General features: G+C 32.6%; 4 protein-coding genes across 6 annotated transcripts in view; all 4 read right to left on the bottom strand.

The window, feature by feature from the left end:
- Positions 1 to 6,072, bottom strand: part of LOC130827142 (GDSL esterase/lipase At1g71691) — a 7,567-nt gene extending 1,495 nt beyond the window's left edge. Inside the window, exons 1-2 of the mRNA XM_057692786.1 lie at positions 5,700 to 6,072; positions 4,285 to 4,406 (exon numbers count right to left, since the gene is read on the bottom strand). Of these exons, the coding sequence (XP_057548769.1) occupies positions 4,285 to 4,406; positions 5,700 to 5,955 (378 nt within the window). The 5' untranslated portion in view covers positions 5,956 to 6,072. The remainder of the gene's footprint in view (positions 1 to 4,284; positions 4,407 to 5,699) is intronic.
- Positions 6,073 to 21,956: 15,884 nt separating this feature from the next.
- Positions 21,957 to 26,458, bottom strand: LOC130821152 (glycylpeptide N-tetradecanoyltransferase 1-like). Of its 2 annotated transcripts, none has more exons than XM_057686814.1 (3): positions 26,302 to 26,458; positions 23,771 to 23,851; positions 21,957 to 23,415 (listed from the first exon to the last, which is right to left on the bottom strand). In XM_057686814.1, exon 3 carries the CDS (start codon positions 23,393 to 23,395, stop codon positions 22,100 to 22,102), a length of 1,296 nt encoding a protein of 431 aa, XP_057542797.1. In that variant the 5' UTR covers positions 23,396 to 23,415; positions 23,771 to 23,851; positions 26,302 to 26,458; the 3' UTR covers positions 21,957 to 22,099. The 2 variants fall into 2 exon arrangements, with proteins under 2 accessions (XP_057542797.1, XP_057542806.1); XM_057686823.1 differs by having other exon boundaries at positions 23,771 to 23,858; positions 26,302 to 26,449.
- A 3,480-nt stretch (positions 26,459 to 29,938) lies between these two features.
- On the bottom strand, positions 29,939 to 35,172 carry LOC130822914 (late embryogenesis abundant protein At5g17165-like). Its single transcript, XM_057687693.1, has 2 exons — positions 34,925 to 35,172; positions 29,939 to 30,424 (listed from the first exon to the last, which is right to left on the bottom strand). Exons 1-2 carry the CDS (start codon positions 35,038 to 35,040, stop codon positions 30,148 to 30,150), a joined length of 393 nt encoding a protein of 130 aa, XP_057543676.1. The 5' UTR covers positions 35,041 to 35,172; the 3' UTR covers positions 29,939 to 30,147.
- A 19,889-nt stretch (positions 35,173 to 55,061) lies between these two features.
- On the bottom strand, positions 55,062 to 69,459 carry LOC130800769 (sphingoid long-chain bases kinase 1). 2 transcript variants are annotated; one of them, XM_057664423.1, is made up of 10 exons: positions 69,217 to 69,459; positions 67,600 to 67,636; positions 64,159 to 64,725; positions 63,678 to 64,055; positions 63,227 to 63,320; positions 63,107 to 63,144; positions 62,675 to 62,821; positions 61,146 to 61,245; positions 55,957 to 56,906; positions 55,062 to 55,599 (listed from the first exon to the last, which is right to left on the bottom strand). In XM_057664423.1, exons 3-10 carry the CDS (start codon positions 64,576 to 64,578, stop codon positions 55,450 to 55,452), a joined length of 2,277 nt encoding a protein of 758 aa, XP_057520406.1. In that variant the 5' UTR covers positions 64,579 to 64,725; positions 67,600 to 67,636; positions 69,217 to 69,459; the 3' UTR covers positions 55,062 to 55,449. The 2 variants fall into 2 exon arrangements, with proteins under 2 accessions (XP_057520406.1, XP_057520396.1); XM_057664413.1 differs by lacking the exon at positions 69,217 to 69,459 and having other exon boundaries at positions 67,600 to 68,255.
- Positions 69,460 to 72,089: the final 2,630 nt, after the last annotated feature.

The raw sequence follows: 72,089 nt of genomic DNA, 5'->3' as shown, positions 1-72,089 counted from the left end.
AGAAATAAAATCTCAAACGAATCTAGGGTATAGTTGTATGTAAACTATATAATTATTGATTCACTATAACAAATTTAACTTTTTTGCGACATTAAATTTAATGGCATTAAAAAATGCTACTGATTCAAATTTTTAGTGTAATAATTGTTAGTTTTTATTTTAAGTTCCGCTATAAAGTGATTTAGTGACACTTTATTTGGTTTAGTGGCATATGTAATTATTACTATAATTTATATTGGCATTTATGAGAAATGTCACTAGATTATATGTCACAAAAAACTTTAGTGTGATTTTTTTTATGTTGCTAAAAGGTCAAATAAATGTTACTCAATTTTCTATATATATACTATTAGAATTTTAAAATAGTAACATTCAAACTTAATATCGCTGAATATATCCCATTGAAAGCAATTTATGTTATTAGTATTTTCAATCAGTATCAATCAATTTTGTATTACAAATTTTCTTAAATACTTGAAAAAAAACATATGGTCACATGAAATTTTGTTTGATTCGATCAAATTAAAGTATATGTTCATTATATATATTTTTGATAATTTTTTATTATAAATATCAAAAGACATTTAGCGTTAAAATAACGCATTAAATAACAGGAAAACGATGCAAGTGTAACTATTAATTAAAACAAAGCAAAGGATAGTATGTAAATAAACTATATATAAAATCGTTCTTATTTGTTTTTTTTTTTTATCTTAATTTCTCTAAATGAAAATTCAAAAATTTATTTATCTATCTTCGTTCTCTAATGTTCTTTCTATTTGAAACATTCCACCTTAAGAAGAGATAAATTTGATTAATATTTTTGAGACATATTTAGAAGATAAAATATATACATGTGATACCTAATTAGATTCGTCTTAATGTATACTTTTTTATTATATATTTTTTATAATTTTATATTATGCCTGTTTAGATATATTAAGATTTAAAATTTGCTTTAAAAACTATGAAAAAAGTAAAGGAGTAGAAAAAAAAATGGAAAGAATATAAATTATTCTATTTTAGGTCATGTTTATTTGAACAAATTAATATCGCTTGTCTATTACACCTTTAAGTATAAGAGCACTGTATGTATTTATACCTTTACCTAAAAATGATAATATTATTTCTTCTTTTAATGTGCAAATTCTCTTATATTTTCACTCCTCACTCTGAAAAAACGTTAATCTTTATAGTTGGTTTGGGGTTATTATCAATTTTTTGGTTAATGGTAAGCCCTGAATTTTTCCGTTTTGCTTTTTCAATATGATTAAAATAAATATTTGTCCTCTCGGTACAGGAAAGTTGTTCTACCTATTTATTGGGTTGATTCTACTCATATATTGGGTTTTGATTTCTCTCATGAGAGTTTGGGGTTATGAAATTTGGTCTCTAGTTGATTTATTGATATTTGGTAGAGATTAATGCAATTATGCAGCAGATACCAAAGTTGCATTTACCATCAACAACATCAATTTTAATTCTATCTCAAGACTATAGTAAATCGAAAGACCTTCTCGTAGAAGGCTGTATCAAACAGCAATGTGAAAGAGGACATTCAAAATTATCAGATCTCATACACAACGCTCGTAATTTTTTTATTTTGAATTATATTTGGTTAAAATTGTTTTATACTTATTAATTTTTATCTCTGATGTAAATGTCATATGACTCTTTATTAATGAATGAGGTATTATCAAAATACTTATTTCAATTTTATATCCCGTTTATAATTGCAATTTATTATTGCCGAAATGTATTTAATTACTCCTACTCTTCAACAATATTTTACAACCCTCTTTGAACACTTTCCATATTCCGAAGTAATAAGAAATAATTTGATTTGAGGAAGGATAATCAACTTTTGCCTCAGAACATATATCACTTTCCTAAAGAAGAATTTGTGTTTGATTATCGCTATTATATCCACTTCCCTCGGTTTACATTTGATATTTGATAAAAAAATCACAAAGGGAAGTATTCCTCTATTTTCATTTTTATTATAAAATTCAAATCATTTTAATTATAAGTTTTAAAAAATTTAAAAATTAATATTTAAAGAGTATATATTAAGACGATTGATGAAAATCATATTTAAAATTTATCATTAAAATTTATTTGATAAATCACAAAGGGAGTACAATTTAAGAATGTCGAAAAAACATCTGGAACAAACACGGTCTTTAGTATTAATTTCGCAATAACTACGAGGTAGTTAATGTGCTCAAACCTATTGCAAGTTGGTGAAATGCAGGAGCCTATTGCAAGTTGGTGAAATGCAGGAGCTGTTTAAATGTGACCTGACCCAAAAATCCGATCAAAAATCGAAAGTTAATCGACTCAAAAATATGTTTTTTATTAGGTTTATCGAACCGACATTATCCGAACCGAAGTTGCGCCAGAACCGATTTACGATCGAAAATCGCAAAATCGAACCCGAACTGCGACTGATTTTTATAACCGACATATAACCGTTAATCGAAATTACCCGAACCTAATAGTGACTGACCCGAGTCATACCCGACCCGAATCATGCTTAAAACCGAACTTGATCGACTAAAACCGACTTAACTCGAACGAATTTTTAATCAAAATGCTGTAAACCTGAGCCAATTTTTAACATAGAGGTATGATCGACTCATATTCAATCATCTTATTAGTTAATCTAATAAAGTAATAGAAATTTTAATAAATTAAATTTTATACATACATAGTTTCATATATTTAGAGTTAATAATCAATGCTCAATGTTTATTTAACTATTTTTAATCAATTTAGATGAAAAATGATAAAACTTTAATTTTAATTTACAGTCAAACAAGTAAAAGTAACAAAGTAATAATCACTAATTGATTTGCATTTTAACTATTTTGCTTTAACTAAGGGGAATCTTATGATCAATTAAAAAATGTCCAACTTAATCTGATATTGACTCAATCTATCGTAATTAGTAATCGTAGCCGAATTCTACTGGAAAATAATACCCGAACCCGATCTGACCCGGTAAAACCAACCAATTATTAACCGATGACAGTCCGAGACCGATTGACTACTCGACACGAACTTCAACCGACACCGAACAGATGCTAACCCGATAGCTCAAATAACTGATCTTCAACCAGATCGTGACTAACCGACCTGATCCGAGTGTGACCCGCCGTAACATGCATCCGAAAAATAACGGATTTGAAATACAACTAAATCGAATGACACCCATTCGAAACCGACCCGATCACCCGAATGAACAACTCTAAAAGCACCGTCATTTACTCTTTCCTTGCTTTCACTTTTTGAATTTCCATCCATGAAATGAACTATTTCTAAATCCCAAATGCATTATTTATTTATGAATTATGATTCTTAAAAAGCAACTTTACATCTTACTTCATCTACCCACATATTATGGAAATTTGATAGAAACTAACTATTTTCTTTATTTTGTAATGTTTTTCTCATTTAAAATATTCTATTTTGAAAACAGAAATTTAATTAAAATTTGTAAGGCATATAGATGATAAAATAAATTCATGTGAGATCTCATTAGATTCGTCTTAATATATACTTTTTGACTATATATTTTTTTTAATTTTTTATAATGTGTATTTAGAGATATTAAAGCTCAAAATTTATTTTAAAACTATGCAAAAAGTAAATAAGATGAACAAAAAAGAACGAAGAAAATATTAAATAAAATTGACCATAAATAGCATCAAAAATTATAAAATGTATTTTTTTATATAATATTAAATTATTGTATTTTTCAATATTTTAAAAAAAATATTAATTAATTTAAATATTATTTTCTTCGTATAAATACGTATATTAATATTAGAGATTCATCGATAATTTTGAGTCGAACCTAATAACATACATTATGATTTATGACTAATCAATTCAAAGCGGAGTATTAAACTTGGCACAATGACTTGCGTCTTTGATCTTTGATAGTTGTATCGCCTTTATAATTTTATATTCATATTAATAGCGTCAACGACAATTAACATGCAAGTAATGAATGCTAATATTTATTTTAATTTTTTTTAATTTAATATTTCTGAATACACATAATAAAAAATTATAAAAACACATAATAAAAAAGTATATATTAAAACGAATCTGACGAGATCTTTTAAATATGTATAAAAAACGTTAATTAAATTTCTTTTGTTTAAAATGAAATATTCCAAATAGGAAGAACATTAGAATAAGTAGGGTATTAAAAAGATAATGGGGAATAAAAAGAAAAAATGATAGGAGTAATAGACATTAATTAAGAAGACATACAAAATTCCTGCCAGTTACATCAAGAATACCAGCAGCAGCGGAGGCATAATTGACACCATGAAGGACTTGATTTCCCGTTGCTTGTGAGTATGCTGGTATCAATGGAAGACCTAATAACTCCGCTGTAATTTATACACACATTACTATTTGGGTAAAAGTAAAACTAGAGATAAAAATTATAAAACATTATTATTGTCACAAACAATCTACTTTAAGATAAATTGACTAAATAATTTTAATAAGTTAGATTTTTGAAGAGTATACATTGAAATATTTAAATAGCTGCACAAGATATTGAAACAAGGGAAGTACTACTTTTTTGTTTACTAAAAAAATAAATTAAAATAACTTTAAAATAGCATATGATTAAAATTTATTAAAATAATTGACTTTAAAAACAAATCATGAAGAATTACCCTACCCATTAACTAGAATTTTGGTTTATGAATTGTACTGAGCTCTGTTTTTTTTCTTATTTAATTTTTCACAATTTTTAAAGTAATCTCAATATTTCAAAATTCACATAATAAAAGTTATTAAAAATATGTATTAAAAAGTATACATTAATTATATGAACATATTTTATCTTTTAAATATGTGTCAAAAACATTTATCAAATTCTCTCCTTTTAAGATGAAATCTTTCAAATACGAAAAATATTAGAGAACGGAATGAGTGTTTGATATAATTACTGATTAGCTAGCTGGTTTTCTTGTGAATGCATAATAATATAAATTTATTATTATTAAAGTAAAAAAAATAAAAATAAAAGCAAACTTATCTAATTCAGTTGAAGATTCAAGGATATTACTGATTTTAAAAATAAAAATAAAAAACTGTAATTAAATAGAGTAATTGATGACTTATTGCATGAAATGTATATATGAAACTCCCTCCTATTCATCACATGTGTTTCATTTGATTTTTTACCAATTTTTAGGTAATCAAATAGAACCATATGTGTCGAAGAGAGAGTCTAATTTATAGCGGGGTTTAACATATGTGTAAGAGAGAAAAATCTAATTCATAGTCACTAGTTAAATGGGATCGTAGGAAAGAGAGTCCAACTATGTTAAAAAAAAGTACCCAAAATAGAAATGAGTTACTTGTAATGACTTGATTTAAAATGAAACCATGGGAGAATACTAAGCATGTTCAACATGCTCGAGTATATAGGGCTCTGAATAATTAGTGGCTTGATCAATATTAAATTAGTTAGTATATATTAAATATTTAAAGATATAAAATTATTTGAAAAATATATTATAATTTTTAAATTACTTATTAATTTTTGCTGGACGCCGTTGATAAAAATAAGACAGATATAGTGAATATGAGGAAGTAATAGAAAAATGCATGAAAAAAAAAGTAAAAAAATATGAAGGGAAGAAAGTAAAGAAAAGTAGGGTTAATACCAATTTTATCAACAATGGTGTAGGCATTAGAGAAACGGCCAGTAGGACCAGCATTAAAGTCGATACCATATGGAAAATAATTAGCCTTCGCAAAAGAAGGAAGATCATTATTGTTTCCATTGTCAATCAAAGAGTCTCCAAACACAAACATAGCAGGAACCAACTCTTTCTTTCTCACATTCGACGGTGGATAATCTTGGTCTTGGGCTACACATCTACTCATAATAACCATCAATAACACTACTAAATTCTTCATTGTTTAATTACCAATTTTCTTTAGATTTAGACAATACTCTTGGAAGTGAATTAAGCTGACTACCTCATGCCATATAAATAAACTCATAGCCTTCTGTTCAATGGCGAGATAACAAATTAAAAAGGGTAGAAAGTTGGTGAGAAGATTGTATTTACTACTCACATTTATACTTTCTCTTTGACTTTATTCGTGTTTCCAAGTCAATGGCGTATTCTTCGATTTTACCTGTAATAAGTTAAGAAAAATGATATATAACTCTAATGGGCTATGTATAAGAAAGAATTTTATATTAAATTTATATAATTTAATATTATTTATGCTTTAGAAACATAAGTATTTAATTATATTTTTTTTATCATTTATTTTTTTTTGAAAATTAAAATCATTATATAAAATATTAATTATTTTTCGATTTTTAGATTAAATTCTATTAAAAGTTAAAATTATTATCAAGAAATAGAATTTGTTATTTTTTATATAGTCGCGATAAATATCATCACCCATGAATTAAATTTGTTTGTTTGGTTCACTTGGTGTGTGACTGTGTGTATTTATGAGTATTATTAATTACAACTTACTGCTATGTCTTCTTTACCTGTAAGGCTGTAATATGTGTAGCTCAATGGCTTAGCCTTTTATATTCAACTTCTACGTTGAGGTTCTCGAGGTAATGCAACTACTTTCACAATTTCATTCTGCTTATTTATTTTTATAGGCCATACTATTAATTATTTAATTACTTTTCTTTTCACTCAAGTTGCTACTTGCTACAAAATATGAACTAAAATAATTTAGTTTTTTTTTTTTTTAAGAGAAAAAAAATAAAATTTCCATTCAAATCAAAACCAAGACAAAGTACATCAATGACCAAGGATTTCAAACCAATTATATTGTGCATCAGTATTGAGAGAATACCCACTTTCTAGACAGAATTGTACAAACCCACTCTTCATGTGCAATAGTAGGAAAGAAACCTCATAGAAACAAACCATATAGACTAGTGCCTAAGTTCTCTAAACCATATAGTTATTAGTACAATTTAATTAAAAAATTACATTTTTTGCATGGTATATAAGTGAGACACCATTCATGTTAAAATGTGACAAAACAAATGAAACATAAAAATAAATATAGGAAATTCCAAGTGATGATCCCAAATTTTTTGTTTTTTCACGTGGTAATATAAACGAACTTTTTTTAATTCGCATGGTTACTACGAACTTTCAATTTTTCTATGTAATAAACAAATTAAATGTTAAAATTCTTTGTTAATTTTAGTACTTATATCGAATTGATTTTCAAAATAATGCCCCTTAAAGGTTATCAAAGCGTTTGTTTTTATATAAAAATAGCCGTTATGATGGATAATTATTACATAAATTTACAAAAATTTAAAATTTTTGTCATTCAAGTGAAAAAGTTAAAAGTTTAACATTATCACACGGATTAAAAAAACGTTTGTCCACCATATTAAAAAGCCAAAAAGTTGGAAACACCACATGAAATTTCCAAATATAAGATTTTATCAAACTCATGGTGACCGATAAATATCTAGGATGCCATTTTCGACAAAGTAAAACTTTTTCCTCAAATTAAATGTATGCATATTTTTACTTATATTTAATGCAATGCGTAACTACTATATAAAACTATTAACCATGTGTTCCTGTATGCTTTTGTAGGACAATTAATTACAAATCTAATTTTCTGATTTGTGATTAATCAAAGATTAGGTGCTGGTGGATGCCTGTTTTTGCTATCTTGCCAAGTTATGCAGTAAGATCGTTTGAGAAGATGGTTGTTCCTGTAAAATGCAACAAGGGGTTAGCATGGCTTGAAATGTTTTTTGAAGGACCCACTCCGACACACAAGTCAGTATCAGTTTAATACAAGTTGCCTAATAGGTCCTTCCAAGAGCACTGTGGCTACAAGGTGAATTACTACTTAGGACTTATTTAGACGTAAGGTCTTTGTATTTAATATTAGACAAATGTTCTTTTGAAGATTGATCAGAACAATTGTAATTACTTTTAGATTTGTGATTATGCTATTAATATTCCTCTGAAAATCAATATGGGTCCTCGAAAATCAGTGATATTAATTCCTTAGCAATAAATTACTTTGAGTTCTTTGTGTTACCTTCCTAATAGTAGAAATCAATTACCTCATTTATGTGCTCCTTGATGAGTATTTATAACCTATGATTGTGCATGTAAAACATTCTTCTGTTATTTCATCAATCACCAAAATTCCCTTGCATGTCACTGTAGTTGTCTTGGATGTATCAAGTTCTTCTTTACTTTGGCGATTTTTCCGTCATTTTTCATGACATTCTTTGTTTCTCCTATTAACACATATCCCACTAGCCTATAATGTTTTTCTATTGTTGACAAGTGTCTTCCAACCGTATGTGACTTTTCCATGCACTAATATTACAATATACGTCCAATGCCTTTTCAATCCTCTCAGATAAATGTTGCCAGATTATTAACTATTTTTAATAATTCATCCCAGATTAGCACTAACTTAATCTTTCCAGACGATTTTGTACCATAATTACTTGTGATAAATATTTTACATATACACCGTGTAACATTACTTAATCCAAATATATTTATTAGAATAAGTTTGTGAAGAAAATTTTAATTTAGAAATAATTAATTAAGTATGAACAAATTTTTTTTAAAGATAGTTGGACAAAGAGTGCCATAAACGTCTTTTCATATTCCAAACAACTAGAAACAACTTGTTTGGTAGTAGATATTAAATGGTGCGAATGATAATAAAAAATAATGTAATTTTTGTAGTTAAAAATCTCTTGACAAGTTAAATGACCATACTTGTTCTTCAATCATCTCATTTTCTTTACAAAATTTATTAAAATGTATTAACATATGAAAATGTAATATTAGGTGGTAATAAAAAATTGTGAACAAAAACCTTTTTACGATTAGAGTTTCTTTACCATGGGAATAGCATGTTATGTTACATGAAAATTTACACTACAAATCATTCTCAATACCATCGTTTAATACCAACAACCAAATGAACATTAAGAAATTTTGCATTTGATATCTAATTCACAAAAACTTACGTGAGACCGCCTCACTTGTGAGACGCATCTTATTAGACCGGCCCAATTGTATATATTTTTTTTTACCAATTTCACAAATTAAAATGTCAATTTCAAGAGACCAATTTAAAGACTTAAAAGACCAATTTCAAGGATTTGAAATTGACATTTTAAGTCATGGAATTTGATAGTTTTAAGACTTAAAAGGTCAATTTCAATACTTAAGAAACCAATTTTAAGATTTAAAAGACCAATTGTAGGACATTAAATTTTTCATTTCAACTTTAAAATAAGATGACTTACACATTAAAGTTGATATTAAAAACTTTGAAATTGACCTTCTAAGCCTTAAAATTGGATTTTTAAGTTTTGGAATTTTCCTTTTAAATCTTAAAATTAATATATCAGAATATTTAAAAAAATTTATTAAGTCTAGGCCAGTTGCACAACTAAGACCGTCTCACAAGAACACTATCTAATTGAACTCATTAGTAGCGAAAACATTTTAGTTACTGCGTTATTTCTTCAGTTCACCTTTGGTGTATATAGGTTAGTCTAGTAGATGTAGTACAAGAAGACTTACATGTATTAATCCCTCGGTTCCTCTAGGACTCTACTACTCTCATCGCATCAAGGAGATACGGGTTAATTTTAAAAGAGTAATTGTGATATTAAATGAAGAAAACGATGATATTAAAAAGAGTTTAAAAAAATATAGATAAAATTAAAAAAAATTAGTAAAATAATTTCGAATAAAGAAATGATACTAAATAAGTTGTATAATAATACGAAATAGAAACTGATATATAAATTAAAAAAGATGGATTACACTAGCATGTATGTATTAGGATAAATATTTAAGAGAAAATAAAAGTAACACTATACAAATAAAAGTAAGTAGAAGTGATTTTGATGGTGGATGAATATCATCATTATCATTATCATTATCATACCAAGTGTAACCCACTCATAGTATTCCGCTCATAGGAACTACGAACAGTTTTCCCACTCAAAATTTGATACTCCAAAGAAGTTCTTCCTGCTTTTACTTGTCGGCCTGCATCATAAATTTCATCATAAATTTGATTGTGGATGAATGATAATGAATATAATGACACAAGAAAGATAAAGGAAAACGAATGTGATCAACTTTATTTTAGTGGAAGGAGGAAATTATTTCCCTTCATCCCACTAGGGTAAATATTTACCTCAAAATGAGGGAGCTAATACTTTTATTTTTGTCTTCTCCATTACTTTACAATTATTTTTTACCTTTGACAATAATAAAATTTTATTATTTTTTATTTTAAAAATCTTATTTTTTAGTTTAACTTTTATTTATTTGCTCCATAAATATTAATATCCAATATAAGCATTATGTTAGCAAAATTTATTTACCACCCTTCTATTTAGCTAGCGGTCTACATTTATGAACAATTTATTTCACCCCTTTTCGATATTTGGCACTATGTTCAAAAGATTGACATTTCTATATGGTATTAGCTATTAAGTGATCCATTATTATATATTTTATAATCTAAATTAAAGATAAAATGTTTAAATCGAAACACTCTCTTTGTTAAATTCTTGATTTTTCTGAACAAAAATTTTCATAATTCATTCCATTGCCATTGATTTCATTATCTCCATTTCGATTTCATTATTTCAAGTATTATTTTTTATCAATTGCTTAATTATGTCTTAATTATGAGTTTTACTTATTTGTTTGATTCCGTTTCTTCCATATATTCATCAACTGAATAGTTTGTATGCCAGGATTTCGGTATTAACTCTAATTATGCAATTGGATTAGATTTATAGTGACTTTGTTGATTATGTACTTTTCTAAGGATGATTAAATCATCATACACATACATATTACTCCTTTCGTTCCTTTTTGTTTGTCCACTCTATTTTTTACACGTATTTTTAGCAAATTTTAAGCTTTAATATCTCTAAGTATGCATCATAAATTATAACAATTATACATTAAAAAACTTTACATCAAGACAAATATAACTAGATCTCACATGAATATATATTTTATCTTCAATATATAATTCATAAATTTAATTAAAATTTTTGTTTTTTAAAGTGGACAAACAAAAACAAACGGAAGAAGTAAAAAAAATGTTGAAAAATGACAAATGTCATCTTTCAAGAGCTTTGCCAAATGTAATTATTTTAGTGGATGATAGTTGATTACATTACAATACTATATAATTTAGAATATGAATATATATAAATTGGAGCTAAATTATCATATCATCTTACATACTTATAAAAATGTTGGAAAATTACAATTGTCAATGTCATTTTTCAAGAGCTTTTGACAGAAGAAATTATTTTAGTATATGATAATTAATTACATTACAAGATTACCTAATTTAGAAGATGATTATATATAAATTGGAGCTAAAATTTAGTAACGTTTTATGTAAAATATTATAACAATTATATACACCTAACTAAATATTAATATGTTTAATTAAATGAAATAGTGATAAATATTAATATGTTTAATTAAATGAAATAGTGATGTATTCGATAAATGATTTAAAAAAAACACATTAGTAATTGATTACGTTATTTTGGATGATAGTTGATCATATCAAAATATTACCTAATCTAGAATATGATTATATAACTTAGAGCTAAATTATCATATCAACGTATCATCATACATACTAATAAAAATGTTGAAAAATGATAAATCTGTCATTTTTCAAGAGTTTTGACAAATGCAATTTTATTAGTGGATGATAGTTGATTACATTGCAATATTACCTAATTTAGAATATGAATTTGTATAAATTGGAGCTAAATTTAATAAAGTATTTATATAATTTCTTATAACAATTATATACACCTACTTAAATTTTAATATGTTTAAATGAATGGATTATACATATTAATAAAAATATTGAAAATGACAAATATCATCTTTCAAAAGTTTTGTCAAATGGAATTTTATTAGTGGATGATATAGTTGATTACATTGCAATATTACCTAATTTAGAATATGATTTTATATAAATTGGAGCTAAATTTAATAAAGTATTTAAATAATTTCTTATAGCAGTTATATACACCTACTTAAATTTTAATATGTTTAAATGAATAAATTATAAATATTAATAAAAATATTGGAAATGACAAATGTCATCTTTCAAGAGTTTTGACAAATGAAATTTTATTAGTGGATGATATAGTTAATTACATTGTAATATTACCTAATTTAGAATATGATTTTATATAAATTGGAGCTAAATTTAATAAAGTATTTATATAATTTCTTATAGCAATTATATAAACCTACTTAAATTTTAACATGTTTAAATGAATGAATTATACATATTATAAAAATATTGGAAATGACAAATGTCATCTTTCAAGAGTTTTGACAAATTATACATGTTAATAAAAAGATTAAAAATGACAAACGTCATCTTTCAAGAGTTTTGACAAATAAAATTATTTTAGTAAATGATAGTTGATTACATTACAATATTACCTAATTTAAAATATGATTTTATCTAAATTGGAGCTAAATTTAGTAAAGTATTATACATATTAATAAAAATATTGGAAAATGACAAATGTCATCTTTCAAGAGCTTTGACAAATCATACATACTAATAAAAATATTAGAAAATGACAAATGTCATCTTTCAAGAGCTTTGACAAATAAAATTATTTTAGTGGATCATAGTTGATTACATTATAATATTACCTAATTTAGAATATGATTCTATGTAAATTGGAGCTACATTTAGTAAGTATTATACATGCTAGGATCAATTATTAACTACTGCCTTGAAATTTAATCATTTTCAAATAAACAGCCGCAAAGTTTTTTTTTTTACAAACAATAGTCTTCAAACACGACAGCGATACAACCATTTTGCCGGACCTACTAAATGACTGTTTACCAAGGTTAATGACCTTTGACTTTCAATTAATTTAATTAATCTAACCTAATTTACCCAATTTTCCCCGATTAAACACTTCTTCCCCAACCTCTCTCTAACCTTACCCGATCACCACCATTCTCCCACTCCAACACCACTACCACCACCATTAAAACCCCTCCTTTATTATTGTTGATCTTGCATTGAATTTGGACCCGATGATGAGGCCAAATTGGATTTTTTGCGGAATTAAATTGGACCCTTTATAAATTACTGAAATTGAAAAAGATATGATCAGATTTCTTTGATCTTGGACATGAATTTTGAAGGCTTCACTCACCTTTTCAACCCTTGCCCTTCAACTTCAATCAAAGCTTCACTCACCTTGATCTTTGTTGAATCTTGCTATATTCTCCCTTTGCTTCACTCACCTTGATCTTTGTTGAATCTTGCTATATTCTCCCTTTGCTTCACTCACCTTGATCTTTGTTGAATCTTGCTATATTCTCCCTTTGCTTCACTCACAAAAAAAAGAAGATAGAAAAGGAAATGCCAAGCATTCTCCCATAGAAACTTTATTATTCATCAAACTAAAATCTGAATTCTGAATTTTATTTTACAATGAGATCATCCCTTTATATAGGGCTTTGTATGCAAGAATAACGGCTATATTTGGCCTAACAAACTTCCTAAGCCTTATTAAAAAAACACGTGCCACGCAACTTATTAAAATCAGAAATTAAGAACAACACATGGGAACACTACACTATGACTTGGTCACTGATCTGTCTGACATGGGACCTTGCTGCTGATCCTATGGACTCTGTGTGGATCATTATGGCTACCCTTGGGGCTTGACTGCTTGGTCCATGTACCAAGATGCTATTCCTTGAGTTTTCCTGGTCATTAGTGCACAGATTTGTTCTCCAGGTGTCGTGCAAGGTGGGTTGGCAGACTGTTACTTCTGACTTCTGATTCTGTGGCTTTCCCAAATGTTCTGCTGTTGCTGTACTAATTTGTGCACTCATTCTTCTCTACTGTAATGACGCGTTTCTTGCACCCCTTCTAATATGTTGCTGATATTTCTGTTGCACATCAGGTTGCTACTGATACATGAATAAAACCTGATCAGCTTTGCACAGCTGCTGACCAGCTTCACACACAAACTCACAAGTGCTTCTATGATGAACGCACTGCACTATTCAGGCATACTGTGCACGTGTGACACAGCCACTTATTTGCTTGCACACGCTATTGTTGATGAATACTACTCCCAAGTATATGGTCTTGAATGTGTAAGAAACCTGCGCCATGTCAAACATGATACAGATCTCTACAACAATTTTCTCATCAAAAAATCAACTCATACTTAGATTGATTTCAAAAGAAAAACCCTTATTGGAATTTTCATTTTCATGAATCACATCAACTCATACTTGTAAATATAACTCTCAAAAAAATTTATGGATTCTTCAATTAAATAAAAGTTGATATTAAAAAGTTGAAAAAGATTTATGTATTCTCGATAGCAACCCGCAGCAGCAACAAATTGGCGGAAATCGTACCACTGCCTGCTGTTCAGATCCAAGAAAGGAGGGAAATGTGAGTACATCTGTGTAACACCCTGAGATTTTCTGACGTTATTAATAATTTTTAATAACTTTTGGGGATTTTATAATTATGTTAAATTAATTTAAAAGTAGTTTTAATAAACTCTTTTCATATACGAATTTAAATATTAACATATATTTATATTAAAAAATACAATTACGATTTCTAAATAAAGAGGTTCGAATCAAAATAATTATTTTATTTAAAATGTGTGAGCACACGAAAGTGAGTTTTTTTTATTTCAGGCTCGCAAGAAAATGAACCTAGGTAAATAAATAAATAAGTAAGTGTATAAATAATATAAAAGGATAGGTTAGGGTTGTGAGTACTCCTTTCCTCACTCACAAAGAATCACGCCTTCCTTCCCTTTCCTTCTTCTTTCCTTCTTTCCCTCCTTTCTACCCTTCTCCCTCTATTATGCCACCAGGGCTGGCTGTGTGCCGCCCCTTGTGACTGTCAGCCAGTTGCACGGCACCTCCTGCAAGATTCCCCAATTTCGGGCCTTGGATCTCGACCCTCACCACAGCAGCTGCGCTGCGTTTTTCCCAACTGGCAGCCACACCACAGTGAACAGCCGTCCACCCTTCCACCACCAGCAACCGCTTCACTCCCTGCGGCCAGCAACTAGCAGCTGTGACAGTAGCAGCCTTGAGCTGTGACTCCATCCACCACTACAGTTACCCTCTTCACCATTTTTGCTAGTTTTAACATTGTAAGCCATCTCTTCTATTTTCTCTATTTAATTTTCTAGTTTTAATTGGAGTTTTATTAAGTGTATTGAGTTTGATGTTGGTTTTGTGTTAATTTAATTGAATCTTTTTGGGGGTAAGAATTTGATTGATGAATTGAACATATTTATGATTTAGAGTTTGAAGTGTGATTTGAAATTATGGGTGATGTGTTGGTTTTATATTAGTTTCTTTGAATCTTAGTATGGGTACTAATTAAATATGTTATCTTTAAAAACGAAATGACTAGGGTTTGAATTTAGAAATGAAATCACTAATGATGTGTGTTTTATGCTATATTTTGGGTGGTGCAATGATTGATTAAATAACCTTAAAAGTTGTTTTGAAACTTAGTCGATTGATTGTTGTTGTGATAATTAGTAACGGTGATGATTGTAGCTGATTATGGAAGTGATTTTGATTGTTAAATTGGGAATAATAGTTGCTAATTGTTGTGGTTTGATTGTTGCGAATTACAAGTACCCTTATTAGGTTGTTATTGAAGTCATAATGCATAATGTTAGTAAGGCTATGAACATAGTGTCAACTTGTTTAGAATTATTAAAGTTACTTGTTATGATGTCTTGATTATAGTTCTTCCTAACCTTGATGAATATAATAGATGATATTGCGATGTGATAAAATTAAGATTCGTCATTGTCGTCATATTAGCACTACATTAACATCGCAAGATTTAAGTGTGAATTGATATGTTATCTTAAAGTAACGTGGATCGATATAACTCAAATTGGTTAATGTAAAGGAATGATTCGCACGATCCCTTTTTCTCTTAAATTGATGGGAAGACTTATGTTGTGTTGAGTTAATGATTTTTGACTTGTATTGAATGAGTTGTGTGTGTGTTAGAGTAATCGAAAACTCATGTTGAATGGGTGATAGTGGTTACTTGGGCATTTAGTTTGGTATGGCAAAGTAGTTAAGGGAACTTATTAGTTCTACTCATAACTTATATAGGTGCCCATTTCGTAAGAGGAAAGTAGAGCCTTAGTTGGGTGATTTTGTGACTTTTGATTGTGTAGTGACGCTAACAGGTATGTATACACAGTAACTAACCCTTATATGCAATTTGCTTTAAGACATTATTGTTTATTGTGATAATATACATTGCATTGAAACTATGAGATACTAGTGAGTACACTTTATATGAAGAGCTATCGATTATAAAATCCTTGCGCTTAGAATAGCTATAGAGAATGAGAGTGTTAATAGGAGGCGGGGCCCACTCCCTTATTTATCTAAGAATTGGATTATGCCTTACTTGGAGTTAGAATGACTCCTTTAGAGGTGAATTTTATATTTTGTTGAGTGGCTCAGTAGGTTTTAGCATGCTACTATCCCAGGGCGCTCATTAATAGTCGAAAGTGGAAGTTATTCCCATCTGATAAAGTATTAGATTATGATTAGCTAGCGTGACTCAACTAGATTATGTCCGGTTGATTTAGTAGTCCCCTAGGTGAGGTTTGACGGGACCACCGTAAGGGGGGTATGAGCATGCTTGGGTCACTGGGCGCCAGATGGCCGATACCGCCCCTTGACCGAGGTGTTACCATGCAAGCCTTGCAAACCCCAATATGGTGGCCTCTTCACTGGTTTAGTACCCCAGTGTATTAGTTTTTCCCGAAGGTAGGACCCGAGAGGGTCAGCTGGAGGGGGCATGAGCTTATACTTTGCCATGGGCGCCGGATGGCCGATAACGCCCTTGGCCGTGTCACTATGCCAGGAAGTAGAGAAAGATCCACTAATGGAAAGTTATTTAGTGATAGAAAGTTTATTCATTGATCGAAAGTTATTTAATGATAGAAGGTTCATTCTTTGATAGAAAGCTTACACATTGATAGAACGTTTACTCTTTGATAGAATATTTACTCATTGATAGAACATCTACTTATTGATCGAATAATTTATGCTAGTGAGAAGTGTGCCTAAGTTAAGTTACCTCAAGGGTATTACAGACTATGATCATACTTACCTTAAGATAGACAAGCTCTATAAGGTCATATGTTAGGTATTCTGTTAATGTCTTGGTCGAGTTGATACTATACGTGTTTTGCAAGAGTTTATGTTTGAAAAGAGGAGCGTGAAGACCTGCATTTTACCAAAATAATAATAATAATAATAATAATAATAATAATAATAATAATAATAATAATAATAATAATAATAATAATAATAAAATAATAATAATAATAATAATAAAAATAAAAAAAATTTAAAAATTTTTTTTAAAAAAGTAACAATAATAAAAATAATTAAAATAATTAAAATAATTAAAATAATTTAAAAAAAATAATAATAATAAAAAAAATTATTTAGAAAATTTTTTTTTTAAAAAAAACACATGGTTCGGGTTGGAAAGAACGTAATGAAATTAAGAAGTATAAGTGTCCGATAAACGGTTACTATCTGTGCTTGCGTCTTATGAAATCATCTTATGTTGTTTTATAATATATTGTTATCTAGTAGTTAGCCTTGTTATATTTGATGCTAGTAATAGACGTGTACGTGTTTGTAGTTAGCCTTTGGTCTAATGTCGAGCAGCAGGAGGATCATAGACAGGGGTAGCAGGTATTGTACCTTCTTTTGTATTGCATTGCATTGGGGGAGAGTGATGATGGCGAAGCATAACCTGTGTCATACCGTTATCTTTCGATTTTGTAGCTCTTGTTATCTTTTGTAAACTTTAGTTGTATATGTTTTGTTATGATGCCTTGTGTCCTCCCTTGTATAATTTTATTTCTGCTGCGTAGTTTATAACTCTGTATGGTTTTAAGGAGTTAAGTCATTTTAAAACACAAACGTCGACACTGGAACCACGATCCATGCTTGGCATGTTGATTTGATAAGCCGGCGACGAAGCATTCCACCGTGGTGTGAGATTTTAAAGGCAATGATGCCTTAGATTAGTTTAATGGTTTTATTTTGTTAAGTGCTCTACCACATGTTCGATTTTTAGAAGAGATGTTGTCGAAATTTCCACTCACCTTTTTAAAGTTAATATTTAAAATTTATCCAAATTCTTTTCCTTTTCTTTTATGTAACACCCAAATTTCCTCCCGTCCCTTACGGTTTTGGTTTCTTTAAGGGGTTGAAAATTCAAGGGTGTTATAATTTGGGTTCAAAAGAAGGGATTTCAGTGGAACAATTTGAGGATTGTAGGACGACTATTTTTTCGTAAAAATTAAAAGCACTAAATAAAAATAGTAGTTTTTCTTAATTATATCCTCGTATGTACTCTAAAAAAATGGAAATGTTAAATATATGTTTCTCAAATCTGATGAAATTCAACATCGTAAATTTTACTTATTGGTTTAGTTGCAACATCAAATTTTACTAAGAATAATTTATGAATCGGAGCTTTAAAATTCCGCACTAGTGCGAATTACAACCTTAAAAAATAAACATATAGGTCGTAATTAGCACCAGTGCGGAATTTAAAAGCAACAAATCGCAAATTATTCTTTTACTAATTTTATTAAGGCATTTAGCTGAACTGTTGAGATGAAGAGGTATGAAGATGGGGATGAATATCTCATTTCTGGAGGGATATAAAGGCTTGCAATGTACCTCTAGAAAGCTTAGAGTGTTAGAAAAAGTTTCAAAGTGGTACCACTCAATTATATAGGGTATAGCTTAGGTAAATTAGTGTCTCTTCTAGATTATGCAAAACTATCATTCAGCCTGACCTTTGTACAAATCTACACTCTTTCGACCGAATTTTCGAAAGAGTTACCCTATAAGGATAATCACAACATTTGTTTTTTGAAAAAATATCGTTAAGATGGGGGTAAAAATAACGTCAAATATCTTTTATTTTTTTGTTAATTTATGTGTTTTAATTTTTAATTATTTAAAAATACGAGGACAAATGGGATACTGCCACATAGACAACTTAACCTCTCAAATTGGTTAAACCCTCAAACTTAACAGTCAATTCACGTTTTCTATTAAGTGGTATTCATTTGCAGAGAAATATATTACATGTAGTTTTTTGCAAATAAAAAAAAGAATACTTAAGGTAGTTTTTTGCCAATAGACCTATAGATAGGGTAGTTTCTTATAATTTATTATTATTATTATTATTATTATTATTATTATTATTATTATTATTATTATTATTATTATTATTATTATTATTATTATTATTATTATGATATAACCTTATTAGTTGCTAAAGTACTACTCTTAGCTGGTTATTCAATCTAACTTGAAATTTGTTATTAAATATTAATGTATTGAAATTTTTATTATCACGTAAAACAATTATTGTTCTTTTAACAAAATAAAGAGTAGAATAAAATAATTTATTAAATGAGATTTATTAAACTAAGTTTAAAATAAAAATCAAGTTGTTTAAAGTTATGTCTCTTTCACTCTTTCCGATTTTAAGAAGTTTTGTCCTCGAAACTTAAAAAAGAAAGCTTTTGTTTTAAACAAACTATATAGCTTTAGAGAAAACAATAATTAAATGTCATTCAAAATCAAAATAACAAAAGGAAAATCATCGCTTATTCTAAATATTATTGCAAATAATAACGCGAAAATGAAACTACAAATACAAGATGATGTTTGTAGTGTCTCCTTTGTGTATGGCAATGGACTCCTTGCTTGAATGAACCACGAATCGAACAACACCGTAGAGAAAATATGTTTGCAACGATAAACGTCACTCATAAATCTTGATATAGATTGAAGACGACTACAAGCTTTTCTATTGTGATATTTCCTCCATAAAGGTACTTGGGTTAAGAGAATGGAAACTCACAATGAGATACAATCACTCACTCCAACCGATTAGTACAAACTGATTGAACAATAAAAGAGTTTATAACTCTCTTTTATGTTTCAAGAGATTGAAAAAAATTCTTTTCAAAAAAAAAAGAGATTGAGAGAAAGATGAACTTAGAATTTGATGTTCAAGATGTGATCAAAAGTGTAAATGATTTCATGCACCAACTCTTATTTATAGAGTAGCGTAGCGATGATTCATGCAAATCCATTTACTAATTATATCAAGTAAAACATTAGTTCATAACAACACAACACTCCATGAAACAAAATTTTGATCCACAAACAGATGCACTGTTCTAAGGTGCTCGAACGAGCATATGCCCAGACCATCAAACAGAAGCTCAGAAAACAAACTGACAATGCTTCACTGAAGTGTTCAAACGAGCGCTATCATGCTCGGACGAGTATGTGGTCGAGCAAGCTCTAATTCGTTCTCATTGTTACGTTTTTGCTTAGTTATATTTTAAGCCTTTAGATATTGTACTACATGCTCTAAATACTCAACAAAGATTATCTGCCATGCATTATCTTGAAAATTCTACAACTACTTGATTTCTAGTTTCAAGGATTTGAGTAAGAGTTAATCAAATCTTTACTCTAACTTAATTTCTAGCACCAAGGGTAAAATTTCTCAAAAAGGCAATTGTAGATTCAAAAACTGAAAAAGATTTTCTTTGAAATGATCATTGGTTAATTTTTGTGCAAATGAACTCTTAAATCAAGTTGAAGTCCTCAATTTCATAACATGGTAAATAATCATCATCCAAAATGATTTTCTCACCCTACAATAGTTGCATCCTAGATTCCTTTGTTTTGAGTTGCTCACTTCGTAAAATTTCATATTTGTATATCTTTTTGTCCTCAACAAAATGATCGGTGCACCGTTAAACATTGTAAGTATATTCAACTATTTCTCCCTAAAAACATTCATCTATCAAAATTCTTATTCAGATATCAATGATTCAATACTTATCAGATACTTTTGTTACTACCATAAGCCTTTGTAATTATTTCATTTATTCCAATCATGACTAATAAGCTTTTCATTAATTCATTTTCCGTACTTTTGATACGCACACAAACTCACTCAAAATCGTTAATATTCATTCATATCTCTTGGAAGAAACTCTCTTCACCAATGATATATATGAATTCACCATATGACCTAATAACTTCTTTATTCATTTGTTTGATTCCTCAAATTAAATTACAAGATACTTGATATATATATATATATATATATATATATATATATATATATATATATATATATATATATATATATATATATATATATATATATATATATATATATATATATATATATATATATATATATATATTGGAAAATATTTTTAAAAAATGACATTATCAGTAACAAGTATAATAAAACGGAAGAAGTAAAAGTACGTTTGACAAACATCAGCAAAACAACTCAACCGGTTTTCTTTACTACACAAAATAAAGTAAATTTGAAAGGAACACATAATTTGAACAAAAAACTATAGATTTGTCCTGTTTTCTGCAAATGGAAGGTTTACTAGTCCCCTCTTGTTCTGCAAGTACAAAGAAACAAGAACAAAATTCATCCAACAGAAACACCTGGTTAGCAAATCCTAGATGCACCCATAACATCCATTGTCAAAAATATTTCCGCAAAACGCTGAACAAAGTACTGAAGAAATTTGCACTCATTCTACGCTGTTATAGATGACAATGTCAATGATAAACATAAAATATTACAAAAAAAAAAAATTAAAAAAAATAAAAAAAAATTAAAAAATGACAATCAAACAAAAGAAAATCCTGTCACTGAGCAGCAACCAAAGTGCAAATCAAGTTTAAGCAAATGAAGGCATACATAACTGATACCTATTAACTGCAACAGTAAGTCAACGCAATTTCTATTAGAGAACAAAATTTGGAAAATAGAATCCAAAATGCAATTCCGTAATACAAGGCCTTACATGGATATGGTGAAATGCAATTCCAATAATGTTAAGAAACTCAAATTACAAGAGTACAAGTCCCAGTTCTGAAGGCTTCATGGGATTACTTAAGCGATAGTTGAAAAGATAATAATGAAGCTTTCCATCTCCAGGCCCGAATTTGAGTTCCTTGAGGAATGTCTCATTCTCCATGACGTCCAGGGCGTTAAAAACATCGTAGTCCTTGGTCTTTGCTATGATGAGAGCATCATTCATCAACTGAATCAATGAGGTTTTTGTAGCCACATTGTAGTAAGAATAGGCAGCCTTCAGAGTAGAGTAATTTGCATTACCAAGGATAGTAGAAGGGAGGGTGTAAAAGCTGACAAAATCTGTGATCTCATGGGTCAGAGGACTTTCCACAACATAGCCATCAACTACGTTCTCTTTAGGAAGAAGCCAATGCTCAACATCATTTTCATCAAACTCGGGTGCCACAACAAACTGCTTTAAATAACCCCTCAGAAGTCGAGTAACTGCTGGAACATCACGCAGTTCCATCTTCCTAAAACCTGGTGTAACCGTAGAATCTGGTAACTTATAGAGCTTAATAGTACGACTCATAGTCATTCTCGGGCCAAGCCTTGAAAATCCAACATCAATCAACTTCTTAGGATTAAGAGACCTATGCCAATATTGACAGCTTGTTATAGGAGTTGGAATGACAACACCAGCAGTATAAGCAGCCTGCCATATATTTTCCAGATGAACCCTTCTAGTCACCTCCTTAATCATAACAGGTGCAAGCCTCTTTGACCTGAGCTTCTTATGCACACACAAGAAATTAACCTCAGCCATGGTAACAACCTCATCACGAACACATATCCTTGCAGGCACACCCGTAATAAAGGCAACCAGCTTTTTCGAGGCCTTTACCCGCACACCAATATGCCAAAACTTGTAATGGCCAGGTGGACGAAGCGCCCACTGAAGAAACTCCTTAGAGTAATTGAACCTAAACATATTCTCATCATCTTCAACATAATTATTTGTCAGAAGATTGTAAACCTCACTGCACATTTGCTCGGTATCCATATCACATGTAATCCATTCATAAGGCGCAGGCAAGTTATAGGGCTCTTGCTTGACTTCAGACAATGGGGTAGGTAGCTCAATCGGGCCTTCAGGCAAACTCGAATCACCAAGATCCTTGAATTGTCCAACAGGTTGTGTTTCCCAAAACTTGTGTCGATTTTCAATAAATAAGGACTCTTGAACCCTACGAGATATCGCGTCAATGCTAGTTTCAATCATCTTGTTTTCAGCATTATCATTGTTTGGGTCTCTGTTATCACCTGTCGGTGAAGTGTTTTCCCCCATTATTGCAAATCAGGGTCCACCTATATTTCAAATTGGGAAAAACTTTAATTTATGGCTTGTTTTATCCAAAAACATCAACATCATATAAGGGCAGCATTTGTGTGGCTTATATCAAGCCATCATTCAATCTCATTTGCAACGCTAGTTCATCCTCAATAATTACCCGCAACTAAACAAGTTTTCTCCCCTTGGTTTAATCATGTTTAGTTTTATTTCCGAAGCCTTAGTTCATTTAGGATGTTTTAGTTTTATTTAATTTCTCGTAATTAACTTGAAGTATTTAGATTCTAGTTGTGTGTTTTTTATTCTATATGACCAATAAAACAAATTAAAGAATGAAAATAAATTTTAAAAAGGGGCATAAATAAATCATACCTTAAAAGAGGAACAGCAGCAGAAATGAAGTGAGTTGAACCAGATTGAGTAACGATCTGAGTCAGCAATCGCTTACTGAAGCTAAAGACTCCACGACAACAGGAATTAGCAGCCATACAATTACCAATTGAATTATCTCAAATAAGAAGCTTGATGAGAAAGAAAAATATAGGTAAAAAAGAAGATTAGAAATGAGTAGAATGGAAGATGTATATCTGAATTTTAACCCTTCAACCAAACACTTCCTTATATAGGCAGAGAAAAGATTTGAGCTACCAAACTGAAAATAAAAAAAATACTTTCTTTCTTTCTTACATTGCAGCTACCCCCGTACTACCACATCTTGGGATGGCTGATTAACAGTGATGAATGTTAGTAAACACCGTCATGTTTTCGTTTTGTCGTTACTTACTGTAAGGGTAACGAATTTGATGGACAATTAGTTTTGTCTTTATGTCGTCAGCTCTGATTCGGACTTTTTAGAAGAGTAGATTTTGGATGAGATGATTAGTTGACACGTTTATTACTCATACTTCTATTTTGTATATTCGTGGAACAAACTTGTGAATATGACATCATCATTATTTTACGGTTGGATAAGGTTATGGGACCGCAGGAGTCTAACTTAGCTTTTTTTTTTGAAAATAGATCAATTTAAACACTCAGCTCTAAACAATTCACATTATTTTGAAATTAGAATAATTTAAAATGTAAAGCATTGTAAAACATTATTTCACACAATTGACGTAATGAAAAAATACAACAATAATTAATAGCAGCAAATACATGAATCATTATATTTAAAAGGGAGAATAAATAAGTAAACAAACAAAATAATGTAATCAAAAAACAAAATAATGTCATTTGAGTTCAGGGTGTTAGAATATAGTTGGGTGTGTTTTGCTTACGCTGGTTTGTAAATGGAGGCACATGGTTTGAAAGAGAAGTTAAAGCAAGGAGCAAGCCTACAAGATGCATGGTCGCAACATGAAGGGTGCAAGCGTGAGCATACAGCTGATAGGCACATGTGATAAGTCCAATAAAGGACCTGTTTAGTTTCTGATATAACAGAAACTAAGTTAAATAGCTTATGTGTACAGCTGGCTTAAGGCTTCCTTATTTAGTCTTAAAATTAGGTGTTAGCTTTCTTGTTTCTTGAGGATCATAGGCTATATATATGTGAAGCCATTTTCATTTGTAAAAACTTAGTTTTTGATTTCTGATATTCAATTTCATTCATTTCTCTCAATTGCCTTGCAATTGCATTCTAGAGGTTACATGCACTCTTCAACATTGATCTCATTCATTGAATCTTAAAGGTGAATTCAGATTTCATAGGTGACTGAAGCCTATTAATCACATTCATCAGAGGTTCTGGTTGCATCAGATTTGGTGAATTTGTTATACATTGTCTTTTTAATCCAAATTACTGGTTGGTTTTTCATATCACCGCCCATAATTGGATCAACATGGAAAGAATTGGTTGAAGATCATGGAATCATAGAAACAACATGCAACCCACCCACTTTCTCAAATAATAACCCACTTGATCAAAAAAGCCTCTAACTACTTAGAAGTGAAGATTATGACTAGAAGTTATCTCATCATGGACGGATGTTAGATGCATCATAGAGGTTATGGAAAAGAGAAGTTCCTTATTAGCGGAGAGTACAAATCGGTTTTGTGTAGCCAATATCGTGCACCATTAGGTTTTTTAAGGAGTTTGTTTTCATGCTTTATTTTTCGATAAATAATTCACTTCTATTTCATTTCAAGGTAGAAAATTTATGATATGAAAAAAATCGAGCCTTTGTGTTTCAAAACCTTAGTTGTTTTTATGATTTTTGGATTAGAATTATATTTGCAAAAGCTCTTATGCTTAGTGTAATTGGGGAATAAACTGGTACCTTAAAAGTCTCTTAATTTGCTAAATGGATGTTTTAGTGAGTTTTGAGTTTAGCCAAACCTATCTCTAAATCATTCATCAAATAAATTCTACTGGTGAATATTTTATCCTTTGAATTCAATTACATTCATCTTGCATTTCATCTCTTTTCTCTTCACATTTTCGCCTCACATTCAATCAAGGATTATTATCTTTAATCTATACTTTCCTTTATTGTTTCTTTTATTCAATATTTCTCACGCCTCGAATTAAGCGTCATTTGGTCTTCGTTGTCAGCTTGTAAGTTTCCCTAGGGTGTAGGCGATCTTACGACACCCATTGAATAACAGAATTCCTAAGACCCTAAAATCTAGGAAATAGGGAAAAACCTGATTTGCTTCAGATATATTTTCAATTAATATAACAATAAAAACACAGCTAGTCAAATGCTAACAATTTCGATCCGAAACAATTAAAACAAAAACCAGTAAATACATAAGAGAAAATCATCGTCAACCAGAAATACTCTTGATCGAATGACAAATTGTCTCCGCCAATTGAAAAAACCCTAAAAGTTAAAACCAGAATGCATCTAAATAACGTTAAATGATTTAAGAATTGAAAGCGAGGAAGAAAATTAGTGTACCTGAGGCGACGAAAAGAATGAACAGAAGACGGCGGAGAAATTGAGAGAGATAGGAAGATTGGCCCGTCGGGGCCCTAATTCTATTCCTAGCGTTCAAGGAAAAAACATGAGAAATTCTCTTCCTTTTTCCTTCCTTCTAACGGGACTACAAGAAAAAAACGAAATCCATTGTATTATCAATTGCTTAGTAGGTAATTAGATAATTAAATTAAAAAATCACATTTATTTTAAATCCCTAATTTTACCTAAGAATTAATAAGAAAACTAAAAGCCCTAAATTATCTTAATAGATAAACATTTAAGTTATAAAAGCCTTTTATCCAAAAAAAATATAAAACCCTAATTTTTAAATAAAATAGATAAACTCATAAACAAGATTAAAATCAACAAATAGAAATATAAACATAAAGCCCTAATTAAGAGAAAAGAAACTCATAATATACAGTGTACTGGATTTGCCGCCGGTGAGCAATTGCTAGCTTACTACTGCACCTACCGAGTGTCGATTGTTGATGACGCCTAACTTATTGTTTCGTGATTCGAAGATGGGAGGGAAGGGAAGGTTATTTTTCTGAACATTGGAAATGGGTGGAGAGGCTACTGTATTTTCTGAATATGGAAAATGGGAGGAGGCTACTATTTTTCTAATAAGGGGAATGAAAAATTGGATGGTCGAATGCAAAGGTTAAGTTATTAAATTAGAAAAGCCGAAAAAATAGTAGAAAAATAGTAGCCTCCCCCCATTTCCCATATTCAGAAAATACAGTAGCCTCTCCACCCATTTCCAATGTTCAGAAAAATAACCTTCCCTTTCCTCCCATCTTCGAATCACGAAACAACAAGTTAGGCATCATCAACAATCGACACTCGACACTCGACACTCGACAGGTGCAGTAGTAAGTCAGCAAATCCAGTACACTGTATGTTTATGAGTTTCTTTTTTCTATAATTAGGGCTTTATATTTCTATTTCTATTTGTTGATTTTAATCTTGTTTATGAGTTTATCTATTTTGTTTTAAAATTAGGGCTTTTATAATTTTTTTTTTTTGGCTAGAAGGCTTTTGTAACTTAAATGTTTATCTATTAAGATAATTTAGGGCTTTTAGTTTTCTTATTAATTCTTAGGTAAAATTAGGGCTTTAAAATAAATGTAATCTTTTAATTTAATTATCTAATTATCTATTTAGCAATTGATAATTGTAATTAAACAGTTACAAAATTTAAAAGTTGTATACTTGATTGATTGTTTAAAGGTAATTAACTTAATCAGCTATTGTTCAATGTAATTTTTTCAACCCAATTGATTGTATTTTTTAAAAAAATTATCTACGTCTCTTGTTTATTTTTCAGTTCCGCCCCTGTCAGTGTACCATGTACCACAAAATTCATAGTTTAACTTTCTTTGTTTTTTTGTTTTCATTTGACTCGAACAATAATTAAAGCTAAACAATTTTTGTTTAATGAAGAAATGGATCAATTACTTTTATATTATCATTAAAACAAAGTATGAGCATATACTAGTATATGTTGAAATATGTTACTTTGAGCATATTGTATATGTTGAAATATGTTACTTTATTTATTAAATAAACAATAAAATAAAGTTATAAGTTTGTCGAAGGAAACAAATTACATATGACAATCAAGAACCATGCTTATGTATACCACCGAGAACTCTGAGAAACCGATCTTCAAACCCGAAAAAGTAACAAGAAGATTTTGTTTGAACTTGATATTAATTCTAGGCGAGATGCTCTTTCCTAAAACATCATTTCCTCCCTACTACGGTGCTTGGGAATAAACCGGAAATATATTCTGAGATACAAAGAATTACACTAAATTCCTAGTACACGAAGTCTAGAATGATATAAGGAAAACTTAAATGGAAGAAGATATGAAAAATTACAATCGAGGATTACAAGTTCTCTATGTAAAGTGCTCGAGAAGAAAAGAAATCAGAAATTTTCATATCTAGAAAATAACCACACAAGCCTTCTATATTTATAGAATAACTTACACCATTTCACGAAACAACATGTTACTCGATGAGACACAAGATTGGTTCACGAACTAATATCGTCTTTGAACCAAACCATCCCAATATATCTGGTTAATATAACCATATTTAACCGTTAGAAGTTACATTATAAATAACTAACAAACGGATAAACTAACTTTTCAAAGAAGAATCCGCAAAACTTGTGGGCCGCAAGTTAGGTGATCCAAAATTGGACCATGATAGTGACAATCCACAAGTCAAGGCAAACCAAGAAGAATGCATGGCTAAACCAACACATACTGACTTGATCAATTCCTCTACTATTGCACCTACTGATTTGGATGCATCAAATGAGGAAGACCAACTTCAATCAAGACTAAACAAGAGTATCCAAACACTAAGGAACCAGGAGGAAACAATGAAGAACATCACAACAATATTTGAGCAAAACAGAAACGAGCATTTTATTCAACAGAATGCAGGACGACCACCTTCCTGCCAGCCCACCTTGCGAGCAATAGAACGCCTAGCTTGGTGTATGTTTGAGCATGATAATCTAAGGGATGGCATCTTTAGACATGAAAGAAGAAGCCAAAACCCAGAGTTAGCACGGAGAGGCCTCATGGAGCCAACAAGACCAGCTCCAAGGTCGCTTGTTCGCTTGACATTTGATAATGGTTGATTCAGAGGGCAATTAAAGCTGCCAGCCATCGTCCATTGAGCAGCTGACCTTGAGGTCCTTCCACAGAGTCAACCTGAGCATCCCAAGATACACTAAGGGTAGTTTTGGAATCTCTATACATGGACCTTTCCATCAAGCCCTTAAGTGCCTCCCAACAAGCCCAGCAAGACACAAAGAAAGGGAGCTGAAGGTCCCCTGTCAGACAGGAATAGGCTGGAAGCATAATTAGGATTTTGTTTTAATTTCCTTAATTGTACACGTGTTTTAATAATAGGCTTGGAGTTAGTGTAGTTTGTTAGGCTCCTAAAACTAGCCGTTGATAGCTCTCTATATAAAGGGCATGCACATTGTAACATAAACTCAGTTTTGATCAATACAAGTTTTTCATTCAAAGTAATTGTTGTTCAATTACTGTTCTGAGAGGTGACTTTGTGAGGCAAAGCAAAGTGATCTTTTCAGGTTAATTCCACAAAGATTGAGAGAGAGTCTTTCAATTGGAGTGTGAGGAAGAGGCCAAGCAACCCAGTGTGGGTGATTTGTCTCTATCCACGGTACAAGGGCCACTCTTTAAAGTTGTCCTGGCCAACCTTCTTGTTTGATTGATCAGGCAGAAGGAGTATATTGTGCGTGTGTCTTGAGTCCGGTTTGAGGGTTGACATTGATTCTTGGAAGAGTTCTTCGTGTTCTTGGAACGTTCATCCCATATATGCATCATTAGGTCGCGAGGCGCGACCTGCTGCTCCCACAAAACAGTAGTTTTTCCTTTCTTTCTCGCGACCCACGAGTTGTTTCACGATTCGTGAACACTACTTTTTGCTAAAAACACAAACTTTGCAACCTTGGGATATTATCAAATTAATTTATTTAATTTAATTTCCGATGACCATTATACGCTCTAAATGACAACAATATATATAAATGCTAATTCATATATACTTATCTAAGCAAGTCGGCGTTGAATTGAAACAATACAGTACATCACATTTATATCGAAAATACAGTCTTCAAAGCAACATTACAATCCAAGACTTCTCATTTACAACGCTGAGGCTTCTCATGATCTAAAACTTAAGATATATAAGTAGCCTGCTTCTAGCTCACCAACATGCATTCTACAATATTAATTATATCGATTAGGTATGGCAGCTTTATCATCACATGGTATTAAGGGTGCTGGGGCTTGTCGAGATCCTCAAGAGGTCGTATAAATGCCTTCTGCTCGAGCACAGACTCTGTGCCACCATGTGAGGAAGACACATAGAAGCCACGACCCATGGCTCTAGCCGTGTTTTGCTCTGCAGCAGCAGGTCCAAAGACTCCTGTGTTTGGATTTGGAGCCCAATACTTTTCTGACTGAGGCTGGATAACATCATCTGGGACCACAACTGGGCGGATTTGATCATCGATGTTTTTGTCATACACCGAAGAATGCAGTGACCTCCTGCAATTTATCATAACCATCTGATTGGAGCATAAGAAAGGAACATACTTCAATATCCTACCAAATTTTCAACCAATATGTCCTATCCGATCCTAATTATCAAGTCATTCACACATCGGCATTTGACAATCAAAACATTACGCTAGCACATATAAGGAAAACACTAGCTTGTTCACAAATTATCACATGAAACGGTCTTACCGAGAGACGCGCTTCATACATGGGATAATAGTCCATGTCTATATATTTTGAGAATATATAGTCCGTCTCTATATATTTTGAGAATATAGACTCTTTGTTTGAGGTCATCTCACTAAGAGACCGCATCTCACAAGAACATGTAGCAAAACAAGTGAAAATGGTAAAGAATAGCTTGACTAGCAAGAATTACATGAATACGAAATCACAAAGGAAAACTATACAAGTCATCCCTACTAATGAATTGCTTTGCATGTCAAGCATGCTAATTACAAAAATAACTATGGCCGGGGCCGAGGCCAGGTGCTGATTATAACTATAAATGACTAAAATTGATGGTCACTAGCCCTTTAATTTGTTATCCCTTGGTTAGTTCTATGTTTAAGCATGCATTACCGCTTCAAGTACGATATATAATGAAAGGTTAGGGAACTAAAACATTCTGATTAGAGGTGAAAGTTCGGTTTGCGGTTTGGTTTTTCGTAAAACCAAATCAAATCAAATTTATTTGGGTTTTTGATTTTTCAATTCAAACTAAATTATTTCCAGTTAGACTTGCAGACCAATCCAAACCAAACTTTCAACTAAAAGAAATTTAATCTGGAAATCAAATTAGATTTTAAATTCATAGATGCAAAAATGGGAATGAAAAAATAAATTTTTATTATTGTGTTGAGGTATATTATTGTTGAAAGATTGCTTATGCTATTATTGTATATGGCCATTTAAAATTTTTTATTTGTATGTCAAATTGCACAAGATTCACTCAATAAGTAGTTTAACTTAATGTAAAAAGTGACCTTCTATTTTAAATCGGTTTAGAATTTTGATTTTCGAATTTTAGTATGCTCAAACCTAATCCAAACAAAAAAATTTTGATTTTGAAATTTTCCATTCAAAACCAAACCAATTTATAAAAAGTCCAAATGTTTGGATTTGTTTGGTTTACGGTTATCTTCACCACTAGTTCCGATCATAGAATGTGCATCATTATCGATCCAAATATGATGACAGGACGGAGCTTACTATGTTTTATTGTTATGTATTCTAACTCTTAAAGTCTAACAACACGAAACTTGTCTTAACAGTTAACTATTTACAGCACTTGATTGCAACGTTGGTAATGATCATTTAGTTAACCAAAGTATTATATGGGAGTGGATGAATCATTATTTGTAAAAGCTTAATCCAAAATTATAAAGAATTTAAGATAGATTGGATCACCCACCACCTACTAAGCTGTATTCCACCTACCCGTTCACTACTACATTTATCAACTTAATAATGTTTTAATTAATATGATTTAACACGTAACGTATTCCTCATTTCATCTAGAAACGTCTTAGATACACAGTTCCATCCGCTTTTTTTTTTTTTAAATGCAATTCCATCCACTTATTTACAACCCAAATTTCTATAAAAAGAAAGTAATCGAATGAACATATTTTTAGGAATTAACTTGTAAATAAATTAATAGTATATTCAATCCAATCAAATTCATTAGCCAGAAAATTAAAGTTAATTAAGGGTGCTTAAAAAAAATAAAGCAATTATTACTAACAATATAATATTAAGAAAATCTATAGGGCAAACTAGAAAAATAAAGCACAAAACTAGACTTCAAAACAGATCTTCGGGCTTGGGCCTCTAGCGGCTCCCATGTTGTTTCGCTGCAGCTCAGTATTTTTATTTTAACTCATTTATAATTAACTAGTATAAAAACTCGTGCAATATATAAATTTATTAGTCTACATAGATAAAAATATAACTTTAAAGAATTATTTAAGTATATACAATCAAGATTAAAGTAATAGAATACATAATTGTTTCAAAGTAAAAAATAAATACTACGCCCTTTGTTTCTTTTTATTCTTTTTATTTACTTTTTGCACAGTTTTCAATGTAAATTTAAAAATCTTAATATCTCTAAATACACATAATAAAAAATTATAAAAAATACTTAATAAAAAAGTATACATTAAGACGAATCTAACAAGATCTCACATGAATATATTTTATCTTCTAAATATGAGTCAAAAACATTAATTAAATTTTTTTCTTCTTAAGGAGGAATATTCCAAATGGGAAGAACATTAGAGAACAGATAGAGTAATTTTTTTTAAATTATTTATGAATACATCACTTTTTATTCAATTAAACCTATCAAATTCTATGTTAGGTGTGTTTAATTGGTATGATAAATTATATAGATACTTTACCTAATTTAGCTCTAATTTTAAAAAAAAATCAAATTATAAATTAGGTAAATATAATCATATAAGCAACTATCATCTACTAAAATAATTTTATTTGTCAAGCCTTTCTAAAGATAATATTTGTCATTTTCTAATATTTTTATTATTAGGTATAATATAATATAATATGATTATGTACTCCTTTTATCTTTTTATTTATGTTGACTATGTGATGAACACATTAATAAGAAATTGAATTTGTAGTGTTAGTGAGTATTATTATTACTTCTATATTTAAAAAAATGTAAAGTCCTCATAATAATAGAGAAAATAGTTAAAAATTGATTATTTAAAAAACTGTATGATTACATTGACTGTATGCAATCATAATTACATTAAAAAATTAATTAAATAATTAATTATTTAATTATTGAACTAGTCACTATTGGGTAACTTATTCAACATTAGATTCTGTTTTGAAAAAAAAGAGACCATTTATGGAATGACTTCTTTTAAAAAAATATAATATGGTTGTAATTTCATCCTTGAAATAGAAACAAAAGTTTTTATTAAAACAATTTACAATTTCTGAAATTTAGCGGAAAAGAATGAAATTATTGTGTTAGGAATAAAAAAAAGGTCCACTTTAAACATACAGAGTAACAATTAACAAATGAAGAAAGTATAGAACGCCGAAAAGGCGAAAACTAATGAAAGCTAGGAAAGTACGAAAAAAAATTTGATTTAAGTTCTACCCAAAAAATTTGAAAAAAATAAGACAATTAAACAATTTTTTTCTCAAAATAAGCTCCGTAAAAACTTAATTCTCAAAATAAGCGTCCGCACATCCAAGCCTAGTCTTGGGAACATTCGCTGTTACTAACAGCGAAACATTAAAAAAAAAATTAAATAAAAGGGATCAGTCGCTGTTACTAACAGCGACTGAAAAAAAAAATATTTTTTTAAGTCGCTGTTAGTAACAACGAGGCTAGGCTTGGATGTACGGACGCTTATTTTGGGAATTAAGTTTTTACGGAGCTTATTTTAGGAAAAAGATTGTTCAATTGTCTTATTTTTTTCAAATTCTCCAAAATAAACCTCACAAAAGATTCTAAAATTTAGTCCAGAAGGGGTATTATTTTTCAAACAAAAAAAAAAAGAAAAAAATTAAAATACATATTTTGAAGTTAGAAGAAGGTTTCAGGAGTGAAAATTCATTATATTACCAACTATTGCTGAATGATGGAAAATTTTAAAAATATGATCCCACCTCAAAAAATTAAAGTGACGTAGATTAACGATGTATAAAATTAAAGTGACGTAAATTAACGATGTATAAGCATAATGTGCTACTCCCTTTATTATTAGTTAATTAATTTTATAATCAAAATTTTATGAAATTTTGGATGCAGTTAACTCTAGATTATCTTATTTTCTCTAATAACAAATTTATCATTTACATTCTAACAATACAAAACCAAATTTACCCAACTCATAATAGCTTAAATAAATATTCTTCATAAAACATCAAAACACATTAATAAAATTTTAAAAATTATATTCCCTCAATTTCTTTTTGTTTGTTCATTTTAAGTTTTTTCACTTCATGAAAGAGAAGTTTAATTTTGATTTTTAAAGTATATATTCAAGACAAAATATATTCATGTGAGATCTCGTTAGATTCGGTTTAATGTATAGAATTTTAATATGTAATTTTTACAATTTTTTATTATGCATAATTTGAGATACCAAAGTTTAAAATTGACATTAAAATACGTAAAAGAAAAAAAGTAAATTAAAAAAAAAAACTGAGGGAGTAATTTGACACTTTTCTAAATATCCAAAATAAGAGGAATCACCTAAAAACCAAAACCCAGCGACCTTTTTTAACCCCCACTTAATTATTTAAAGCTAAAGTTGGCAGAATGATCATCCAGATTGCCAGATGTACATCATTTAAAGTAAGTCCTTAAATGGACGTAAAACAGAGGAACAAACAAACACTTGTAGATTGTTAACAGATTATATGAAAGAAAATAAAAATCAAAAAAGCTACATCCATTATTATTCCATGGAAAATGAAAATAGATTGTAAAATAAATTATACCTTAAAAGAGGAAAAGCAGCAGAAATGAAGTGAGTTGAACCAGACTGAGTAACGATCTGAGTCAGCAATCGCTTACCAAAGCTAGTGACTACACGGCAACTGGAATTAGCAGCCATACAATTACCAATTGATTTGTCTGAAAAATATAGGTAAGAAAGAAGATTAGAAATGAGTAGAATGGAAGATGTATATCTGAATTTAACCCTTCAACCAAAAACTTCATTATATAGGGCAGAGAAAAGATTTGAGCTACCAAACTGAAAAAATAAAAAAATACTTTCTTTCTTACGTTGCAGCTAACCCCGTGCTATGCCTATCACATCTTGGGACGGCTGATTAGTAAACACCGTCATTTTTTCTTTTTGTCGTAACTAACTGTAAGGGTAACGGAATTTGACGGAGATTTAGATTTGTCTTTATGTCGTCAGCTCTGATTCGGACTTTTAAGAGGAGTAGATTTTGGATGAGATGATTAGTTTACACGTTTATTACTCATACTTCTATTTTGCATATTCGCCAAACACACTTGTGAATATGACATCATCGTTATTTTATGGTTGGATAAGGTTATGGGAGGTCGCAGGAGTCTAACTTAACTTCCTTTTTTTTTAAAAAAAAAAAAATAAAATAAAATAAAATTAAACGCTCAACTCTAAACATTTCACATTATTTTGAAATTAGAATAATTTAAAATGTTATGCAATGTAAAACATAATTTCACACAATGTAATGAAAAAATAGAACAATAATTAATCGCAACAAATACATGAATCATTACTCAAAAGGGAGAATACATAAATAAACAAACAAAATAATGCAATTAAAATACAAAAATTTGGAGAAAAGTGGTAGAGTTGCCCATACAACCGTGAATATTACTAATCAAATTCAAAAAACTTAGGTTTGTTTGATAGGTGGTAGTAAACGGTGATAATGAGAATGAAAAATTAGTGTAAAATTTTCTTGAAAAATCTCTTTGATACCTTAATGGCCATGTTTTTGTCTAACTTTAATCATCTTATTTTTTCATAAAATTCATTCCAATGCATTACCATTGGAAAAGATGGTATTAGGTGTTAATGGAAATTTGTAAATAAAAAAACTTTTTGTAATCAAAGCTTCATTACTATGAAAATGATATAGAACTTTTGATGAAATTTTACACTATAAATCATTCTCAATATCACCATTTAATACCACTAATCAAACGGACCGTTAGTCTCCAAATTTATCTCTGACACTAACCCTAAAAGTATTTGTATCTAAAGCTCAAATATCAAATTTATTTTTTAGATAAACCATAAAAATTAACCCGGATTTGAGAGAAGAACGAAGAATGGAGAGAGATTAGTTAGAGTATGGAGAATTAAAAATTGATTATAGGGATTAAATATAAATAAATGGCAGGATGAATTTGAAGGGTTGGTAATGGGAAATTGGAGTTTTGGTAGAAGATAATTATAGTGTAAAAGTACGCTGCTATTCGTACAAAAACATACTATTTTTAGTGGAAAATATTTGTGGGCCTCCGAAAGTGGGGCCCTAAGCAACTGCTGAAAATTTGAAAAAAATAAGATTATTAACAACTTAATTCTAAAAATAAGTTCCGTGAAAACTTATTTCCCAAAATAAGCGTCCGTACATCCAAACCAGTGCTTTGGATAAGTCGCTGTTAGTAACAACGAGAAAAGGAAAAAAAAAATTAAAAGACTTAAGTCGCTGTTAGTAACAGCGACTTAAGTCGTTTTATTTTTCCAGTTTCTGCTTCTTCCTCATTTCAGTTCGCGTTTTTCACTTTCTTCTCCCTCGTTTATCCTCCATTAAAATCACATTCAATCTTTCAACTAAATTCATCAAAGTCGAAGTTGGTACCACTAATTTGTTGTATAATCTTCCTACATCGAATTAAGGTATTTTTTTTATGATTTTTTTTCAATTTTTGGAAAATTAGGGTTTAGTGAATTTTAATGAACTTTCCCATTAATGTAGGTTCATATACTTGCAATTTACTAATTGTTGTTCATCTACAGTTTATTGCGGTACGTTTTTATTTGGTGTTGTTGTTCAACTTGTTGTTGAATTGTTGCAATTGTTTCAAGTACGAATTTACTAATTATTGTTCAATTTTAAAATTTTCTATTTGGAGTTGATTTTAAAATGTATGTCATGTATAATGGTCATTTAGAATTAAGCTCTACGAATATGTCGAATGTAGTTATTATTTGCCTTGATCTTCATAATTAATAGTTTGTTCGAGAATTTGTTGTTGAATTTAAAATGTGTAGTGGTAATATATTTATGAACACGATGGTGATGTTGATTTTGTATTGTGTTGTTGTAGAAATGGATTCATTTTGTGTGACTGTTGTATGCTTTTGGAATGGTTTAATACGATCAACTAGTAACAATGTTAAGTATGTTGGGGGAAGACGTAAACTGTTTGCATGCAATTCATACATGGATTTGAATGAATTTAAACATTTTATATGCTCTAGGATTGGTATTGACACTACAAGAAGTACTGTCAATTTAAGTTTTAAGTACAATCTTAGTGGAGATTTGTTAGCTTTTTCGGTTGAGGATGAGGAGGCTATAGATGCAATGTGGGAGTATTCAAGGTCTACCCCTAGTCCTTCTTTAGAGTTATATGTAGAAGAGGTACCCCTAGGGAATGAATATATCAATGTTGTGGAAACAAATGCATTCATGAATATAACTCCTTCTGCTCCTTCTCATACGCCCTTCCCTACCCAAGAAACCCAAAATCCCTTTATGCCATCTTCATCTTATCCTTCTAATGATCCCAATCAAAGTCAATTTCAAGTCACAAATGATGATACTTGTAACTTAGAAGATACAAATGAGCCTTGGGATGATGTTATTAGTGAGAGTAATGAATTCGTTGAAGCTCCTTCTGAGGATGATGTGGGTGTTGACGAGGAGGCTCTAGCTAATGACATGACTTTAGGAAACATTCCAACAATCGTTGCCCCTACACCCTATGCACTGGTTCCCCCTCTAGATGAACACATTGAGGACAATTCTTAGAGGTCTTGGGATTGTGATATAACCTACACCGACGAAGGAGAGTTTCAAAAGGGTATGATGTTTGATAACAAGGATGCGTTGTTGGACGCTGTTAGATTGTATCATATTCGTAGGAACGTTGAGTACCAAACTGAGACTTCAAATCACCTTGAAGTGTAAGAGAGGGTGTGGTTGGAGGCTTAGGGCTAGGAAGAGCTCCTATTCACCATCATGGGAGATTGTTACGTATAAAGGGAAGCATGGGGGTTGTATATTAAGTACTGAAAACGTGTCAGCTGGGCACATTCATTTGACATCTTCCGTGATTAACAATCTTATTAGAAACTGTGTTGCTCAAGATCCATCAATGAAGGTCTCTGTTGTGCGTCAAATGGTGAAAGACCAATTCGGTGTCGAAGTGACCTATAAGCGGGCATGGTGTGCTAAACAGCAAGCCCTTCTGTCCATCTATGGTACATGGGAAGATTCAGGTGTCCGATATGTACAGGTCATTGAACTTACCCCTTTTTAATTTAGTACTTCATATTTCTTTAAGTTGAAGCTAACATAATATTTGGATTTAGGTGTCCGATACGGAAACCATATACACCAGGCATCCCGATTCAGCTCCGTGGGCGATTGACGCACGGATCGTCCCGTACCTTCAGCTTGCGAGGTTGCATGACTTCCACCTGATCGCGTACGGGAGAGTCGATCGAGCGCTAGTCACGGCTTTAGTCGAGCGGTGGCGCCAGGAGACTCATACCTTCCACCTACCTATAGGTGAGGCTACCGTCACGTTACTTGACGTAGCTGTGCTTACACGGCTTCCCATCGAGGGACATGCCGTGTGCATCGATGCACGCCAATTCGAAAGCTGGCAAGACAAAGTCCAAAGACTATTAGGAGTCCGACCTCCGGCTGAGGTAACCAAAGGGAGTAGCCTGCGCGTAACATGGCTTGCACAAAACTTCTCGCAACTCCCTGAAGGTGCTGATGACGCCACCGTTGAGAGATACGCTAGGGCGTATCTCTTTTATCTGATTGGTGCTGTCTTGTTCTCCGACAAGACTGGCAATCGAGTACAACTATTGTACTTGACGTTGCTTGATGCGCCATGGGAGGTCATCTCCGGGTACAGCTGGGGTTCGGCAGCCCTAGCGTATCTGTACAGGAGACTTTGTGAAGCTTCACGGAAGAACGTGAAGGAGATCGCTGGGCCCCTTATTATTCTACAGGTAATAACAAGTTTACATGTTACCGTTTTGTTTCATTTATTATATATTGTTGTACCTCTTTTACTTACTTATAATGGTAATTCATAGCTTTGGGCATGGGAGCATGTTCTCATTGGTCAACCGATGAGGAGTGTGGGACGTGGTGCATTTGCGCCACCACTGCTTCCTCCCCCGCATGTGCCATATGGATCGCGGTGGTCCTTTGAAAGACGAACAAGGACCCACACTAGATCGGGTGTGGGGTTCTACCGCGATCAACTCGATCTATTACGTGCTGACCAGGTAACAACTTCACCACAACTTGTTTTATAAGTATCACAATGAGTAATTTATTAATCGAATTATCACGTTTAGTTTCTATGGGACCCTTACCCCCCTGAGGCATACGCTGCATTGCCTCAGCACTCGGGCATATTGTCAGGGGCGTGGAGAGCATCTGTACCTCTGATCTGCTTCGACATAGTCGAAGTGCATCTCCCTGAGCGCGTACTGCGCCAATTTGGGATGGTACAGGGCATCCCGCCTCCATGTGACATAGAAGCGGAGCTCCACCACTCTCGCAAGGGTCGGGAACCCAAGAACTGGCTAGAGGTCAACTGGCGCCATGTCGGTCGTTGGGAGCACAGGCTAGAGCTGCTAGCCCAAGGTGCGCCGATCGACGCTGCAGGCGCACCTACTACGGCGGATTACATGCTGTGGTTCCTCTCCATTACTCGTCGATGGATGACACCACGAGGTATCATGGCGGCATCCCAGTACAATCCCGCAGCACCGGCGATGACACACTTTGTAAGTATTCTTCAACATTGATTATTATCCATACAACTTACACTTTAAACATTTCATTAATAATTAAGTCTTACTGCAGGCACAGGGCATTGCATCAGTCATCAGCTCCTCCCAAGAGGAGCCCGTACGGAAGATTGCCCAAGGCATACTTCTAGGCACGCAGTTTCAACACTTCATTCCAGAAGTGACTGCGCCCCACACCACTACGTACGAGTACGAGTCATCTCCTCATCACCCCGACGTTCATCTTGAGGAGGTTGACTTAACGTGCCCGGACTACGGTGCCGGGTCCTCACAGGGTGCCACATCATCACACTATCAATCCCCTTCCCTACCCGAGCGTCATGCGACTGCATCTTACTATCGTAGGAGGCGTCGTAAACCGTCACAATTAGACAGGGTACAGGAGGAGGATTAGCATTACAATAGTTTTTGTATATTTTGAAGATTAGTGACATTTTGTATATATTCAACACTTGTACATATTCAGAATTTGTAACATATTGACTTTTGTGTATACTTTGTAATATATGTGTACATGTATATATTTTAATCGTATTAGCAAACGTTTATTATCGTTGCCTTGATGTTAAGTACTCAGACTTTTCGGCGATGAATCATTCCGCCAAGAATGTAGTATGAATTTAATCAAAAACAAACAACCAATCATATTCAAATAGGGATGTTGCTATCGGACATTCAACACAATTGCAATCATGTTCAACAAATTCATATCAAATTACATACTTTATTCGTTAAGTTAAACTACCGTCACTAACTAACAAGGCTTCTTAAACTTTCTCATAATCCTTTCAGTCACTTCTTTCCTATGCGCCATATCATCCATTTGTCTCTTTAGATTAAATACCTCATCTTTGAGCTCTTTTTTTTCCTTTTCAAGCCGTATTATTAACTCTCTCTGCCATTTCGTACCCTCCGGAGCAATCTATCTAAAGTATGTGCATCCTAATCCGTCAACCAAGTAGAAAGGGCAAGCAACAAATTCACGCCCTGGATCAAAGTCGCTCCAATCTGTATTAATCTCAACTTCATAACCACAATCACAAAGCTCTTCAATACAATGCTCCTTTGACATCTACATAATACATATAATATAGTAACGTAAATGAACTTTCAAAAATTATATTAACATTTAAAAATTAAAAGTAAAACTAACATAATACATAATGTTACCTTTAGAAATTAAGAGGAGAAGAATGATGTAGAATTGATATAATGAAAGATGGGAGATGAAGGAGCTATTTATAGAACATCATTATAACGGCTATTTTCAAGTTCCTAACGGCTATTTTTCTAATTAACAACGGCTACTTTACTTCGTAAATAAAAAAAAAAAATTAAAGCATCTAAGTCGCTGTTAGTAACAGCGACTTAGCCAATTTTATTTTTTTTTCCTTCTTTCGCTGTTACTAACCGCGACTTACCCAAAGCTGTGGTCTGGATGTACGGACGCTTTATTTTGGGAAATAAGTTTTCACGAAGCTTATTTTGGGAAATAAGTTGTTCAAATGTCTTATTTTTTTCACTTTTTCAGCAACTGCTCAGCGTGCTCCTATAATCATTTGGATTTGTTGTTCCCTTGCTTCCTCAGCCTTATAAATACTCAAGTAAACATCATTTGTAAAAGAGATGAGAGAGAAACACGTTGTATACACTTGTAATCCTCATTTGAGAGAGAATTGCTCTAGATAGAGAAGGAACCAAATTAGGGTTCATAAGTAAGAAATGTGGGTTTTCAGTTTCTCTTTGTTTTCTCTATAGTTTTTCATTTTCCATTGTTAGAGGTGGATTGGTATATAATCAAGAACTCAAATCAATAAATTGTCTTCATTCATTAGGTGGGTTTTATAGTCTAATATCAATTTGATATTAGGATTTTTCCACCTTCCAATTTTTGGTGTGCTTGATTATCTTTACATTTTGCAATCTTTATCATTATTTGTAGATTAAAATCTTCATTAGAAGAGCATTTGCTCTAACAGTCTTGAACAAGTATGTATCCTTACAAACATGCGTTGAGGCCTTCGACTCAATCCACAGTGTTACTTCACCCTACACAAAATTCAAAATGGAATAATTTTGAATTAAATCCAGACCGAAATTTAAATCGACTTGTGAAGTATTACCTTTTTGTTGGTGGTAGAGATGGCCATGGTTCGGTACGAATCGGCCACAGGTTCGGATCAAACTTTTTTGAACCTGAACCTGAACCGCTCATGACCGATTCCGATTCGGTTCCGGTTCGAGCCCACCAATCGTGAACTAGTTTCGGTTCGACTGAGCCTTTTTTCGGTTCGAGTCGAATCAAGGTTCGGTTCACGACTGATTCAAGGTTCGATGCTAAATAATTCGTTCAAATTCAAATTATTTTTTTATATATATAAATATTTATCATATTAACCAATAAAAAAATAAATACAATAAATAATGATCAATACACTAATTTATTATCTTTTTAAATATTCTACAAAATTAAAAATAATACATAATTAACGTATTAACTAGAGAGTAAATAAAAAGAGGGGGAATGGACTTGGACTTAGTATAAATACTAAATTGCCTACGTATCCCGAAGGAATCAAAGTCCACGTAGTTCTATTTACGTATCTTTTTTGTTGTAGTTGTTTGTTGTTGAAAAAGTCTAATCCGTGTCCATCAGCATAAACGGGTCATCAGCGTCTTGATCATTATCATTCCTTAAGCCTTGTGTTCTTTTATCAGCTTGATCTCAATCCTTTTTGCAGACGCACATTTGGATGGTATCTGGAGCAAGTCGAGACCTCTTTTCATCTAAAACTCTTCTACCTGCACTAAAAGTAGACTCCGAAGCAATAGTGGAGGCTGGATTTGCAAGGATGTCCTTTGCAATTTTAGCCAAAATGAGAAATTCACCGGATTTTTATCGCTGCCATTTTAGGATTTCGTGATCTTCTTGAAATTCAAATTGATTACACAAATAATCATCTACTTCCATGGATTGAAGGGTGGAGCTAGAAGATGTAGCAAATCGATTTTGGACTATTGAGAATATTAGAAATATATGGATCATACGTTTGTAAACCTTCAAATGGTGCATTGTTACTTGAAGTCTCTGAGTTATATATAGAAGCATAGTAATTGTAAAGGTCATGTAAATTCTCTTACATGATTCAATATAACCATCAACATCATAAGTAGGTTGATTGAGAGAAACATAATAAAATTGTAACAATTTACGTAAACCTTCTACCCTAACAGCTGGATCAATAATACAAGCAACACCATAAATAGAAGGAATATTTTCAAACTATGATAACCATTTTTCCATCATATCTTGGAGCACATCCTTTAACACATCAACACTCATATTTTTAGTAATCTCATGTACTATTCTTATGCATTCTAAAATAACTAAATGAATGTTTGGCTGATATACATAACAAAATATTTTAGTAGCACGATCATAAACAACAAGAATTTTATGAACTAAAATAGCAAGGCTCCAATGGGCATCTGTAATCATGGTTGTAGGATCATTAATACGATTTTTATATAAATAACCCAGAATTTCACCATATTGAATAGCTTGAGTTAACTACTTATAGGTGGAGTTCCAACGTATTGGTGTATCTAGACTAAATTTTCTCTTTGGCAACCCAGCTTCCACACACATTTTTTAAAATTTTCCTTTATACTTTCTCTCTTTCCTTGTCCACCTAATTACCATTCAAATAGGATCTAACAATGGTGATAATTTCTTTATACCTTCTTGAACAAATAAATTAAGTACATGCGCACTACATCTAACATGTAAAAACTCACCAATTAAAATCTTAGTAAATGAAGATTCATGCATCAAATATTCTATTGCCTTAGTGTTTGCCGTTGCATTATCAACAGAAATAGAAAATACTTTATCACGCAAATTATATTTCTTGCAAATGGCCATCATATGATTGTTGATGTTCAAACCGGTATGTTTCTCCTCCATTACCTTAAAAGCAATAATACGTTTTTGCAAGTACCAATTCTCATCTATCCAATGGGCGATAACACATATATAAGGCTTACCAAAACAAGAGCTCCAAGTATCAATGGTTAAACTAACATGATTATCTAAATTACGAAACATTCCAATTAATTGAGCCTTAGCTCCTTGATAAAGAACTTGCAGAGTGCGAGGCTTAAGGGTGTTTCTAGGGACGGCTCTAAATTGTGGTTGTAAAGAGACTCTAGTAAATATTCAAAGTTTTTACTTTCTCCATGCATGAAAGGCATTTCATCCCCAATCACATATCTACTAAATTCATCAATCATTGTGTTTCTATTAAAAGAGAAAGGCATACAAGTGCTAGGCATTTCACTTGCATACCCATGGAGTTGTGTTTATCGGCTCCAGCTTGCACTAACACTACAACTGTCCTTTGTGATTCCATGCTGAAACAAACGTAGATGTTTCAAGTGAAGTCAACAATACAAACCCAAAGGAAAGCCCAGACCCAGCCAAGGAAGCCACACCATTACTGTCACACAACCTCATGCCAGAAACAAAACAAAATCAGCATACTATCTGCCAAGCTACCTTGCATGCATGGGCTGAACACAAGGGGAGCAAGAACTTTTCAGGCCAATCTAAGGGAAGTAGAGGTAGATTACATGGAAAAATACAAGAGAAAACAATAAGCAAGGAAAGGGAGTCAAAGCACGTGTCAGAAAATGAGAGCAACGGAGCCCTGTCTGACAGAAAGCAAAGCCTTCTTCTGTAGCTGTTTTCTGATTTCTGTTTTGTTAGTTGTTAGTTAGAACACGTGCATGAGGCATGAGCATTTACAACGGCTAGTAATAAGTCCTAAACCTATATATATACATAGGTTCTCATTGTAATAGACATTCAAGTAGTCAACAAAAATTCAGTTTCAATTTCAAAAAACAAGTTTTGTTTTAGAAGTGTTGTGTGTGCAAAGTTCTACAAGGGGTGTGGAACATCTCTTTGGGATTTCCTTGGTTGTGGAGCAATCACCGGAATCTCAGGAAATCATACAATACAAGGAAGTATCCTTGAATTGTGTAAGGGAATTAGAAAGGTGTGGTGAGTGAAGCCAAGCCTGACTAGTTCACCACAATCATACCAAGAACCAGTTTCTTGGTTGTGTTTGTGTTTGACAGTGGCTGTGTTAATCAGCCCTGAGTGCAAGTCATTGTGTTTCAAAGTCTTATATTTCCATATCACAAAACACATCAAAGCCCGACTCGTCAACTTTAGCAACCTTGGAACAATATTTCCATATAAAGGAAATAGGTCTACCACCACCTTGACAAATTGAATTACGAGGTTCATCAACCTCTTCATCATCATCAGAATTAATTTCTTCCACTTCATGAACTTAGAATATAAAAGAAACCATAATTAGTTATACATAATATATTTATCAAACATCAACTACACTTCAATTAAACATTAACATTAATTTATTAAGCTTACCTGTATCTTGGGTGACTCGTTGAGCACCTGACCCCGACGCAACCAATGATTGCCGAGATTTATTGGCATTTAGAGGAGTTGTTGCTCCAACGTCAAGTTACGCCTCTAACTGCGCTCCAAATTTCAAAACATCATCAATATTGAAGTCATCTTCATAGTTTGTAATTGATGGTGTTGTTGATGGATCTGATGAAGCTTTTGTTTTATGTTTGCTTCCATTGGAAATAACCTTTGACACTTTTTTTTTAAGTTTTTTTGAGGAAAGAAGACATGATTTAATTGCTAATTAAAGACTAATTATTATGCTAAAAAGAAAAAGAAATAATTAGAGACTTTTTTTTGGTTACTTAAAGATCAGAGAAAGAAATTAAAACTAATTTTTTTGTTAATTGGAGAGAAAATAATCAGAAACTAATTAATTTACTAATTGTAAAAAGAAGTAGAGAGTAAATTTCTTATAGAGAATTAGAGATGAAGAGATGTGAGGAATAAGTGAATGTTTGGGTCGGTATTTATAGAAAAATGGAAAAATTCAAAATTCAAAAAAAGAGCCATTGGAAGGATTGGTTCAATTGTTCAGTTCGACCGGTTCGAATTGGTTCGATTTAATTGTTCAAATCGGTTTGGTTAAGTGATTCGAAATGATTCGGTTAAATGGTTTGAATTGGTTCAGTTCGGTTCACCGATGCGGTTCGGGCTTTTTGAACCAGTTCAGTGGTTTATCAATTCGAATCGAATCAGTTCAACGGTTCGGGTGCGATTCGAATAATTCTTTTTTGAACCAACCCAAACCAACCAAGCATACCGGTTCGAGCGGGTGCAAGCTCGATTGTTGGCCAATTCGGGCCTGTTCAAATTTTTTTCGAATCGGTTTGCGGTTCGGATACGAATAAATCGACCCACGGCCAGTTGGCGGCATACCTCACAAATACAACAAAAACATACAAGATGTCAATGACACTACCATAGAAAAGCTACAACTCAAGCAATTAAATGTCAAGCCAAAGTTGATCAATTTAGTTTCTTTAATTTAAAGTCTTGTTTTTAGTCTTTTAGTTTAGCATTTAAAAGTCTTATATTTAAGTCTAAGTTAGCTAGAATTTGTCCATCATTTCGGTTATATTAGGCGTGTGATAGCTTTCTTTTTAAAAGCAAATATTTTCGATTGTAATTGTTTAATTAGGAGTTATTAGGAGTCATAGTCGATGCCAATCATGGAAGTACATTGTGGAGAACAAGGAGGGAAGTTGCAACATGCACCATGGAGATCATGGGTTAACATGTGGTTACAACCGGTCCAAAAACTATCTACCATCCTTCCCAAAGCAACCGGTTTTTAGCACAACTTTAGTAGTTATTTTTCTTATTTTATTTTTCTATAAATAGTTCATTTATAGTTCTTTTCAAGGTTGTTGAATTTAGGATATAAAAATCCAGAGATGTTCATGTTTCAAATCACTGTTGTTCTTACGATTTTTGGATTGTAATTGTGATTGCAGAAGTTCTTATGCTTAGTGTAATACTCGATTGCACTTGTGCCTTGAGAGTTTCTTAATTTGGTAATAGACTTTTAGTGAGTTTTGAGTTTAGCCAAATATCCTTCTTTATTTTTCTGTTCAAAAATACAAACAAAAAAGCACAAAATTTCCTTCTTATCATTCGACTTTCCCATATCCCAAAATACTTTTAGTATTCCTTCACTTGTTCTTGTTTTGTGATTGTTAGTTCCCCTAGGCTGTAGGTGATCTTACAACATTTTCATGGTAGGGTCATTGCTACATAACCTATTTTCTTTCTTATCCTCAAAAGATTTCACCTTTCACTTGTAAATGTAACAGTTCTTCTTACGGTGACCAAGCTTTCCACGTGTCCAACATCCTTCCTTATCGGACTTAGTGGCCTTTGCGGATTTCCCTTTTTGGGAAGTACTTGCATAGTTGCCCTTCTGCTTATTACCCCCATGATGGGTGGGACTTCTTTCCACCATATTGATAGAAGAGGTATTGAAATTTTTAATTCCCTCACTTTCTTGAGCCCGTATATTCACTTCAACTTGGAGATGAGTACCTATTTGGTTTAATTCCATGTCCTCTTTTTTATGTTTCAAAATTTTCTTAATATCCCCCAAGATAAGGTAGTTTATCAATAATGTTAGACACAACAAAGTCCTCATCCATATTAATTTCATGGTGTTTAAGGTTGGAGTAGATGCGTTGCATTTTCTAAAATTGGTCCATTATGTTAAATATCGACAAATAGACCTCCTCTAAACCTTCACTTATATTGATAAATATCGAAAAGAGAGACTACCATACCATTGAGTATATGACCCTAACAAATAAAGTCGTCGTTGTCCCACTTAGTCCACTTGCGAACATGCTCCACCATCTCATCTTTCCTTTCTTTTGGCGTTGGAGTAGAGACAATGTAAGCCACATTAAGTGTAGCAAGTAAAAAAAACATCTTCTTTTGCCATCATCTAAAGTCCACACCCACAAATTTCTCTAACTTGACAATATTAGTAGTCATTTTCTTAAGACTCGACATCTTCTAAAGATAACATTTTTAGATTGTTAGATTTGTTTTCATCAAGAATCACTTCAAGAGATTATAAATAAATGATGATTACAAGTCTAGAACAACCTACTATAAATACTAAAAAAATAAACTTACTATGATGATGATAAACTTGCACTATAACTATCACCAAAACAAAGATCTTTAGACAATAATGTCTAAGAAAACTTGATACCAAACTGAGGAACTAGAATATTTTTCCTAAAAGCGTTATTCCACATACTTGATGCTTAGGCTTAAACTTGAAATACATTTTTGAGATACAATGTTTTCCATCTAAGTATAAGCACTATATACCTAGACAATGTTAAAAACAAGAGATTGAAAAATTAATTTAAGAAATTAAATGAAAAGAGTTTGCAAGATTCATTCATTAATAAGCTTGTAGAGAAAATATGGGGAGGAAGTAAAATAGAAACACAAAGTCAAAAATTTTAATGTGTAACTTTCTTTCTTTTGATGCAACCATCCTCTTTCATAAAAATATATGTAACAGTAGCGACATTCTCGATACAAAATTAATATTTAATAATAATAATAATAATAATAATAATAATAATAATAATAATAATAATAATAATAATAATAATAACTAACAATATTGTGGAAATCTCAAAATGTCGAATTGTTAAAAACTTCAAATCATAAAAACTAAAATTGTTTAGGATAAAATAGTAAAATAATACATCCGATAAGAAATATTTTTTGCTTAAAAGAAAAAGAGATACATCATCATCAAGTCATCATGAAAGATACAAAAAGCAGCTAACTTCTCGATAAATAGTAAATGCTACGGCGTGGATCGAAACCTAAAGCTAAACCTTCCTATAAAATACTATCATGCATGATACGGATGACAGTCGTTTGAATCAAAATCAATGCCTAACGCCGAGTACAAACTCCTCAACAATGTAATACTATGACAATCATATTATATTCACAAGATATGCAAGTTACAAGTCAAAACTTGATTTTAAGTTCCTCGATTCTCGGTTCTCATTTCCAGTTCTCAAATACTTTCAACAATTTTTGAAGTTCATCACACGAATGTAAATAACATATTTGCTACAAACACCTACACCTGGTAACTATAAGGTTCATCCAATGAATCTACTTAGACCCAAAATCACATTTGCATAACTCACATAATAATGACTTTTTGATATATGTAAGGGTATGGCTAGAGGAGGAACATATTCCAAACTCTAACTGTGATGGGAGCCATCACTCCACTAATTTTTATTCTCAAGCTTATACAGGATAGGACTCTCTCGAACCCCTGTCTAACCCCGTATTTCTACGTGCCGGGCGCCGGATGTCGGTCTATGGTTCGACATTTCCTTACTATCAGATTCATTCATCCAAGTACATATAATTTTAATCAAGATTCCATGTTATCTGTTTCACTTTGTTATAAGTCAATCCTAGTCTAGTTAAACTCCAAGGCAACATCCTCTGAAGGAAAAGTCAACATATTTGCTAATTCAATAATTAAGAAATATTTAATAAATAAAATTGAACATATTATAACAAGGTTCCAGGGGCTATATAAGTTCTCTAAAAGACTAGATAAACTTATAAAACTTAGATGAATTTTTTTCGTAATATTTAATAAGGAATTTCCATCTATTAAACATGTAAATTAATTAAAAATCGATAATAACAAAAAAAATATAAAAATATATGAGTGGTCCAAAAGCTATATGAAGTTAGTTTTAGACCAGAAAGTTTAAGAAAAACGAGCCTATACATTTTAACTAAATTGTTTGGCCAATTTACCGATAAACCGACATAAAATTATTAATGTCGGTACACGATATGTTGAATAAATGAGGTATTTTTCGATTCGTTCTTTATTTTGTGGGATTTTTTTTCTTGATTTTTTTTATTATACTACCTAAAGTTTGTATCTTTTGTATCTTTTACTTATAATTATTTGTGAATTGTTTTTTGCTGTTGCTGCTAAATATATTCTTTGATTAATTTGTGGGATTGAGTCCGTAAAATTGGGGTTAAGCATTCATATTAGGTACAGTTTACAGTCAAATTTTATATAATTTTTTAGTTTTGTTCTGAATTTGGGGATTTGGTTGAATTTGGGATGATTCAACCTTGAAAATCAATGGTAAGCAAAACCAAATTACTAACCTACTTCATCTGTGTGTTCGACATTGTCTTTCTTAATTAAAATTAGTTTTCAAACATCGTGGTGTTCCCAAACCCCTAAAAATATTTATAGAAGGCTTATAGCAGTGTCGATCAGCTTGATCACTTCATTGAGTGAAGGCACTCATTTTGCTGTTTTTTGTAAAATCGAGTCTATGATTTGGAGAAAAATTACTTTTAATTGAGATGGAATTGTACTGATGATCATTACAGAAGGCTTATACCTTTTGTGTACACTTGACAATTTTGCAGTTTTGGGGAAGAAAGTGTCCTGAGGTGTAAAGAAAAAATATTTAGAGTATGTCTTCGCATTGCTCTTGTCCTTAACGTAAATAGCTTTTTTATTGTTCGTTCAATTCATCATTATTCAGAATTTAGAATAAATTAACTAAAATTCAAATGTTTTTTGACCAAAATGTTTTCCACCCTTGAGCTATGTTTAATTTAGCTTGCTTATTTATACATTACATCAAGTAGCAACAAAAAATATAGGGATATTATCAATAGTCTGTTATTGCACTTTATCTTCGGTAGTCCCGTGTTTTTCGTAATTTCAATGGTACCCCAAACTATCTTGCTAATTACAAACGTGTCACTTTTAAAGTTTTTTTTTTTCTGTTAAGTGGCTGTTAATTTATGAATTTGACTTAACCATGTGAAAACGATGCTATATTAGAGTTCGAACAATGTGTTTCAAACTCCAATATTGCCAAGATCGAATGTATGAGGTTTAGTGACAAACAAATTACGCTATCAATGATATTGATGTTTGTAGGAGAAAGTAAAGCAATAAAACTACACAAAGATTTAACGAGGTTCACCCAACTAAGGCTACGTCCTCCGGTGTGTAGTATCTCTTATATTATCAAAGGAGTTCACAGAACTCTCAAATATGGAGAATTACAATAGAGAAGAGATATAGGCAAGTGTTTGGCTTGGGGTGTATTTTGTGGATGATTACAATGTGAATAAGAGCTCTCTATTTATAGGAGAGATCACACTAAGTAACATTAAGTATATTAAAGCTATGAATAAATGATAATGAAACATTCCCAAATACTTAAAGAGTCAAAAACAGCATCCTAGGAGTATCAGAGACTTCGCTCGACCACAACAGAGGTTCGCTCGGTCGAGCGGTTTGGTCGAGCGGGCTGCAGGAAGTTTCTAGTTACCTTCTGTATGCTCGCTCGACCCATTCTGAAGCTCGCTCGATCGAGCGAGCCGGTCGAGCGGCCCTTCAGTGAGTTTCTGATAGTTTTGCTCGAGTTTTCATTGTAGAGCATCTTGAATTAAACCTTTGAACTTCTTCATTAAGTCCCATAACTCCCATGAATAACTCATACTTCATTACCTTAATCATCATCATAAACCACAAATATTAAGACAAAACTTAACACACCCATTCATGACATACTTATGGGATTTGATCCGATTATGCGTGCTAATCTGATGAATTCAATCGCACAAATCGAAACGTGACTCAAACCGGGATATTCCAAGACTGACAAGCAGCTTCTTGATAAGAGCTGGACTGCCAGGCCTCTTTTCAAGACAACCCCGATGAATTCCTTTGATTAATCAATGGAATGATCGAAGTTCTTGGATAGATTGAAGTGCAATCTTGAAGGCTGATCAAGAGGATGCACAATCAATGGAGGGCAAACTGGCCCAAGTAACCCAATTGATAGCAATTGAAGAGAAAATTCAAACACTTGAAATTTTCTGAAATTTGGAATTTTATTCAACAATCAACGTCCATTACAATGCATGAATCAACTATATATAGAGCTAGGAATGAGAGGTAGGCTATTTACATGGATGCCTAACGGTTATTAACGGTCATATCTACACACGTGCCTATACACATGCTTAAGAAGCTTAAAACAGAATACTCAAGACTGTGCAGTAGCTGTTGGCTTGATCTGTTGACTAAGCGACCTTGTGCTCTGATTTCAATGCCTTTCCGTTGACTTTCAAGAGGGCTCTTGGACCATGGTGGCTAGACCCTTGTGCAAAGATTCCAACCCTACCCTCCACGTCAGCATACGGGTTCAGGTGGTGTCTGGATGGGCTTGCCAAGCTGGCCTGGTCAGTGGTCAGAAGCTGTTGCATGTTTGAGCTTACTGACCATGTTGACTGTGTGACCTTTGCCTCACTTTTCCACATGCTTCCAATGATCATGCGTAGGACCTTTGGACCATGGTGGCTAGGTTCCGGTGTGGAGATTCCAATTATGTCCTTCACGTCATCAAATGGGCTTAGGGTTCGTCTGGATAGGCCCGCCAAGGTGGTCTGGTCAATGGAATTGGTCAGAGGCTGCTGATGTCTCTGATCTTGGGTTGCTGCAGGTCTTCTGTATTCATTTGATGCTTCAAACTCTTGGCCTTGTTTTCCCATAATTAGTTCATGATCTTCCTTATTATTTTGATTTATCTTGATCTCCTTGTCATGTGTAGATAATGGCCTAATGTGCATAAAATCAGAAGCTATACAAACTCCATCAAAATCAACATGGTGGTGTTTGTTGCTCTTGTTGTTGAATTCAATTCTTCTTGGGTTGCTTCTTGAGTCTTTGCTGCTATCTCCATTTGAGCCTAGCTGATATGGTTCAGGATTCCATCCTAAAAGTCACCACATGAATGCACCCATCAAATGTGCACTCAAGTCACACCATTCATAACAATCTCCACCTTGACTTGAGTTCATCCAAGTCAATGGAATTCTCTAATTCACTCCAACATAATATAACAACTTACACAACATCATACTCAAAAACAAAAATTAAAAACAACACATGTGCATAAACATAGCACATGCACTAAAAATGCCCTCAAAAGGCTCACAAGAGTATGAAATTTAATTACCAATCAAGTCCATACATCCCATGGACTCATTGGGGTATGTTGGAATTATTCTCAAACTGTCATTAAAAGAAGTATCATTTTCATTTTTATGCTTGGTTAAAGTAGTGGACACACAAGCCGAACTAATTAAGGTTGAACCCACAAGCATATACAAGCCATCATTAATGAATCCTTTCAAGAACAAATTAGGACCCTTGCCAACCTTCAAAACTCCACCTTCACCAATGCACCTAAAACCTTCTTTATCCAGAATACTAAGGGAAATTAAGTTTCTATTCATACCTTGAACATGAATGATTCCGGTCAATGTTCTTACAACACCATCAAACAAGATAATTTTAACATCTCCAACACTAATTATCGGACAACTAGCCTTATTGTCCATAGTGACTTTTCTTCCATCAACCTTTTGATAAGTTGAGAAGAAACTAGAGTTAAAAGTTATGTGTCTCGAACATCCCGAATCCAAAATCCAAGAATCACCACCCTTATATTCACTAGTAACAACAAGAGTACCAACATCATATACTTCACCTTCAATATAGCTATCTTCGGCGGAGATAGCTTTTGTGGACTTGCTTTCATCGGATTGTTTGGCTTTTAATTTTCAACAATCTTTCTTGAGGTGACCTTTCTTCTTACAAAAGTTGCAAGTCATGCTCCTTTAGTTCCTACTCGACTCTTTAACAATTAAAGCATCATTGAAAACTCTAGACTCCTTTTGAGCAAATTGAGAATCAATAAGGTCTTTTTGAGTCAAAGCCTTTCTAACATCCTCACTACTCAAAGGATCCCTTCCATATAACAAGGTTTCCCTAAAATGCTTATATGAAAGCGGTAGTGAAACTAACAATAGAATAGTCAAATCCTCATCATCCACTTTTACATCAATATTTTGCAAATCCATAATTATTGAGTAAAATTCATCAAGGTGCGGTTTCATGGGCTTCCCTTCATGCAATCTGAGATCATACAAACGGCTCTTTAACAAAACTTGATTGGTAACACTCTTTTCCATATAGAGTGATTCTAATTTTTCCCAAATGCCTTTTGAAGTTTCCTCCTTTACAACTTCTCTCAAAACTTCATTAGAGAGACAAAGTTGTATGGCGGAAAGAGCCTTCGCATCCATTTCTTCCCACTTAGTCTCACTTATACCTTCGGGTTTCTTCTCCACACCATCTAGTGCTTTATGCACTCCATTTTGTATCAAAATTGCTTTCATTTTGACTTGCCATAAGCCAAAGTTCACACTCCTATCATGAACTACATCAAATTCAATTCTATCTCAAGACTACAACAAATCGAAAGACCACCTCGTAAAAGGCTGTATCAAACAACGATGTGGAAGAGAATATTTAGAATTGTCAGATCTCATAAACAACAATCGTAGTTTTGTTAATTTTGAATTATATTTGGTTAAACTTGTTATATACTTGCTAACTTTCATCTCCGATGTAGATGCATGTCGTACGACTCTTTGTTAATGAATCATGTATTATTAAAAAAGAATGCCCAAAGGAGCATCAACCGTCAGGTACACAAATACTTTAATGCTATGTTTAAAAATGATAACTTCATTTGAAAGTATAAATTTGCCTTAAATTTAGCGTTTGATAAATAAAAAAATTCAAATTTAAATTTGAGTCAAATCCATCATTGTTATAAAGTAATTAAAGATCAAAATTTGCGAACGACTTCCAAAACCTTATCATTCTCAAATTCTTCGTTAATAATTTCATAATTAAAATTTACAATTTAAAATAAAATATTTATTTTCAAATGTAACCTAATGGAATTCCAGCCAACTGAGAATCAAGTAGCAACATTATCGACTTGAATTTCAAGTTTAAACTTTAAAACATTTGAGTATACAAACGCTAATCCAAAATAAACGGTCCTTTCACATAAAGGCAGGTGCAAATAATCATTACCGAAAGCTATTTTTCAAATACAAGCAACCAAATATCCGGTAAATATACTGAGCTCACGGCTGTCTTAGAATTAACAATAATAATCAAACAAATCTAGTCTTAATAATACAGTAATATCAGCCGCAGGTGAAGCGTAGCAGAAACAGATTTATATTACATATATCTCAGGGTACAAGTTCAGCAACATTACAGAATTCCCGATACATTTAAGAGCTTGCACACAGACACAGCATCAAAGAACGAGAGGGACACAGATGCAACAGCAGGGAAAACATCTGACAAAATTTACATACAAAATGGTGGATGGGAATGGGATCATAAGAAAAACTACAAACAAATCTACAATGTTCTGCACAATTCTATTAGCACACACAAAAGCAGAGGGAACCCAAGCACTGCACCCCCTCAACTGCAAGATCAACACAACAATCTACACTTGCCAATAGCCTCATATTTGTCGACTAGGTGGTCGACCAATAAGCCGGCATTGTTCAGGAAGCAAAGAAGTTATCACTTGCTCATGAACCTGGAATAGTTCCCCATCAATCCCACAACCACTATGAGAATGTTTCCCTGGTTTGATCTTGACAGATTTCACCTGCATTGTAACAGAATAGGTTTTAGCATTGTCGAAGTACAAGCAAAGTTAAAAAAAAAGTAATTTCAGTCAAGGGAATAAGAGCATCAAACAATTAATGCTAACACATATCATGCTTTTTATCATCATTTTTTTAGATAAATTTAATAGGGCACCCACTTTGTGGTATGACATATCATAAAGAAGAGAGCAACCTCATGACTAACTTCAAGGAAGCAGAGGTTCAACAGCTTTGTTACTTTCTTAAAACTATCAATTCTATCATAATATACATAGCATGTAACTATGTAAGTTTTCTTAATGGATTACCAAGAGCTTCAAAAGGTAGACGTAACAAGGAATAGAGTTCAATCATACCTTCACATACTCGACATATGGCAGGGATAAATGTCGACCAAATTGTAGACGTAAGAAAAATGTCAGCAGTCTAAGCCTTCCACTTCCATGGACCAATAATAAATCTAAACAATTATCATCAGGTTCAGCATTAGGTGCCACCACCTGAGAGCTCAAACTTTGAACAGTTTTGCATGAATGATTACATACTAAAACACCAAGAAATGGTCCTTTCTTAACCACCCATTTATCGTCCAACCTATGAGCCAGTTCTTTCTTTTTTTCTTCTTCGTCTTCTTCAGGAGCTGGTCCGGGCAATTCAATCCTATTTTCTTCATCCCAGTTAGGCTCAGTGTCCCACTTTGGTTCAGAATCCCAGATTGGGCCAGGGTCAGACAATGTAGAAGAAATATCCTCCTTGTCTAGTCCAATATTTCCCCAAGAACTTCTAGTGGCATCATGTGTGATGGTCATTCCAGTCCATCCCTTGTCTGTCCTGGACTTGGACCTAGTCCTTGGCCAATTTGGAGTTGTTGACAATGGAATTTGGGGATGAATAACTTCAGGTTCTGCCGATTCATTCCTTCTCCCAGAAGAAAGGCGTTTTGTTCTAGGATCTAAGCCACGCACGTACTCAGACGGCTCAGTGCTAGCACGTGTGTTACTGCCACTTGTATCCATATCCACCCCTGAAATCCTACTAGGGCTCATTATTGAATCAATACTTGACAAACTGGAAGCTCTCGGAAGGCCATTCGCATTATTTATCCGCATAATGTCATTGTATAGATCAGACATATCAAAAACATCCTGATCAGCAAAAATATTTCCGGCCTCGGTTAACCCTTTTGATGCGGGAAGGTATTCTAGTTCAAAGCTGTATTTTGGCAGGCACAAAAACTTGAGAAAACCGGCAACAAAATAACGCAAGGGTCCAAATCGCTTTTGATATTTCTCAGAGAGCTCCAGCACTGAAATTGAAAGAAATCAGATATGAAAATCTACCAATTCAAAAACACATAATATATGGACCACATAGTCGCGTATCAGAAAGGATTTGAGTTTAATGTTTGAAGCCTGATTTCACCTTCCAACATATGAACCACCAACATGGAAAAGAAAACGCGGTCGTGGATGTTTTTGCATAAACAATTGCGATGTTGTGGAAAAACGGCTATAACAGAAAAGGCGAATCATGGCCGACGCGGTGTGAATTTTTGCAGAAAAAAAAAATTCACGTAAGAGTTTAGAGATTATAATTGCATTTTTGTTGCTGAACTACCATTATAATAAAATATTATGTTTATAGTTATTATAATTGCACTATATGAGCTACTTTTAGTAGATAATATCTGTTAATTATTTTTTTTAACGATGAAAATTACAAATAACTATAATTTAAGTAAACTGTAATAATTAAAGTTGATAGGAAACGTTAGAATTTTTTTAACAATTAAGGGAGATGTTAGAAGATATATTTCAACACCCGTTCTCAACAAATAACATTGTAAAGGTAAAATATCAGACTTTACATGTTACGTAACAATCAACGCGGTGTTTTGCCGTGAAAATTCAAGAGTCATTATATAATGGGACATAACGCTGCGGAAACTCTCAAGCACTTCACATAGAGCGAGTTTTTATTCCATTAGCACCACAAACAAATAGCTTGTGAGCTAAAAGAAATTAGAAGCTTCGTAGCCGATTATGCAAGTACATTATCAAGGCAATCACCACTCACAGAAGAAGGGTTTATATTGTTTGACACAAAAAGGCATAACTATAATCATAAACGACATAACTAGGCCAACTCCATTGGAGCAAATTAGTATAGACAGGTAAGAATTTCAGTACAAAAGGCCTGTTGATGAAGATTAGCACATATATAAACTAGTAAAAATAAAAGCATCATCAATTAGACTTGTAGCAGTGCTACAAACAAAAAAGTAACACAACAATTTGCTCAATTATTATAGAGACCTGCGCGACAAAAAATTTCATAAAGAAAATTATGAATTGTAATATCACCCAGTAGAACAACACCAGATTTACCCTAGTTATAATTAGCACTAATCTTCTTTCTATAAGTGGTGGCAAAAGTTTTTGGATACCCCAACAAAACAACACCGAAGAATTATTCTGTCACACAACACTACATCATTTTTGTTGTTTTTCCAGATGCCATTAATTTGTTCCCCCACTTTTTATTCTCAATCTACACTCCTAGAAAATGTCCATTAACAACAACAATTTCAGCCTACATTTTAAGAGAGTAAAAGAAAGCAAAGGACTACAATGCCCTCTAAACATAAGTGAAAAGGAATATTTCAAGACTTCAGAAAGAATTATGAATTCCTTTTCAATAAAGTTGGAACTTGGGAGATTTAGAAAGAGCAGATTGATGAGCGAAAATGACTTGAAGGGCGGGAGTGAAAAAAGATATGAAGAATTATATTTACAGGTTGAGATGCTAGAAAATCGTAAGTAGAATTCATGCAGAGGATTACTGGAACTTACTTATTGGTTCTTACTTATTGGTTCATGTAACCGATCTCAATCGTTTGGGGTGAGGGTTTTAGCAGTTATTAATAAATACTATTTCCTGATATCATTTGCACTCAACTTGCTTTTACGATTGTTCAACTTATTTTGCACCATTTTCCCCTTTTTGTAATGGTGCCCACAATTCTCTTTTAGTCTCATTTATAAATTGATTTTGTCTTTTAATGTCATACTTATATTTCCTCTACCCACTTGCTATTTGTCTTATTCACAACTACTCCTTAATATTTACACATTTATTAGAAGGTGCAAAAGAAATGAGGCAAAGGGATTACCTCTCTTGTTCATATTTTTCTTTACACATGCAAAAGTAATTAGAGAAATTGCTTTATGCTAATGGATATACTTTTATTCAGTAACTCAAAGCAAAAACTAACAAGAAAAGGTTTGTTATTATTTTCAAATCTGAAAACGCAAAGTTTCGAAATTCCATTGTCTTTCCTCTTCTTTGTTGGAAAATTTTGTGTACTCTCTTTGGTAATCTCGCCTAATCAGAATAACTCCCAATTCGAATGTTTTCAAATTTGCAAGTTTTTCCAAAGTTCTACCAATTAATATAATGAGACCTTAGTCTGATATACTACAGTTTTATATGATGTGGGTTGTTTTCGGGAGAAAGAGACTTCGGAGGTGAGGGGCTCAAGGTAGATGTCGGAGTCGGTGGTGTTGATTTAAGTGGAGTATCAATTTCTGCGGTTGGGTTTTTGGTTGATCAAAATTCCAACCATTTGAAAATGAATCAAAAAGAATGATGAAAATCAAAACTTCAGCCAAAGAGAATTAGTGATTCCACCAAGTTCGCAACTTTCATGTCACTTGATATAACAAACTAGTTCTTTGATATTAATTTGTGGGATTCAAAAAAACTTTTTCTTCAACAAATAAAGAGAAACTGATTGCAGCCAAATGTAATTTTCCAAATTAATAATACTTAGAACGTGGAACAAACATCTTAAAGTTGTGCAAGCAGCTACAAGGATTAAATTGCATGCCAATGGACGGTGTAGTAGGTGTGCAGAATAAAGTAGTGAACAAAGCCTTAAAAAATTTAAAGCCCTCATATAATAATCGTTGTCAATAATAACAAGTTCTAGAATAGATAAGTTGGTAAAACGTTTGCTAGTTTATTCTTAGGTGAAGGGTTCAAAACATGAGTCGACTTTAAAAATGCACACTACACTTAATGACTAAATAATCACTGTTCTTAATACCCAATATTCATCTCAACTCTCTTTTTCATCAATCCTCGAACAACATATTACATTTATCTTGCAATATACATATTTTTTCCCAACATTGTTGAAAATCAACTACCTTCTACAAAATCATCTAGCTATCTAATCCATGAGTTCAATATTAAAGGCCTCAAAAACAATTTGCACACGGGATCAAAAATTTTATCACTTTTTGCTTCACTCGTGTAGCGTGCCATAGAAGTTATAAAGTAACTCAAATAAGTACTTCAAAATTATCTATTCATTTTACTCTAATGGAATAAAAAGAAGATATTGACATACTCACAAAAAAATCCATCCTTAAACTAATGCCTCAGTCCTAGTCACGAGGGTAAAAAATATTCTAAAAATTATATACTAACGTTGCATTTATGATTGATGCATGTGTTAATAACACAATTTAATTTAGTCCATGAATGGTTGACCCTAAAAGCCCTCACATATTTGGATTAAATGAGGATAATAGCGGTATAGAAGAAGTGACCTATACAAACCCTAGCTAGCAAGGACTAGGGCCTAGGATATTAAAAATAATACTGCTTATTATATATATGCACATATCGACGAATTCTAGCATAAATACTCAATAAATCTACAGACTACAATCTTAACTTTATTATGTACACCCTGACGAGGCAACGATTGATATGAACAAATTAGTTCTCTCAACATGGTAGGTACAACCCTCAACTAGATGAATAATACGTTTGGATATTCTTCCTAGTTGGTTGTTGATAAACATCCAACATCGAGTTTGTGATGCATCAATCATAATTGCCAAACATAGCATATCAAAATTGTATGGCCACAAGTAATATTTTCTTTTTTTATTATATGAATCATTTATTTATTGAAGATTGTTAATTATCATATCGAAAATATTAATAATTACAGATTAAGCTATATTATACGATTTGACTATTTTCATTTCATATATTTATTACTATTTTGCAATTATCACTATTTGAGATTTGATTTAATAAATTGATTTTCATTCACTAAACCCTTGTAAATTGAAATAGTGAAATAATGTTGGATAAATCAAAGATTCATTGTTGATTGATAACTTACCTCCTGAATGCATGTTTTTTAATTATCATATAGCCTTTCAGAACAGTTGATGCAGTTGATGTTTTTAAATTGATCGTCCAATCTACATTCTTGTTTAAATACTATTCTTTGTTATTTTAGTTTGTTACAGTTCTCACAAATAACGATTACTTAAAAAGGAAAAGTGTACATCTATCTATTTAAGAACAGAGAATAGTATATTATATTCGCTTTTTCTAGGGTTGCCCCTAAATGGAAGAGTATAATCACTTCTTCAAAGCATGAATCCAGACACAAATTATGCTTCACTAATCAAAAGATGAAATTGACAGGATATAGGACACTGGAAGCATGAAAAATTACCATCACTAACAAATCCAAAATATGAGACAGTTGTACCGAAGTGGATCACTCCTGACTGAATCCATTCCACAGCAAATACATCTGTTGCTGTAAGGCCTCCCTGAAGTCAGACAAAAAGAAAAATACAATAAAATGTAAATGATCTGCTTTGAAAAACTCAACAGAAATAAGAGACTATAAGTTGATAAAAAAATAAAGGGATGGGGAACAGACACCCATAATCTCATATTGCCATTAAAATACAAGAACCTGTGTTGATTTCTACCAACTTGAATCCAATAACACAGACATGACTTCCAGTAAAACACAATCAATTACACAGAAAGTAATCAGACATTCAGCTGAGACAAATGAAACATTGTGACACTTCTTGCACAAAAGCACAATTCAAATGTACAAACCTTTATTACTTTACCCAGCCTCAAAGACACATCATTATGAACTTTGACAAAAATATAGCAAAAAATACACAAACTACCATATTACGACAGTAAGTTAGTGAACACTGAGCAGGTTTTGAAAAATTCTCCTAAACTTGACCAGATGAATTTCAGCAAAAGTGCAGGTAATTAGAAAAAAAAACGCCCATTAAAAAAAATTTGTATAGCGGAAAATAAAAAATTATTTTTAAGTTCAGGAAAAATGAATTGAGCAAGTCAATTTAACAAAAATAGGTTTAGTAAAGAAAATTTTAAAAAATTAAGTCCATTTTGGAAAAGATAACTTAAGTTCAACAAAAAAGAGTTACACTATGCAAAAATAATTGAAGAGAAAAGAGCCTTTGAGCTTTTCTTTCCAATGAGACTTAAACAACCAAATGGAGAAAAGAGCCTTTGAGCTTTTTCTTCCAATGAGAGTTACACAACCAAATCTTCTTTCACAACTTCACTAGAACAACAACAGCAACAATGTCACAGCCTTAATCACAAAAGATTATGATCCGCTAGATAAACTAATATATCTGTTCCAATGGTAGTTTACATGGATTCTTCTTCATTCGTTCTTGTTTTCTACCATCTCAATCTGTAAGTTTAGATCATTCATATAATTTTCCATTTATGTCCTCTAGTCATCTTTGACTGCCCTCTTTTAAAGTCTCTTGAGCTCAAACTTTCAATCTTCCTTACCGATTCGCTGATACCACGTCTTTGCACATGCCCAAACCATATTATATGATTTTTTCATCTTTTCCTCAATATCACTCCTAAACTCTTAGATCTTGTTTCGTATTTTATCCCTCAAGGTATGCTCACTCATCCATCGAAGTATGTCTACTTGATACTTCTATGCAAAAAACAATGCGGTGCACAAATTCAGGCTTCAAGTCAAAAGAATGAGAATAACAAATAAATATATAATCCTAAAAAGAGACCTATTCCAAATTCTGAATTGCAGAATTTATAAGGCGCCAAAGTTCAGGAGTACAGCAAAGCAGAAATTTTTGCATTCCCTTAGCAAACAAACATAGAAAGATTAAAAAAAGAAAAGAGTTTTAAACAGCTAATAAAGCTTGAGATGAAGTAACCAACCTTAACAATAGATATTGCAGCAGATATAGGATCTCTCACCCCCAAAACAGTCCAAACAAGAGAATTATCAGAGCCAGCTGGAATAATTCCAATAGGTATAGAAATAGCCTCTTTCTGATTGTCCCTACTGAGCAAACCATTTAAAACCTGCAATTTTACTTATCAGGTTAATACAAATCTACCATGCAGCCATTTGAATCAATTATATCCTCCAATTCGATATGCCTTAAATTTTATGACATAAATCATAACTAGATGGGTTTTTACCAAACATTGTCTTCAATTTATTGCAAAAGACGCATAAATAACAATGACCACAATGCCAAAGCCTTCCATATATTGCAAAAGATAAGCTCCATAAATTCAGCATGTAAAGGCCAAAGGATAACTGATGGTCAAGATCTAGCAGAAGAGTAAGAATTGAAAGTATACCTCATTCACAATTCCATCGCCTCCAACACATACAATCCCTACCATGCAAAACAATAAAACAGAAAATGAGATAAAAGAAATAAACAACTGTAAGCCGAATGCATCAATATTAAAAAGTACCATCAGGACATGTGCTAAAATCAACTGTGGCGGCAAGTTTTCTAGCATGCCCAGCACAAGTTGTTTTGACAACCTCTAGCTTAAAACCTGCAAGCTGATATAACAACAGCCATGAACAGATCAAAAACTTTGCATACACATCAAAAACTGGAATCAAGTATCCTCATCTATATATCATTTAAAAAAATTTGGATGACACTTCCAAGCATTGCATTTTCTTATTGCCCAAGATGAAACGCTGATAACTAACATATTTGCAGTAGGAAGGCAAAAAAAGAGATCTAGATGATTAGAACCAGAAACAAAAATGAGTGTAATATCCAAATTCCAAACTAGTTGCGATTACCTTTCTCCTCAACAGTCAGTTTAAAAAAATCAATACGCTGCATAAATATTAGTTAATTAATCCTCTGACTCTAATATGTCAATCCATCAACGGAGTTCATCATACCTTAAATATCGGCTCAACCATTTTATGAAATACTTTGCTTGATCGACCATGTCCTGACCGTGGGTTCAATATCACAAGCATTTTCGGTGAACTCTTGCATTTGATATATGGTTCAAAAGGTTCAAATAGAAAATCACTAGAAGCAAGCTCTGAAGATTGTTTCTTTGATGATACAAGCGGATGCGGCAAACAATTAATATAGCATTGTTGATCCGCAAAAGCATTGACCCATTGAAGTGCCTCATCCGAGTTAGAAGCCAAAAAGCGGAAATCCTTCTGACATCTTTGAGGTTTCATAAAGCAAGAAAGGAAATATGCACGGTTCTTTATTGGATAGGAGTGTATAGTGAAATGTCTAAGACCAGAACTATAGGATACCTACAGATTAAAAAAGGAGTAAATGATGGTTAAAAGAAATAATGGTGCTGCAAATACTACCATCTAACAAGACTATCTGAAAAGTAGATTCCATATAGCTCACCGAAATTACATCTTCTAAGTACAACGTATTTGAGCCCCAAACTAGCGCCTTGCTGGTAAGTTTGGCATCAGAACCTTCTTGGATTTTTATTTCTGTTGATGCCTTGGCATCTGTACTCCTTTTAGTCTTTTGCTTATCCAAAACCAACTTCCCTGAAAGCACGTCATATCCTAACAAGTCTGATTGTTCATCCCCTACGTCAATTCTGTGCTCATCCCTCTTTGCTGATTGTGGGTCATTGCTTGTAGCAATTACTTCATTCTGGCGAGAGCCCTTTCCTTTACTACGTTTTTCAGGGAAAACAACGGGGGAGCAGTGCTGCCCAGTGGCTATTTGAGAACAGAAGCCCAAACGGCGGGCAGACTGCTGCGTAGGCACTCTTACAGAAGGATTATTTGGAAGGACTCCAGTATTCTGCATTTTATTTGGAAAAAATAACCCCCTAACATAGAAGGCTGCAGAAATCTTCAACTTGAGTGATCAGATAATCCAAATTCAGCCTCAAGCTCTCAGCATATAGCATCCAGCAGTACGGTTGTGAAAACTAACTCTTTTATCTTGCAATCACTAGCAGGTTGTCAACAGAGCATTAAACTATGAGACCCAAGCAAGAGTCAAGTACTTAAGTCCAATCATGTGTATATCAGTATATGCATACACTTAAAATATTTTCTGGAAAAAAAATTGCTGGAGAGCGTAATTTGAATCTATGATTTATTTTTCCATTGACAGGACTCAAAATTGGAATAATGACTTGTGCGTGTAGGTTATAATCATAATTATCTGTCTAGAAGCCAAAGTAGCTAAAAGCTAGCAAAATATAGGAGACAATGGAGCAGTAAGGTCAACAATAGATTATAGCAATGTCAATGCAGCAGCTAGATCAAATGATAATATAGGAATTATATGTCAAATTATGAACTTGTAAAACTGTACAAACTGGTGATAGGGTGGACAAACAACTAATTTAAAAATAAGTAGAAAATGTTATAACGTTAAGACTTTATGCAAAATAGAATGGTGCAATCATGAAGTTAGTTAGGACAATTTATTACTGCTTGAATGTAACTATATCCCATATGAGGTTTTGTCATCTATATTACCCGGACTCTTACACCCATGCGTCTATGTCTAGCTCAAATATGTGTCCAAGTGTCCCATCAGCATTCTTGTTGTGAGTATCATGAACTTCAATTACGGGCAACTTGAGATATTGTTTGGAAAGGAAGAAGGAAGGGCAGTGAACATACAATACTTTCATACAGACTGTGACCTAAATTGATGCAGGCTGTCATTGATTATTGGCATAGGTGAGAATTTATTAGTAAGAAATTTGAATATCGATTTTCATGGATATATAAAAGTTAAAATATATTCATTTGAGATCTTATTAAATTTTTCTCAACGTATAGAATTTTATTATATAATTTCTATAATTTTTTATGAAATGTATTCATAGATATTGAGACTAGAATTATGTTTGAAAGGTATGCAAAAAGCAAATGTAACCAACAATATTAAACGAAGGGAGTACTGATTATCAAAATAATACCCCTTAAAAAGTCTTCAGCGACAAAGAATAGGGAAACAATGTAATATGTGAGCACTAACAAGGAAAATAAGATAGAGAAGAAAACAATCAGATAACACAAAAACATAGCCAAGAATGGGGAACCAACTTTGCTCTGAAAGAAGAGAAATTTAACTTGTCATTCAACTTATAACCTCCCAACAAGAAATACAGACGGCAACAGTCTAACTAGTAGCATCTCATTCGTCTCGCAACTCAATTGTCTCTAATTTTGATGGGACCAAACATTTATAGTTTTTTAATTTCGATTTATAATGGATATAGTAAAATGGCTTATTAAATCATTTACACTTCTTATTTATATGAAGTTTGTGATGTTTGCGAGCAAATATCAATCGAAAACAGCCTCATTATCACTAACAAGGATATAACTCGGGTCATATTGTGTACACTGGAGCACCAAACCTCACCTTAGGTATTTAATGGTGTTGGGATAGCAAAATGTTGTTGTTGACACAGCCTAGCTACTCAACAAGTTATTAATTTCACAAAACCCACTAACCACATATCTAAGGTTTTACTCGAAAAGTAATATGAAGCCAAAAACATAATGCAATCGAGAAAATTCATGACCAAAATCATCAAAAAAAAAAAACATCTCAATCAACACCTAGTAAGCTAAAGCTTGAACTACGTCATTTCCTTAGCAACATAGGATTTCGATTACAAGTCTGAATTTTAGAAAGATTACGTGTTTGAGAAGCACGGAATCCACAAATACAAATTTAGCTCAATTTAAAATACTTGACAAAAGCCATTGATTTGGTTTTTGGAAATGACATCTAAATGGCTATCATTTGGAATTCTCATATTATTTTGTTCATCGTCTTGCAAGGTCACTAACCTTTTTTATATATCCTCAAAAACCAATTTCCCTAATTTATTCACCATCACCATTATCGATACCATTGTCATCCGCCATTATCTCCTTTCACTTCTCATCGCCACTTGAACCACCCATAGGACCATATCAACCACCAAACAATTGAAACATAGCTTTGGCCATAGATTTTTAAGTAGCATACACACCTTAAATTTGATAAATTTGTCCATTAAAATTCCAAATCTAGAAATGTAATAGGCAATAATAAGAGCTGAAGGTTAAAATACATGGAATTACACCAAGTGGTAAGAAATAATTGACTGTGTTTCTCTTTCTATATTTTTACTGTGTTCCCCTCTACTGTGTTCCCCTCTTTCTCCCTATATATACTGGTTTTTGGGTTCAATTGTTCACCTTAGTTTGGCTATGGTAGTGGGGGTGGAAGGAGAAGAGTAGCAATGGCAGCAAAGGGAGAGGCAATGGAAGCCTTGCGTGAGTAGGTGAACAGGTGTTACATCAATGAAGGTGGTAGAGAAAATGAAATCAAATCTTGCGTGATTTCTAAGCTTTGTCAAACAAAAGAATTGAATTCAAATTCAGATTTGAAATTCAGAAATTGAATTGAAATTCCAGAATCCAAACACTGCCTAAGATATTAAAACAATAAATTGATACACTTAGTAATCAAAACGCATTTACAATCAAAGAAAATAACTTAAGTCACTTGAATTCTACAAGAAAAACCAGCAAAACTGAAAACTAAGCTCAGTTGCTCACCAAAACACAAAACCCCAACATTTGTTTAGCTAAAACAAGAACCTCATTCAACCATTAAGTTTGATTCCCAAACAAACTTAAATGAATCCGACGTTTTAAATTATCAATTATCAATAATTAATAATTAATATATAAAGCAAACAATAATTATCCCACAAAAACATTCAATTAAACCGCAATTTCAACAATCATATAAAAACAGACACGATTCATGACATAATGAGAAAAATAAAAAGAATCAGAATCTTACTTCATGAAACTTAGATCACAAACCGCGAGCTGTTTACCTAAAACACAAAACAGTGATTAACCAAAAAAAAAAAAATCGAAAGTAATCTGATGATTTAAAATTCAATTCACAAACTCTGTAATTGAACAGTAGATAATGAATGTGAAAGAAAAATAGATGAATCAAAGACAGAAAATTGAGTAAATTTGATTCAGCGTTAAAGAGTGATGAGAGAGAAAATGAATAGTGGAAAAGTTGAGAATGACAAAATGGTTTGTGGGATAGAAAGAGAGAAGGTGATGGAATCACTACTGCTCAACAGGGGTGTTAAAAAAACCGATCCGTCTTAGATTCGACCCGTTGACCCATCGATCGTAGTTTAATTGACTGGTCAATTATCAATAATAATATTATATTACGGGTCGAATACCCCATTCGCCTTAATTGGATCGGGTTATAGGCTGCAAAATAAATTAAAACGGGTACCCGCCAACCTGGTATATTAGAGGATTATTTTTGAAAAATAATTTATTTGTACGCCAAGAGCTGTTAGAGTAACTAATTAATAAGTAATGCTAAACTAATACTCTATTAAATAATAAGATAAAAAAAATAGTCAGTAACTCACAAGTGCTACCAATTTCAACTATATTAAAGTTTAAGAATTAAAAGTCAATAACTAATGTTACGAAGACTTGAAAAGGGAACTTCAAAAAAAGATTCAGTAACTAATATCATAATAAAAACTTGAAGGTTCCAAGCAACTGAGTCGACGGTTAGCTGCGTCGATGATTATCCATAATCACACAAGAAAACTAAGATTAAAAAGCTCGAGTCCAAAGTATAAAAAATTGAAAAAACCGAAAGTGAGGAACAAACGGGTACCCGGTGTCCCGAACCGACTTATTCGGATATCCGAAATCCGGGTACCCGTTAATTGGGCCGGAACACGGGCCATTAGTCGGGTACCCGGCTTTCCGAGTACCCGCTAATAAACATCCCTACTGCTCAATGCCTCAATTCATTTAATTGATCCGTATTTTTCATTTTTTTTCTATTACTTTATCCCGTTTGAAAATTAAAATTTTGAAAAACAAAAATTGTTAGCATGTCCAAATTTTCAAGTTGAAGTATAATCTTGACCAACTTTTGAAGTTAATTTTCCTTTAATAATTGTTTTTGCTGTCTGAAAATTAGGTTATTTGATGATACAGCAGTAGACATGGTTATTGCGCTGATATGGTTGTGCACTAGGTTGCACTAAAACGGACACGGACGCGGACACAGACACGACACGGGTACGGGAAAACGCCAACTTAAAAATGGCGGACATGGGGACACGAAAATGGTAATATAATAAATATATCAAATTAAAGATAATTTTACAATCTTTCATTTGATATATGTAATTAAAGTCTAAAATACTATCAAATGATAAAAAAATCCCAAAAACCCACAAATCTAAAATTTAGCAAATAGTAGAAGAGAATAAAAAGATTTTACCTTTAGACCCACATCCTCCAATCACTCCCTTAAACTCTTAATTTGTTTATTTTCTCTTAAACAAAATTGTTTCTCTCTCTACATAAAAGGGAATAAAATAAAATTAAAAATAGAAAGTTGGTGAATTTGTAATACCATTGAAGAAGCTTCATCATCCAAACAACAAGAAAAAGATCAAGATTTCGATCTGCTGGTCCAGTATATCAAACTAAGAACAGTGAGTAGTAGAATTATTCTCTGCTTCTTCCTATTTATCTCCTTCTCTCAACTCTCCTCTCTTTAAATTTACTTTTGGGATTTTTTTTTTGGAAATTAAAAAATATATACAAGCATTTCTAGATTCTCTCCACCTTCTTTGCTTTATTATTGTAATGGTCCGTTTTAAAATACTTAGCTATGAGTAGTAGAATTATTCATGTTCGAGTGTTCCTGTTCGTCTGTTTTTGAATTTTTTTTTTTTTTAAAAAGAAAACACGTGTCCTTGCCGTGTCTCTTCCGTATCCTTGCCGTGTCCACGTGTCCGGAAAAATATTAAAATATTGGACACTTCATTTGGCGTGTCGGACACGGATTTTCGCGTGTCCGCCGCGTGTCCGTGTCCGTGTCCGACACGCGACACGTGTGTCAAGTGGCGTGTCCGTGTTTCCTTGGTTGTGCATAGAGCTGTTCAAAAGTAACCCGATCCGAAATTGAAAGTAAACCGACCTGAAAATGTGTTTCTTTTTTAGGTTTATCAAACCGATATTACCCGACTCGAAGCTATACCCGACCCGGTTGACAACCGAAAATGAGAAAACTGAACCCGAGCTGTAACCGATTTTTCTAACCGACACGTAACTATTAACCGAGATTACCCGAACTTAATAGTGACCGACCCGAGTCATATCCAACCGGAATCATGCTCAAAACCAAACTCGATCCGGCTAAAACCGACTTAACCCGAACGAAGTTTAGATCGAATTGCTGTAAACCTGAACCAATTTTTTACATAGAAGTATGATTGACTCATATTCAATCATCTTATTAGTTATTCTAATAAAGTCATAAATATTTTAATAAAATAAATTTTATAAATACATGGTTTCATATATTTAGAGTTAATAATCAATGGTCAATGTTTATTTAACTACTTTTAATCGAATTATATGAAAATTGATAGAACTTTTTAATTTTAATTCCGGTCAAACAAGTAAAAGTAACAATGTAATAATGATCACTAATTGATTTGCATTTTCACTATTTTGCTTTAAGTAAAGGAATCTTATTATCAATTAAAAAATGACTAACAACTTAATCTGATACCGACTTAATCAATAGTAATTAGTAATTCGTAATTCGTAGCCGAATTCTACTTGAAAAATACCCAAATTCGATCTGCATCCAATAAAACCGAATCAATTATTAATCGATGACAACCCTAGACCGATTGAAACTCTACACGAACTTCAACCGACACCGAACTGATGCTAACTCGATAGCTCGAATAACCGATCTCCAACCGAACCGTGATTAACCGACCCGACCCGAGTATGACCCGTCGCAACACGCATCCGAAATACAACCGAATCAAATGACACCCATCCGAAACCGACCCGATTACCCGAATGAACACCTCTAGTTGTGCATGTGATTATACATATGACCTAACACATGACATATCTTAATTTTTAAAATAAGCATGAAAAACATAAATTTTTCTCATGCTAATGATGCAAAGGCATCACAGAACAAGGATCCAACAAAGGCACCAGACCATACTAATGGATATTCATCTACGCCAAATGACCATGGGGCAAAGGAAAGCAATAAAGACACCTTGGACATGACAAAAAGGGACCTACAAAGATTCCAAGAAGCTAAGACAAGCCAAATCATCTCAAAAAAGGACGATGAACACATGTACAAGCTAACAGACTACAACAAGGAAGCAACAGAGGAACCTAGCGACCAGCAGACCTTGCTGGGCCGGCTGTGCTCAGATCAAGGACGTCAAGACCAAGATGAAGGCACCAGCGGCATCTCCTTACATGGACCAAGCCATAGAGGCCCTAGGGTTCTGCTAACAAACCACCAAGAAGGCCCTAGGATAGGCTGAAGGAGGCCTGGTCAGAAGAAAAGACATCCGGATTTTTGGCTAAGTGTTGACCCTTGTTTTAATTTTCTGTTTTGTTAGTTATTTGCCACGTGCATTAGTCAAGCCTTATAACGGCTATTTTTTGAGATGTAAAACTCTATAAATACGTAGGACATTCATGTATATTAGTTCACGTTTTGATATTGAGAAATAAAGTCAGATTTCAGTTTTCAGACAAAGTGTTTGTTTGTTCGAGTTTGTTTGCAAACTTGTTCCAAAGAGCGTTGATCTTTGGCCGGAGAATTCAAAGGTTTTCAGGCAAACCTATATTCTCAGGAAAGCATACAAGGCAAGGGATCATCATCCTTGCTCTGAGTTTCTGTAGAAGGGCGCAAGAGGGCGGAACAACACCCACCAGTTCAGGCATCAGAAAATCAAGAAGTATCTTCTTGGTTGTCCTGAGTGTTCTGAGCCCATTTTGCATTGAGTGATTTAGGATTGGGCGTGAGTGATTGGACTATATTTTGATTCCACATTGATCCTTGCACAACAAAGACCACATTCAGTCATTGTTTTGCATCAACTTGGTATCAGAGCCAATTCACGTAAGGGACAAAGGTTGGTACAACAGAAGGATATTCAAGAACTTGTCATTTGTTCTGGGTTGTTTTGAGGAAAGTGTCTGAAGGCGATTTGCAAGGCGATTGGACTGGAGATTTGTGCATTTCCATTTCTACCACGATCAGGGAGTTTCTTCCTTTACTTTTAATTCGTTTTTAATTGTCATTTCAGATTCCTCAATTCATTACATCATTTGTGCATCCAGATACGATTGTTTCTTTGCGATTGCGAATTTTTTTCATTTGTTTGTTCTGTCTTTGGAAAAATTCTTGGGATATTTTCTGTGCTGGTTATCTAGCTGTGTGACTTAGAG

This window comes from Amaranthus tricolor, chromosome 1 (genome assembly GCF_026212465.1).
Source record: "Amaranthus tricolor cultivar Red isolate AtriRed21 chromosome 1, ASM2621246v1, whole genome shotgun sequence".
NCBI lineage: Eukaryota > Viridiplantae > Streptophyta > Magnoliopsida > Caryophyllales > Amaranthaceae > Amaranthus > Amaranthus tricolor.
The sequence above is the reverse complement of the archived record's forward strand: the minus strand, read 5'-3'. Positions and strand labels throughout refer to the sequence as shown.

Bases quoted from the DNA above. Each gene is read 5' to 3' on its own strand.
- LOC130822914 (XM_057687693.1), bottom strand. From the start codon at position 35,040: ATGGCTGCTAATTCCAGTTGCCGTGTAGTCACTAGCTTTGGTAAGCGA. The intron at 30,425-34,924 runs GTATAATTTATT...GATAAATTGCAG, and splicing joins GCTGCTTTTCCTCTTTTAAG to GAGGTCACTGCATTCTTCGG.
- LOC130821152 (XM_057686814.1), bottom strand. From the start codon at position 23,395: ATGGGGGAAAACACTTCACCGACAGGTGATAACAGAGACCCAAACAAT.
- LOC130800769 (XM_057664423.1), bottom strand. From the start codon at position 64,578: ATGCAGAATACTGGAGTCCTTCCAAATAATCCTTCTGTAAGAGTGCCT. The intron at 63,145-63,226 runs GTACTTTTTAAT...TTTGCATGGTAG, and splicing joins TTTTAGCACATGTCCTGATG to GGATTGTATGTGTTGGAGGC. The intron at 61,246-62,674 runs GTTGGTTACTTC...GTCTGACTTCAG, and splicing joins CTGCAATATCTATTGTTAAG to GGAGGCCTTACAGCAACAGA.